Source organism: Artibeus jamaicensis, unplaced genomic scaffold (genome assembly GCF_021234435.1).
Source record: "Artibeus jamaicensis isolate MK-2021 breed Jamaican fruit bat unplaced genomic scaffold, CSHL_Jam_final contig_1526, whole genome shotgun sequence".
In the NCBI taxonomy this organism is placed as follows: Eukaryota; Metazoa; Chordata; class Mammalia; order Chiroptera; family Phyllostomidae; genus Artibeus; species Artibeus jamaicensis.
In genome coordinates this window covers 1,009,768-1,070,715 of record NW_026521297.1, presented here as the reverse complement: position 1 = coordinate 1,070,715, position 60,948 = coordinate 1,009,768, and the positions used below count along the sequence as shown (strand labels likewise).

The window sequence follows — 60,948 nt, the reverse complement described above, 5'->3', positions numbered from 1 at the left end:
TCATCATCCGAGGCAAATACTCCAAGGCCAACCACGACACCCATGATAAGTGATCTGTGATCTAGATTATGAAGAATGAAGGGAAATAGAGAATTTTGTCCTGAATCTTGGACCCCAGTGCAGAGAGTTCAGCCACTCGTAAAGCCCTCCTTTCTCATTGCTGACACGCTTGCTTCTGTTTGTGTGCGTTGCATCCACCGGTTTCGTTCACAAGCGAACAGTGTATTCCCCTCCTGGTGTATTCCCCAACCCGGATGGCACTGACAGCGCCCGGGTATGGCTTCTGGGTTAGGTCTTCTGCTGTTGCCACACACATATATCCACACACACACATGCACACACAATCACATACACAAATACATGCTTACACACACAAATACACACTTCTGCACGCGTATCATACACAAATACATACACCCCACCATACATAGGCACACATACATGCCTGTGCATGTATAAACGCACACCTGTATACTTGCATGCACGCGTGTGGAAGCATGCATATGCATTTACACACATCTCTACGCAAACACACAGGCACGTGGATGCGCACATGCATACATATAGAGAACCGTGTGTTGACATACACACAAGCGTTTCTACCCTTTTGGAAGTGAACATGAGACCCCGTTACGGCTTTGCGGGGAGGTGGAGAAGTGAGGTGGGTGTCATTTTGTTTTCAATCCTGCTCTGTTTGAATGTCTAACACGGTGCAGACCTCATTTTGAAAATGTCCCCAGGAGCTATTTTGGCAGCGGGACCACCGGTCCTGCCTTGTTTTCTTCTTAATCTGGATCCTCATTAAACAACACCAGCTCCCACAACCTAAAAAACAACGCGTGTGAGAAGCCACGCCCACAGGGCTGGCCACAGCCAAGATGACTCTCGTTTTCCTTCTCCCGCAGGCCTGATGGCCGCTGTGAATCCACCGCTGAACACGGAGTCTCTTTTCAGCCCTGTCTGAAAATCGAGGCCAGGCACGTCCTCACACGAGAGACCGTGCAGCCCAGCAGCTGCCACCGCCCACGTTCCTCAGGCTCCAAGAAATGACAGAGCCTCTGTCAAGGATTCATTCAGCCCTGGGGACACAGAGCGTTACGAAAACAGACAGTCGTGTGATGAGTTTGAACACAGGGGCTTGCTATTCTGGGTGGCTTCCTGCTGGCCAACTCTGGATAGTTCCCTTGCGCTTTCTCATGCGTGGTAAGAAATGACGAGGGTGTCACAGTTCCATTCAGGCAGTTTTTTGTGGTTTTTTAAATTTTTTTTATTTTTAGAGAGAGGGGATAGGAAGGAGAAAGAGTGGGAGAGAAACATCAATGTGTGGTTGCCTCCCATGTGTTCCCTACTGGGGACCTGGCCTGCAACCCAGGCATGTGCCCTGACTGGGAATTGAACTGGCCACCCTTTGCTTCACAGGCCCCTGCTCAATCCGCTGAGCTACACGGGCCAGGGCCCATTTAGATAGTTTTTAAACCCCCTTCATTAGAGCAGGCAGCTGTTTAAAAACTGCTACCAGGCCACACAAACCAGGACACGACTGAAAAGGAAGTGAGACCGGCATGTTTAAGAAACATTAAAATATTCCAGAAAAATACAATAAGCAAAACATTTTTAAAATAGGGGGGGACCTGGCTGGTGTAGCTCAGTGGATTGAGCGTGGACCTGCGAACCAGACAATGGCGGCTCGATTCCCAGTCAGGGCACATGGCTGGGTTGCAGGCCAGTTCCCTGCAGGCCAGTTCCCAGCAGGGGACGCATGAAAGGCAACCACACATTGATGTTTTTCTCCCTGTCTCCTTCCCCCTTCCCCTCTAAAGATAAATAAATAAAATCTTAAAAAAAAAAAAAAGAAGCATTCCTTCTAATAAAAAAATAATAATAATTTTATTTATTTACTAGATTTTTATTTATCTTTAGAAGAGAAGGGAAAGAGAGAGGGAGAGAAACATCAGTGTGTGGTTGCCTCTTGTCTGTCCCCTGCTAGGAACTGGCTTGCAACCCAGGCATGTGCCCTGACTGGGAATTGAACTGGAATCCTTTGGTTCGCAGGCCCAGACTCAATCCACTGAGCTACGCCAGCCAGGGTAGAGGAAACATTTTTTAGCAGCTTCTCTTGCACTCACAAATTAATCTTCAAGAAATTCAACAAAGAGGTAGTGGGGAGTTTTCATTTTTTAGTTAAGTTATGAAAGACTGTTGACCACTGTTCACATTGCTTAGCCTGAATGTCAAAGTCACAGGGAGGTCCCTAGGCCTGTTCTCCCGCCCCCCACCCACTGCTCCTGCCCCTGCACCAGGTCAAGCCTGAGTTGTTCACTTATACTTGCTTTGGTTCTGAACAGCTCCCTCCCCTCCAAGATGATCAATTATCCACCATCTGCAACTCTTACAGTTTCATTCTATAAGTGTTTGACCTTTCTGGAATTAATTCCAACGTAAGGGAGTGGCTTCTGGTTCCCCAAATATTTAACTTGTCATCCCAACACTGTTTTCTAAATAATTCATCTCTCACACCAATTTGAAACCCATCCATCTATATCATAAACTATAATCATATATTTATGTACCTCTCTTTCTAGACTCAATCTCCCCACCACCCCATTCTTTGGCCAGTACTGAGCTGTTTTCATTATCAAGGTTCATAACATTACATTTTAATATTTATCAGACCCAGTGCTTTATTACTGACCTCCTTCTCCATTTTCTGGTTGTTTAGTTTAGATTTTTCCTCCCTATTCTCACACGTTGACAGCTCACCTCACACTGGTAGAAAATGCCTTAGTACACATATCCAGAATCTCAAAAGCAGCCCTGGCTGGTGTAGGTCAGTGGATTGAGCGTGGGCCTGTGAAGCAGAGTATCACAGTTCGATTCCCAGTCAGGGCACATGCCTGGGTTGTGGGCCAGGTCCCAGCAGGGGACGCACGAGAGGCAACCATACATTGATATTTCTCTCCCTCTCTCCTTTTCTCCCCTCTAAATAAGGAAAAATGTCTCGAAAGCATTGGCAGGGAATCCACGCTCAGTTTTGATCTCGAATGTTCGATCGGCGCTCACGCTCCTTACCTAAGAGTGAATGTCAGAGGAGAAAACACTCAGAACGCGCCTGAAGCATGAAAGCAAACTGCAGTCCCTGGCATGAGCTACATTCACTGTTTGTTGTTCCAGAACATTCCCTCTGAGGCCAAGCCCAGGGGCTGTGCTTGGAGCGTGGCCAGACTGGATGTGGAGACTGTGCCAGCCCCTTGTGCCAGTTGGGGGTGTGTCAGAGGCAACCGATTGATGCATCTCTTGCACATTGATGCTTCTCTCCCTTCCCCTCTGTCTAAAAATAAATAAATATCTTTAAAAAATAAATATATATAATATGTATTAAATATATAGATGTATATGTGTATATATCTGTACTTCTCTGAAGCAAATATATCTATGTGGATTTATTAAGATATTAATGTATCATTATTCCATTAAAAAATATTCACCAAAAAGGATGATCACGTATCTTTTTTCAGGATGGCTTGTTTACCGAAAAGTCAAGCTTGGGCAGAACGGTGCCTTCTCTGGTCCCATCCCTGCATCTGCCCCCACCTGGGGCCCTGGGTGGGGGTCTTGCCAAGTTGATGGATGAACAGGCTGGGTGTAACTAGGAGTGACTACGTCTGGAAGGGACTTTGAAATATTGGCCCAATAGGGTTTTCCCACAATGCTGGCAGGGCGGAGGCCCCAGGTAAGCCTTTCCCTGGGTCTTCCTGGCGAGGACTACAGCACCCAGTTAGCTCGCAGTCCTCCCTCTGGTCTCCTACTCGTCTTCCCTCCCTCCCTCCCTGACAACCTTTATTCACCCTTCACAGAACCCCAAGCTTGGCCCCTCTGGATCCACCCCCTTCCTCAAATGTCAATTACTCCACCTGCAGCTCTCTCACTGACAGATGAGAGATACAAGATTTTGGGTATAGATACAATGGCCAAGGGATCGTGACTGGGCATGTGGGGCCCAGAAATGGCATTTAGCAAAGAGCTGGTGACTTTGATGGAGTGGCCACCCTGGTTCAGGAGTCCCTAGCAGGTGCTGAGATGAAGTTGAAGAAAACTAAGTTTTTAGGTGAAGACCTCGGCTTCTGTCTGAGGGAAGGGGAGGCAATTTTTCATCATCCAGCTGCTTTTAAAAATACATTTCCAGATAATTCACATCACCAATTACCTGGTCTAGAAACTTCTAGAAGCCCCAAGATCTGTTGGAGAGCCTTTCCCGTTGGCAGAAGGCATAGAGCAAAGAGGAGAGACACCTCAAAAGTTTCTTCTTATGCAATATGGAAGCTTGAGTGCAGGTCTGAGGAGAGCGCACACTCTGCTGGGCGTCTAGGACAAGCGTTCACTGTCCAGCAGGGGGAACCCTTCCTCAAATTAGACAGCCCATGCCCCCTTACTCTACAAGAGACTCTGTATTTAATTCACTAGACTTTATTTCATAACATATACACTGACAATTACTGATTATGGTGTCAATTTGTTCACATGATGAAGCCCAAAAGGACCCGGTTTTGAAATCGGGCGCTGGGGCGTGGCAGGTTTCCGTCACCGAGAGAGTCCAGGAGGCCTCTATGCTCCATTCTGCACACGCCAAGGAAAAACGGAATGACGCAGATGAATAGTAGCAAGGGAAAGTCGCTTTTTTCCCTTCCTGCCTCTTTGGCAAGACTCATGCAGGAATTTGAAAGGAATTGTCACAGCAAGTGTTTTCCACGATGAATCACTAACAACATCTAACAACTTCACATCCTTGATCACAAAAATTGAAGTCAACAGACTGAAAACGCAAAGGGCTGACCTCTTCCTGACAGAATATTATTAGCATGAACCACGTATGTGCACTAACTTGCTCACACACAACTGGAAATCGCAGCGCGAAACAGGGGAATTACCTTTTTCAGCACAGAGCGCATGCGCGGGATTTACATTTCCAGCACACGGCGCATGCGCGGGACTGAGTGCCCAGGTCAGTGACATCAACAAGACATGAGCGGGACTTACATTTCCAGCACAGGGCGCATGCGTGGGACTGAGTGCCCAGGTCAGTGAGATCGACAAGACTTGATTCGTCAGTCCCACTTACAAAAAAAATACTTATACACAAATAAACGGCAGACACAATTCATTTGAGACCTGTACAGAAACTTATGAAGTCAAGGTAATATTTTGATAGCCTCCGATGTGATGGGTTTGACAGACAACGTAAATTGTGTAAATTTTTTTTAAATATGTGAAAAGATGGATTCGGATTACATCTTTGAGTGCTCCTTGGACCTCCTCAGAGGAAACCAATGACCTCAGGGAGCCTGTCCCCTCTCCCCCCCGCACACGCACACAGGAGACGTGGTAATGTGGTCTATTCAGAGGGCAGAAACAGATGACCAACTTTTTAGAGTATTTTTCCTTCTTGCTGTAATGTGAGAAGTGTTTTCAGCCTCCAATATGTTGACTATCTGGTGGCACTGGATGGAATCAGAGCAGGGGAGGCAGGACAGCCCCATCCTTCCCTACCAATCACCCCTCTTTCCCGCAGATTCCCAACAGGGTTTTACCCAAAGTGGGAAATCCAAGCACCATCTGTATTAACAAAACTTAAAACTCAAATACTTCAAAGACATCCTTTTGTCCCAAAACTAACTCTTGGAACCAATCCACCCTCTGGTGAGATAACTGGAGGATGGAAGTTGAAGACTGGAAGGAACAAGGAAGCCAGGCCCTGCGCCCCTCAGCCGACCCCTCAGAAGCAGCAGGGAATGGGGGAGCAGTGTAGCAGTGACCCTGTCCAAGTATCAAGAAAAATGTTCTAGAATTTCTCCCATCTGCTTATTGACTCACCAGCCTCACAGGTGAGTCTAGGAGGAGATAAGAAAGCAGGCCTGGCGGGGGGGAAAAAAGTATACCTCCCTCCCTCGATTCCTCCCACCTAAGATCTCGTGTAGTATTTACCTGAGAACCAAATCTCTACCAAGTGGGTCCCTGCCCTGGCTGGGTGGGTGAATTGGTTGGAGTGTCCTCCCATGCAACCAAAAGGTTGCAGGTTCGATCCCCACTCAGGGCACATATGGGAGGCAAATGATCAATGTTTCTCTCACATCAAAGTTTCTATCTCTCTCCCCCTTACTTTCTCTCTAAAAGCAATAAACACATTCTTGAATGAAGATAAACAAAACAAAGCAGGTCCCTAAGTGAGTCAAAAGTCTTGGATCACTCAATGACAAGAGAAAGCTTTGTTCCCAACTTGAAACTCCTTCCTTGGTCTTCTTTCAGCTCCGTGGTCCCCCAACTCAGTTTCCTGGGTTCTGTGGATAGATTCAGACAGTTAAAGAGGCGAAGCAGGGAAAGGAGTCACTTGGAAGTTTTTTCTACTTTCTGGAACTTTCTATCCCCTAACAAGCCCTCTAGGACACTCCACCCTAAACGCCACCACACTGACAAACATTTTAACCCCAACCCATTGACGCTCCCGGAGGAAGATGGTCAGATGGTGCAGCGGAATGACCTGAAACGAAATACCACAGAAATGAAAGAGAGGTGGTGACTTTGCTTTGGCATCTCCTGCCCCCACAGGCCTCCCCACTGTGGCCCTCTGGGGCTCTGAGAATGGAGGTCAGGGCTTTCACCCTCTAAACCCTCAAATGGTGTGTCACCCACCTTCCTTCTTCTCCACTGCACTGGGGGTCCTCTTCATTGATCGTGTACCCTGCCACCCCCTTCGGCTCCTCAGCCCCCACCTGCCATTCCTGCTCCTCCCCCCTCATCTGCTTGTAGACACAACCCAAATGATTTCTGTCATCATTCTCACCAAGAGGAGAGCCTTCTGGCTTGGCCTTCGCACCCTGTGACGTTGGGGCTGGTGACTCAGCAGCGGGCTGAGAGCCTCCAGGGGCCCTCTGAACTGACACCCCCCTCCTCCAGCTTAGCCCTTGCTTTGGAATCAATGGCATATTCTTGGCATCTTCCACATCGACAAGGACATAGGAGATGGGGCCCAAGCTCACCTTCTTTTTCTTCCTCAGGAGGGTGGGACTCTTTGCCCAAGCCCAGCCCTTCTTCCTGCGGGGGCCCTCACGACCACCCTCTTGGTCTGACTCAGAGGCAGCTTCCGCCCCGGCATCCTGAGGCGCCGGTCTGGGAGACTTCCAACCCCATTTCTCCACAAGCTTCTTGAAAGCCCACTCCTCCTGCCTCATAGTGGGCTTTCTGTTGCTCTTGGCATATTCTGACACCTCCCTATTTTCACCATCATCAGCCTCAAGATCCTCCAGGGAAGCCGAGCTGTTGGAATGGTAGCCTCTGAGTTTCTTCCAGGGCGCTGGTCCCTGCTTGGGGTTCTTCTTCTGCTTCCTTCTCCTGGAGCGAGGCTTGGCTCCAGCCTTACGAACCAAAGGTTTGGGAGGGTCACCTTCATCTTCCGTGTCATTCCAGCTGTCTGGGTTCTCCACCTTCAGGGCAGAGCCCACCTCGGCAGCCTTGCCCGGCTCCTTCTTGACCTTCTTCCCCCCTCCTGAAACAGCAGCAGCTGCTGCCGCTGCTGCTGCTGCCGCCGCAGCCACGTAGGACTCAGCGGCCTCCTGGGCCCTAGTTTCCTCCCAGCTGCGCATCTCTGCATCCATGTAGAAGATGATTTGTATCACAGTCCCCAGGATCACCCCCAAAGCTTCTGCCCAGTTCTCTGTAGGCGGTTGCTCGCTCTGGGGCCACAGGCAGTTGTTGAGCTGGAGCAGGTAGACCACTTCCTCCCAGGTGCGGCCCTCGGCTTCCAGGAATTCATTCAGGTTTTTTAAAAACTCTGCATCCTGGGTGGCGTCTCTGTAGACTACTCTCCAGACCCCTCCCGGTCCCGGAAATTCCCGGGGTACGGCACTGAGACTCACACCCTCGCCCACCTCAATTAGGGCGGCTTTGGCGTTCTCTTCCCTCAGAAACATCTTGTTCAGAATGAGATACGGGCCCAGCGGGCAGAGGACCCCGTTCAATGTCTCCTCAATTTCCGCTTGGCCACAGTCCTCCGGGATGCCCGTGACCAAGAGGCACCTGTGGATGTCCGCATCCATCCCGCGGCACCAGTCCTCCAACAGGTTCATCGTCATAGTCGCAATCACCCGCCAGCTCCAATTCCACGAATAATGAAGATTCTACCTGGTGGATGGCGTCTGCTGGGGTTCCCGAATACTACTCCTGTACGGGGACAAGAGAGGCAGGTCAGATTCCCAGGAAGACAGCCAGGCTCAACGATCTCAGCGGCGCCTCCGCAGCTGCCCCCCGGAAGACCTCGCGCTTTCCCGGAGCCCTCCTCCCGAACCGGGCCCAGGTTGCTCACAAGTGTCCTGGCATCTGCTAGAAACCACGCTCCACCTTCTCCCGGGCCTGGCTCTTCGCCCGCCGGCTGGGATCTGCCAACCCCGCCTCCACTCGCCCTGCGCGGCCTGGGAGAGGTGCTGCCTCTGACCACCCTGTGCCGCGGCTAGCCGCCGAAGAGGTGGGGAAGTCGTGGTCTGCGCCGCGTCACGCGAAGCCCCGCCTGGACCCCCGCAGCCGCAGAGGACCGAGGCCGTTGCAGTGCGCATGCGCGCTCGCTTTCCGCCCACGCCTCGCCCCGGCGGCGCAGCGCCGTGGTCTCCATGACAACCAGCCTGATGCAGGCTCGCGCTGGGGCTCAGCCAATGGTCCTGGGGAGCCGGGTGGGAACGCGACTCTTCAGCTCTTCCCGCAGTCACCGGGAGGCGCACTCTCAGATCGCCCGTCCAGGCCCACCCTTTCTGCCCCCCTTTGCCCAGTGAGGGCCTGGGGTACCGGCGTAGGGGGGCAGGCTTCGCCGGCTGCACTAAGTAGCCCTCCGATCCTCTGCCCTGCTGTGGGGTGCAGTCAGCGCGACTCCTGGAGACACCAGAAATCAGAGGGCAAAAAGGGAGAGTGGCTTCAATCCTGCCGCATCTCTCTAATAAAAGCCGCAGCCCCTGGCAGGAGCCCTGTTAAACTGCAATTCCTGGATTCCAGAAATTTCCAGAAACTTCTAGAAACTTCCTGTTCCCACATTCTCACCCCAGGCCCCCAAAGCCTGGAGATTATGTCTCACCCTTCCTCTTTGATTTCCTCAGCTTCTTGCCCACAGCCAACAGCTTTGTTAGTAGTTAATTAGACAGTGAGTCCTTTTTAGTTGCCCCGGTTCCTGCCAGGCCCCCACCCACTGATGCACTTCCAGACCGTGCAACCTCAGACAAGGCCTCTCAGCTCTCGGAGCCCCTTCCTCTTCTCCACAGTAGAAATATTAATAAAAACCTCCCTGATCCGGACGTTTGGAAGATTCAGGGAGATCACGTAGGAGAGATGCGTGAAGCACAGCTTTGGCCTGGGTCTTCAACCAGAACCTGTTCTCTGGATTCTGTTTGGGATCGGCCTTGGCAAGGCCCTACAGCCGGATGCCCATCTGGCTGTCCTCTCAGCCATCCCTGAACTTGGGCTAAACCGGTATTTGTGTGATTGCCCAAGTCCGGTTACATTTCATGAAACAACAAATGTCATTCAAAATGTTAAAGAAATATTTCAGCTATAAGAAGTTTAAATTTTTCACGTTGTTTATGGAAGGGTCAGGCCAGTTTTCCAACCCACTGGCTTGCTCATGACTGTTATCCAGACTAGCTTGAAAGCCGGCAGTGTATTCAAAACTCTCTCCCACCGAGCACAATAGACATCTGGCTCCAGCCACGATGGCTGGTGGTCAAACTGACCCTCCCGTAAGTACCTGGAAACAGCTCACCCTTTACCTGACCCCTTCTCCCCAGGTTGTAGTTGGTCCTGACTGGGCCTGCAGGTAATCGCAGCATCAAATAAAAAGGCACGTGGATCAGATCACCTGGTTCCTCCAGCCTCTATCTCTCGACGCATTTCTAACCATTTACATGTTGCAATTTTGTGAAGCAGCTGAAGAATGAACATATACCTTTACCCAGTGGTTTTAAAACAGTCCTCTGCTTGTGAGGTGGGAATCTGTGTCCCCTCCTCTTGAATCTGAGCACACTTGCAACTGCTTTGGATAGAGGACTGAAGAGTTGGAAAATTTTAGTTTCGGGTAAAAAGTTATAAGCCTAGTAAGTAATGTATATGTTAAATCTTTTGTTTCAGAAACTACAGACAGATAAGGCCCCATCCTAACCTGGCTTCTGGGAAAACAGCCAACCTCCTGGGGCACTGGCTGGAGATTACCACCTGGGGATAAGTGGAGGCATCCAGACCTTTGTGTTCCAGGGAGAGACTGAGGATCACCCGGCCCTGGGAACAGCTAACCTTCCGGGACAGGAATGTTGAAGTTTCTTTCACCTAATTCTCCCTGAACTTCAAAGCCCTCACTGTACCTTGTTTATTCCCTGCTATAAAAACCTTGGCCTGGAAAGAGTAAGACAAGATGGTCTGTTAGGGTATGAACCTACCATCTTCTCAGATCACTGGCCATCTGAATAAAGCGCCTATAAAGATTCAATCACTGTCATTGTTTACTGGGCTTGGTAGTGACAGGCAGCCCAAATGCCAGTGTCTTTTCCAGTTTTGCTTTCTCCAGAAGAGAGCGGGGTAGAAGGGAAATGATTGAACCAAGAGAGGATTTTGGAAGGGAGCTATGTGATGTCGCAGGCTGGGGTATGAGAAGCCAAGCAACTTCTTCCTTGTTCATTGGGACACACTCGTTCTTGGATCCCTAAGACTCCAAGTAAGAAGCTCGACTATCCCCTGGCTGCCGTACTGTGGAGAAGCCCATGTCATACATATGTGCTCTGGTCCACAGAGCCTTCCCATGATCTCAGCCCAGACATGCGATTAAAGAATCTGCTAGACAATTCTAGCCCCCAACAATTTGGGTCACTCCCCGTTCATTTACTTCTTCCCAGCTGAGGCCCGGACATGGGCCAGCTGGAACAAACCATCCATGCTTTGTCCTGCGTGAGTTCCTGGTCCATAGAACCAATGACTATAACAAAAAAAAACTTGTTATTCTATACCACTAAGTTTTGGGGTGGCTTATTATGGAGCAACAGATAAGTGAAGATATTGCAAAGGTAGAATGCAGCAGTAATCAGTGACGACCGGCAAAGCATCACTACCAGAGAACACTGAGCCCAACCTTTTTCAGTCCGCCTCTGCAAAGACAGCCGGAAGCAGCTTTTTCCAGCAGGGCACGAAGGTTCAGTTCATGGAATTTTTTTCATGTGAAGTGGTGTCATCACCATCAAACAGCTCTTGCAGTCTGGGAGGTAGAAAGGAGATAAATCTTCTGTTTTACTCAGTTACTTTTAACAAGGAAGGAAAGCTTGAGAGGGTAGTGACATGTCCCCATCAGCACAGCTGGTCAAATGTCTTCTTCATTCGTGACCCATTTAGTATCAAAAATGGGCAGTCGCGTGGCCAGGGGAGCAGGTTAGTAGCTGGCTGTGCTGTGAAATTACACTAGGATACTATGCCTTTTTTTTAAAATTGTGACAAATTTTAAAATGTTAATGTAATTTAGACTTATTTTTAAATATATTTTATTGATTATGCCATTACAGTTGTTCTATTTTCCCCCTTCATTCCCCTCCACCCTGCACCCCCTTTAGTTCATGAACACGTGTCTCAAGTTCTTTAGATTCTATATTTCCCATACTATTCTTGCCCTCCCCTCTATCTATTTTCTACCTACCAGCTATGCTACTTATTTTCTGTACCTTCTCCCCCCTTCTCCTCCTCCCACTCCCCTGTTGCTAACCCTCCATGTGATCTGCATTTCTATGTTTCTGCTCCTGATCTAGCTGTCCTTTTAGTTTGCTTTTTGTTTTAGGTGTGGTTGTTAATAACTGTGAGTTTGCTGTCCTTTCACTGTTCATCTTTTTTATCTTCTTTTTCTTAGATAAGTCCCTTTAACATTTCACATAATAGGGGCTTGGTGATGATGAACTCCCTGAATTTGATCTCATCTGAGAAGCACTTTATCTGTCCTTCCATTCTAAATGAAAGCTTTGCTGGATAGATCAATCTTGGATGTAGGTCTTTGGATTTTTCATGACTTGGAATACCTCTTTCCAGCCCCTTCTTGCCTGTAAGGTCTCTTTTGAGAAATCAGCTGACAGTCTGATGGGAATTGCTTTGTAGGTGACTGTCCCCTTAGCTCTTGCTGCTTCTAGGTTTCTCTCCTTCATTTTAATCTTGGCTAATGTAATTATGCTGTATCTTGGTGCGTTCCTTCTTGGGTCCAACTTCTTTGGGACTCTCTGAGATTCCTGGATTTCCTGGAAGTCTATTGCCTTTGCCAGATTGGGGAAGTTCTCCTTTATTATTTGTTCAAATAAGTTTTCCACTTGTGGCCGTTCCTCTTCCTCTTCTGGTACCTCTATACTTTGGATGTTGGAGCGTTTAAAGGTGCCCTGGAGGTTCCTAAGCCTCTCCTCGTTTTTTTAAATTCTTGTTTCTTCATATTTTTCTGTTTGGTCATTTTTTTCTTCCTTCTGGTCCACTCCATTGATTTGAGTCCCAGTTTCCTTTCCATCACCATTTCTTTCCTGTGCATTTCCCTTCATTTCAATTACTTTAGCCTTCATTTGTTCCTCTAATTTGTGACTAAAATCAACCAGTTCTGTGAGCATCCTGATCTCCGGTGTTTTGAACTGTGCATCTGATAGGTTTTCTATTTCCTGGTCACTTAGAGTTACTGGTTTTGGGGCTTCGAGTTCTTCTTGAGCTATGTTTTGGTCTGTTCGCACCTGTTACACCTGCTACCTATGTGGGGCAGAGCCTTAGGTATTCACGAGGGTGGGGCAACTCAGTCCCTGGTTTGTGATGCTGTACTTGGGGGCGGGGTCAGAGAGGGGCAATAGCGGTCCCCTCTGCCGGTGCCTTTGAGGTCTGTCTTACTGCTTGATCCTTCACTGGTTTATATGCGCGCCAATGTGTGACCGTGGTCAGCCTGCCGCCTTGCGCCCTCAGTGGGTCCGCCCGTTGCTACCCCACACCTGGGATCCAGCAATAGCTGCCTGCACACCTGGATCAAGGGATCTTTCCTGCCCACCCTGCTCCTCCAGAGGTCAAACTGACCTCGTGTGACCCAAGGCCCCTGCCATCAGTCACGTTGCTATTACAGGTTTCTCTGAGGGCTTAGAGGTTACCCAAGAGCCAGTCACAGGCCAGACGTTTCTTTGGAAGGTGCAGAGTTTGGACAACCCGGGCCTGCTGGGCAGCTCTTCACTGCACCAATGCCTAAGAGTGTATCAGTCCGGCTCAGTCAGAGAAGCAGATTACTCTGCATTCATTAAGCATTCCAAAACACTTAGGAGATAAGTATATGTTTAAGAGAGCTTTTTAAAATGTTTGTTTGTTTATATGTAAATACATACTTATAAATAGACAACTATACGGGTGTGTGCATACATATGCATGTGTATACATATGTGTGTTCATGTATATATGTGTGTGTGGGTGTTACATGAAGGCAGCTGCCTGCTCCCTCTGCCAGCAAAGAGCTACCCTCATTACCAGGAGATCTAAAAATAGTTTAGAAGTACCCTTGATAGAGGTAGCCGTGGTTTCCATGACAATGAATGGCGCTGTGGTTTCCATGACAACACAGCCCTGCAGCCTCAATCCTTCCACCCACCTCTGCACTTTGGGTTTTCATCCTCTCTGTTTTACCTTTGGGATTATATTTACCTTCCTGTGTATACATTTTTTCATTCTTTTTTCTTTTAATAGAGTAGTCAGGAATCACGTCTCTCTCTTTCTTTTTTAAAGATTTTATTTATTTATTTTAGAGAGAGGGGAAGGGAGGGAAAAAGAGAAACATCAATGTGTGGTTGACTCTTGCGTGCCCCCCACTGAGTAGCTGGCCTGCAACCCACGCATGTGCCCGGACTGGCTATCAGCCCTGGCTGCTGTGGCTCAGTGGATTGAGCACCAGCCTGCAAACCAAAGGGCCACCAGTTCAATTCCTAGTCATGGCACAGGCCTGGGTTGTGGGCCAGGTCCCCAGTAGGGGGCATGTGAGAGTCAACCACACATTGATGTTTCTCTCTCTCTCCCTTCCCCTCTCTCTAAAAATAAATAAATTAAATCATTTCTTTAAAAAGAAGGAATAAGAAAGAAGAAGGTTGTTTTTGTTGGCAGAGCTGGGAAGCCAGAAGAAAGGAGCCCTTGTTCATCAGTGTAAACAGGTAAATAGTAAACTCCACATGAGAAACTCCCGCCCTCCCCCTGTCTCAAAGGGGGGTCTCTGCCCACAACAGTCAATGAGGCCAGTCACTCCTATGGCCACAAATCCTGTGGGTGGCTGGCCATTCTAGGAAAATTCGCCAATCTGAGCTCTCTGCCTCCTCCCTCTAAGCTCAGGTCCCCCAGGGTCAAATCAAGGTTAGAATGTCCACAGCTGAACACCCTCCTTCCTACCCCTCACCCTCACCCTCACCCCCCGACCCACACACATTTTCAAAAACTCCATTCCTTGTATCAGGCCTTGCCACAGAAACTTACTTTCTAGCTTGGCAAGCTGGCCCAGTGGATTCCTGAATTCCCTCTCCCTGATGGTCCAGCTAAAAGAATCACCGCACAGTAAGAGCCAGTAACAGCCATCTTCTAGGAGAACCCGCGTTGGCCTGGCTGCAGTGCATGCTGGGACCCAGGGAAGGGAGGGCCAGAGGTATCGGAGTGAACTCAGGGAGGGGGCTGACGGCTTGAATGTGCAAGGGGCTCTTGCAGTATTATGATTTCGCCACCATCATCATTATTGTATCCACACACTAATAAATATTATATAAAATCACTGTTGTTATTATTAAGCATGGTTCTAGCACTGTGGATACAGCAGTGAACAAGAGACAAAATCTGTGGCCTCTAGCAGAGGAGATAAACAATGAAACATAAATGAAACATAACTTTGGGAAGAGAGGTGCCATGAGGAAAAATGAGGGGAGCCCTGGCCGGGTAGCTCAGTTGTTTAGAGCATCGTGCAATACACCAAGGTTGCAGGTTCAATCCCTGGTCTGGGCACATACAGGAATCAGCCAGTGAATGCATAGATAAGTGGAACAACAAATCTCTCTCCCCAACCCCTTCCTTTCTCTAAAATTAATACGTAAAAATTTTTTTAAATAAGGAAAAATGAGGGGAGAGTGTGTTTCTGAAAGAGGGGTCAGAGAAGCCCTCTCTGAGGAGGTGACATGTAAAGGGAAAGCTGGAAGAAGGGAGACACTGAGGCTCACAGGTATGAGTAGTGAGGGCTTTTCAGAAGGGGAAACAGCCTGTGCAAAGGCCCAGGGGCTGGTGATTGTGGGTGTTTGAGGAGCAGCAAGGAGGCCAGGGTGGCTGGTGCCCAGTGAGCGGGGGCGGAGCGGAGCACATGTGGTCAGTGAGGGAACAGGCTGGGTTCTCTAGGGCTTTGGGGGCACCTGGCTTATTCTCAGAGGAGCATGGGAGACACCGTGGGCTTCTGAGCAGAGGTGTGGTCGGATCTGTATGCAACCCTCACGACAGGCACGTGCAATGGAGATGACCAACCCATTATACAGATGCGGACACAGCCTCGGGAACCATCGATCCCACTTGCAGGGAAGCCAGAATTCAACCGGCATCTATCTGGCTTCCTGTGCACCTGCCCGGGGACTTCGACTCCAAGCAGAGAGGATTAGGCCGGCCTGGCAACCGTGGTTCTGGGACGGAGCAGAATATGCTGGGGAGGACGAAGATCTCGCAGCTTCTGCAGCGAGGCAGGGCCTGCTGGAGATGGACAGCCATTCACATCAGAGACCCCCCTCTGTTCTGTCCTCCTCTGGCCATGAGTCCCTCACTGTCTGGAGATGGGTTTGTCTCCCGCGCTGGACTGTGAGCCCTGGGAGGGCAGGGCTGGGGCTCCCGTTGGTCACCCCTGTGTCCCCAGCACAAGCCAGACACAGAGGAAGGGCGAGGGGAATATTTTCATCCAATGGATTTGCCATAAGTTCTCCAAAGACACTAATGCTAGAGGGGAGGAGGTATAAGGACATGTTTAAGACAATTTGGGCCATGGCTGGTGTGGCTCAGTGGACTGAGCATCGACCTCAGAACTGAAAGGTTGCTTGTTCGATTCCCAGTCAGGGCACATGCCTGGGTTTCGGGCCAGGTCACTGGTTGGGGGTGTGGGAGAGGCCACCAGTCAATAATTTCTCTCTCTTCATACTCAGACTCCATGACCTCAGAACTGTGAAACTTTAAGCACAGCTCTCCATCCGTATGAGCCTCAGTTTCTCTGTCTGAAAATGGGGGGTGCTGGGAGGATTCTGGGAATGATACATGACCCGTGGGGCCTAGCAGGGCACATGCCTGGGTTGCCAGCCAGGTCCCCAGTGGGGGGCACACGAGAAGCCACTGTACATTTGTTTCTCTCCCTCCCTTTCTCCCTCCCTTCCCTTCTCTCTAAAAATAAATAAACAAGACTTCCGGCCAAGATGGAAGTGTAGGTGGAAACACTGTGCCTCCTTGCACAACCAAGTTTAAAGACAACAAAGTTTTAGTAAAAAAAAAAACCGCAACCAAAACACAGAAAATTGAACTATACAGAAGTCCAACAACAAACTCTTCAGCCAGACCGGTAAGAGGGGCGGAGCCAGTGACTGGCAGAGTGGGGTTGCGCAGGAAAACTCGGTCAGATCGACCCACGCGCAGGTGGCAGTTGGCAGATCCCAGGCGTGGGGTTGGGATGGGCAGACCCAGTGAGGGCGCAAGGTGGCAGGCTGACCAAGGTCACACATCCACATGCAGATAAACCAGGTGGTGATGTGAGCAGTGAAACAGTCCATGCAGGCCCCAGCGACTGGAAACAGCAGAGGGGACCGCTATTGCCCCTCTCTGACCCCGCCCCCAAGTACAGCATCACAACCCAGGAACCTGGGTTGCCCCGCCCTAGTGAACACCTAAGGCTCCTCCCCTCATAGGTAACTGGAACGAACAGACCAAAACATGGCTCAAGAAGAACTCAAAGCCCCCAAACCAGTAACTCTAAGTGACCAAGAAATAGAAAACCTATCAGAGGCACAGTTCAAAACACTGGTGATCAGGATGCTCACAGAACTGGTTGATTATACACACAAATTAGAGGAACATATGAAGGCTAAACTAATTGAAATGAAGGGAAATGCACAGGAAACCAATAGTGATGAAAAGGAAACTGGGACTCAAATCAATGGAGTGGACCAGAAGGAAGGAAAAAAATGACCCAACAGAAAAATATGAAGAAACAAGAATTCAAAAAAATGAGGAGAGGCTTAGGAACATCCAGGACATCTTTAAATGCTCCAACATCCAAATTATAGGGGTACCAGAAGGGGAAGATGAACAGCCAAAAGTGAAAAACTTATTTGAACAAATAATAAAGGAGAATTTCCCCAATCTGGCAAAGGCAATAGACTTCCAGGAAATCCAGGAAGCTCAGAGAGTCCCAAAGAAGTTGGACCCAAGAAGGAAGACACCAAGACACATCATCATTACATTAGCCAAGATTAAAATGAAGGAGAGAATCCTAGAAGCAGCAAGAGCTAAGGGGACAGTCACCTACAAAGGAGCTCCCATCAGACTGTCTGCAGATTTCTCAAAAGAGACCTCACAGGCAAGAAGGGGCTGGAAAGAAGTATTCCAAGTCATGAAAAATCCAAAGACCTACATCCAAGATTGCTCTATCCAGCAAATAGAATGGAAGGACAGATAAAGTGCTTCTCAGATAAGATCAAATTCAGGGAGTTCATCATCACCAAGCCCCTATTATATGAAATATTAAAGGGACTTACCTAAGAAAAAGAAGATAAAAAAGATGAACAGTGAAAGGACAGCAAGCTCACAGTTATTAACAACCACACCTAAAACAAAAGCAAACTAAGAGGACAGCTAGATCAGGAGCAGAACCACAGAAATGGAGATTACATGGAGGGTTAGCAACAGGGGAGTGGGAGAAGGAGAAGGGGGGAGAAGGTACAGAGAATAAGTAGCATAGACTACAGGTAGAAAATATATAGGGGGGAGGGCAAGAATATTATGGGAAATATAGAATCTAAAGAACTTGAGACACACGGACATAAACTAAAGGGGGGAATGGTGGGGGTAGGGTGTGCCGGGTGGAGGGGAATGAAGAGGGGAAATGGGACAACTGTAATGGCATAATCAATAAAATATTTTTTAAAAATAATAAAAATAGGCCCTGGCTGGTGTAGCTCAGCGAACTGAGCACAGGCCTGAGAACCAGAGGATCGCGGTTCGATTCCCAGTCAGGGCACATGCCGGAGTTGCGGACCAGTTCCCTGCAGTCCAGTTCCCAGCAGGGGATGCACGAAAGGCAACCATACATTGATGTTTCTCTTCCTCTCTCCTTCCCCTCTAAAGATAAATAAATAAATAAAATATTTTAAAATAATAAAAATAAAAATAAATAAATAAAGTATTTTAAAATACATATTTCTTAAAGAAGCCACACACTCAGGGAATAGCAGTGAAATAAATGTTGTACCTATTTTCTAGAATGTCCCGCAGATGGAAGTGGGAACCCTGAGGAAAGGGGAGCATTTTTTTTTAATATTTTATTTATTTATCTTTAGAGGGGAAGGGAAGGAGAGAGGGAGAGAAACATCAGTGTATGGTTGCTTTTGCATCCCCGTGGGGGGGGGGTCCCGGCGTGGGGAGAAGGGGGCGGGGAGCATTTTAAAAAGACTCGTGAACTGAATGCATGTTATGGAAGCTGATCATTTGTTCTCCTGGCAACTGGAAAATGTTGTGTGGTCAGGATAGTCTTGGCTGGTGACTAATTCTGCCTTTCGTCTGAAGCCCTTAACCAAAGAAAAATAAATAAATACTTATTTATTTATTACTTATTTTTTTTAAAAAGATGTGTATTGTAGTCTTTCAATTCTAAATGTATATTCATGTTGGACCAAAGTTACAAATACCTACATGAGGATGGAAACTTGGCAGCAAGATGACTGGGAAACCAAATCCAATCAGTGTCTGGCTGGTGTGGCTCAGTGGACTGAGCACCGGCCTGGGAACCAAAGGGGCACTGGTTCAATTCCCTGCAACGCAACATGCCTGGGTTGCAGGCCAGGTCCCTGGCTGGGATGCGCAAGAGGCAACTACACCTTGATGTTTCTCTCCTTCTTTTTCTCCCTCTCTTCCACTCTCTCTAAAAATCAATCAATAATTTTTTTTTAATAAACATGAGGATGAGAGGGTCTCTCCACGGTTTGTAATGGAGGGAGATGAGACTGTCTTGTGGGCCTGGACGAAGTCATGGGGAAAGAACAAAAATCATATATTTCAGCCTCAATGAGGAAATGGGGTGTGGAGGACATTAGGACAGAGGGGTCACCTAATGCAGAAACATACGTGTGACCCTGAAACAGAGAGATTTTGTTCCCACTGCAATGAGATTTATGCACAAACACAGCTGCTTTCTGGGGCCACCCCTCGCTTGCCAGGAAGGTTTTCAGCTTAGAGGTTGAAGGGGAAAATGAATCATCGGTGAATTTTGTTCCTGGCTAAAGCTAGCATTTTTATTAAATGCTCCGTGTCCCTTCCACTCCCCTGAGCCCAGCAGCATTTGTTTTCTCCGGTGCTGTTTACACAGATACCCTTTATCAGGGCTGCACAGTTGCATCTGGTTGCAATAGGAAATGCTCCGTAAATATGGGGAAATCACCCATAGCTCTGCCACATATATACAGTCCATTTTTTACTGTAGGATATTTTGCTTCATAAGGTTAGAATTTTGGCCCTGGCTGGTGTAGCTCAGTGGATTGAGCGTGGGCTGCAAACCAAAGGCTCAGCGGTTCAATTCCCAGTCAGGGCACATGCCTGGGTTGTGGGCCAGGCCAGGTCCCCAGTAGGGGGCGTGCGAGAGTCAACCACACATTGATGTTTCCCTCCCTCTCTTTCTCCCTCCCTTCCCCTCTCTCTAAATATAAATAAAAAAATTTTTAAGTTAGAATTTTGGTTTTAATTCAAAGACTATGAAAACACTTAAAGTAAGTCATATCAGTCCTCCCGGGGCAATCAATTTAAAAAACATATTAATTTACTTTTCCAGAGGGGAAAGGAGGTAGAGACAACCATCAATGTGTGGTTTCCTCTCTCACGCCCCCTACTGGGGAACTGGCCTGCAACCCAGCCATGTGCCCTGACTGGGAATTCAACCAGCGACTCTTTGGTTCTCAGGCTGGCACTCAATCCACTAAGCCACACCAGCCAGGGCCAATTATTAGTAGTATTATTACTAATACTACAGAGTCCAGGGCCACCATATATAATGAAGCTTTGAGTGAGATTCAGGACTCCTAGGTTCTACTTCCGCCCTGTCGCCAATTTGCTCTGTGATCCTAGGAAGTTCCTTCCCCAATCTGGCCTCGGCTTCCTCCCTGTGACAGCGGAGGATTGGGGTAAACCTTGTTTACAAACCCTGGCTGCACATCAGAATCAACTGGGGAGCCTTGAAAGTGATTGCTGCCCCAGCCCCACCACCCACCACCAGCTTCAGACTCCCAGAGGGTGCAGCTAGAACATCCCAGTTTTTTTAATGCCCCCCAGGAGACTGGAACTTGTCGCCGAAGTTGAGAGCGACTGTCCTTTTCTGGATCCCCCAGTCAGCAGGGAAGAGGGTCCCAGCGGGCGCTGCAGCTGGGAAAACGCGCTCTGAGAACCAATGCCTTCAAGGTCAGTTCCCTCTCTCTCTGCTCTGACACCCAGCGAATTTGTGAGTCTCTAGTTAGTACAGACAGCGCCGGGTTCCGGGATGAGCACCCCGTTGTAACAGCGAGGTCACTTTGTGGTTGGGCAGCCCAACCGATCACCCAAAATTGGCTGAGATGACAAGACTGATAACTCCACCGCATGCACCAAGGAGGAATCGAAAGATGTACTCTCGCCCTGGCTGGTGAAGCTCAGTGGATTGAGCACAGGCCTGCGAACCAGACGATCGTGGTTTGATTCCCAGTCAGAGCACATGCCTGGGTTGCAGGCCAGTTCCCAGCATGGGACGCATCAGAGGCAACCATACATTGGTATTTCTCTCCCACTCTCCTTCCCTTCCTCTCTAAAGATAAATAAATAAAATCTTTTAAAAAAAAAGTTGTACTCTCATGCTGGGTTATTTCTGGAGAGACTATGGCAGGCACGAACCAGTCCCTGTGGCCTGAACAAAATCAGAGTGAGGACAAAATCAGAGTGAGGGCATTGACCCTTTATAGTGGTCTGAGGGCTGGGGCTGGAGGTTGGCAAGGCCGGACCCTCACACCCGCTGGGTGGGGGAGGGGGCGGAGCAAGCTAGCTTTTCTATGGCCTCCCCACATGTGGGGTGGGCGGCCTAAGGTTGTCTATGGTCACACCTTAAATAAGGGAGTCAGCCTCTTTGTTACAGAGGTTTCACTCTGGGGTGGGATTCCCAGGACAAATGGCGGTATGTTTCCAGATTACTCACTCAGGCACCTGGAAGAAGCAGATCCTGATTCAATAGACCTGTAGAGGCGACTAAGAAATTCCCAGACGTTGATGCAGTTGGCCTCACTTCGACAGACCACTGCGCCACAGGGCAGTCCACTCTCCACAGACTGGCGTTCAAAGGACAGGGGGAGCTTGGAGCTTCAAGGAGATGGGCCAGTGTCCCACTACCTTTGAGTCAGACTGGGCCGCGTCTGCGTGACTTTAACCTTCTTTCCAAAGCGCACCGCGGCGCCTTGGGCTCACCCTAAAAGCGGTCTTGGAGCGCCCCCTGGTGGGAAAATAGAACGCGGCAACTGGGGTCAGGGACGCCGCTCCGCCAGCCGAAGGGTAGGGGGCGGGGCGTCCTGTGCGATGGGGCGCGGGCTGCACGGAGAAAGCCGCGGCCTTGCGGACCTATGTTTTGGGGAACCTGTTGGAGAGGAAGGGATGTCATTTTCTGTTACCGGAATCCTGACTTCTTTCTCCGGGCCGTTCTGGGACCTGATCACAACCCCTAGATCTCGGGCGCCCCCGTCTCCCAGGACTAGTTCATCTTCCCGGCCCGTGCGGGGCAGGCGGAGGGCACTTCTCGCCCCTCCGCGTTCAGACCCGCATCCCGACCCCAGTGACTCTGCGCGCTCCTTTCCAACAGGGTCACATCCAAGCACCAGTGATGGGAAACCTAATTACGCGGCCACCCCATGAAGGCGGTGGACCGTTTTGCAGACACCGTCTCCCCTAAACCCAGCACTGACGTCTGGCTCCGGAGGCGTCGGTCATGACACGTGACTCAGCCCCGGGCATCACAGCCCTGGCTCCGGCCTTTTGCACCGCCTGTTCCCGCCCCTGGGCGCGCTTCCCTCGGGTGTCCACTGCCTCGCCCCGCATCTAGTGCCACCTTCCCAGTGAGGGCTTCCCCGCAAAGCTTTAAACAGGTTGCGACTGGAAACCCTCCTGCCCCGCACCCTCAGGCCCCGCCCGCCGGCTTCTCCTCCCCGCTGGCGCCGAGGTCTAAGGCTGAACCCCTGGCTGCCCTTCTGCACTCAGTATCCCTCCGCCCGGCCCCGCCCACGATGCTCCGCGAGCGTCTGCGTGTGTCCACCCTGCTCCCAGCTGCAGCCCCAGCGCCCAGCGCGCGCCGGTCCTCCGCCTCCTCTCGGGACACCGCCTCCTTCTCTCACCGGAGTGGACGTGACCGCGCCCCACTGACCCCGGCAACTCCGGGCCCCGCGGGGGCAAACCCGCTGCCAAAGGGCCTGGGGCTCCTCGCGCCGCCCCTGCGGGTGGGATCTCAGGGTCTTTACGCCGCTGCCCCTGGGACCCCAGGCGCCGCTCAGTGGGGCCCAGGCTCCCTCCCGCCGGGCCGGAGCGTCCCCGCACCTGCCTCGCTGGGCTCACAACGGGGTCCGGTTCGCCAAGCCCTCGAGCTTCATCCGATCCCTCAGTCATTCAATAGCTGAAAACAGCAGCCACTGTGTGCGGGCACCGGGCTGGGGCCGGGGACGCGGCGAGGGACGGGACGGACCGCACTCACCCGCCCCAAACCCGGCACTACCGCGTGACCCTCGGCCTCAGCTGCATCCCGATTCCTCCGCCAGCTGCGCTGCTGGCCCCGGGCACCGGCGGCAGTTGGCAGCGGGGGGAGGGGACGTCATCTGGAGGCCGCTGGGGCTGCGGTGGCGGCAGCAGCGGTGACGCAAGCCGCCCCCCCCCCCGGCTCCCTTCTCAGGCCAACGGGCTCTGTGCGTGGAACCCTGCGGCCCAGCGACCCGGGCTCCGGGCAGCAGCCTCCCCTGAGCCCGGAGCGGCTCGCTGCGTTTCTAACCTTCGGGCGACCCGCCCGCCCCCTGTGGGTACCATGCCTGCAAAACCCGAGTCGGTTTCCGCTATTTACCTCCCACCCGCGGACAAACAGTCAGTGCGTTATTTGGAAATAAACCAGGGTATCCGGTGGCAATCGGAGCTCTGAAAAATAAGGTGAGGGTGGGCGGGAAGGGTGACCTTTGTAATAGGGTGGCGGGGGACGCCTCCCTGGGGATGTGACGTTTGAAGAAAGACCCGCACGAAGCGAAGGACAGACTCCTGCCAAGTTCCTGGGAAGGGCGCTCGCCCCCGCCCGCGGGTGCCCAGGAAGACTGTAAGGGGTTCGGGAAGGGGCATGACTCCATCACCCCCAGATAAGTCCGACTAGGACCCTTCTGGCAGCCCTGTAGGTGCGTGTGGGAGCAGGGCAGGGACCCAGGGAGGAGGGGAAGGCTCCCGGTCTGCGGTCCAGGGCAGAGCCTCGGAGCTCCAGCGTGGGAGCTGGGAGTTGCCCACAGAAAACGTAGGAAGAAGGGCCCAGCTCGGCGCCGGGGTGAGCACCAGTGAGGGCTGCGTGGGCTGAGCGCAGAGTGGGGCCCTGAGTGGGGTGGAGGGAGGGAGCTGGGGGAGGCACAGGCGGGTGGAGACTGACCTGAGGGCTAGAGAATGGAGCGGAAGCCCAGCCCAGGTCCTGGGCAGGGAGAAGCGCCGGGGCCCAGGATAAGGGGTGAGGGCTGGGGCCTCAGAACCTGGGCCTGAGTGGGGCCGCAAGGGAGTCTGGTGGCAGAGACCTAAAGATGGTGAAGGGCTGAGGCCTAGCAAGGGACAGGGCAGGGGACCACGGAGGCTGGCATCCGGGGCAGGAGGCCAGGGGCAGGGCAGGTAGCGGCTAAGGCATGGGAGAGCTTAAGTGGGTGGGTCAGGTCAGGGGGCTGGGTGGGGGCACAGTCACTGAAGCAGAAGGGACGCTGGGTGTCAGTCAGTGACAGTGCAGCCCCAGGGTGTCCTGCCTGAACCTGGGAAGTGACAGGTGGAGCACCCGTGGCCCTGACTTACTGCTGACGCCCCTCCCCCACTGCCCAGAGCACAGAGACACCAGGCCAGACACTGAATTCACTTTACTGAGGGACCCCGGTGCCGGGGCACAAGAGCGGGTACTAAATACCACAGGGAGAAGTTAGTCACACTTGGGGGCCTCCCCAGCCCGGACACCTCCCCTCCGGGAGCTGCTCAGCCCAAGACCAGGCCCTGAAGCCCGTCGGACCCCAGGGAGACCCGGCTTCCTCCCCAGGCTTCCTCCCCAGCCCCGCGCCCACCCTGACCTGAATAGCCCTGTCTCTGCCCTGGGGAGGCCCCTGTGGTCGGGTGGTGCCCCCTGCAAGCAGCTCCCAAGCCTGCGTCTGCACCTGGGCATCTGAGTGGGTCTGGGACAGTCGGGTGGTGCTGTGGGGACACGCCCAGCCCCCCGCGTCTTCCTCAAGGCCTGCAGGGAGGACCCTCGTAACCAGATGGGCTCGGCACCTTCTACGTGTGGGAACTGGGACACGGACACAGCCCCGGACCAGAGGGCTTGGAGGAGTGTCCAGCGACGCTGAGGGGAAACACTGAGGTGGTCAGAGAGGGCCGAAGCAGAGGTCACCACATGGGCACGACACGAGAGCATTGGCACTTGGGACACGGCAGCAGGTGCTGACCCTGACTGCGCCAGGCTGGGTAGGTGGTGGGGGGAGGGGCGCCAGGAAGGCTGACTGCAGCTCCCTCTTGGGGACATTTCCTCCCCTCTAAACACGGGACCCTGGTCAGCTCCTACGCTGGTGGGACCAGCTCCCACCCCTCCGGTGTACCCTCAGGGTCCCCTCTGGCATTTAATTCACTCAGACGGAGAACTGGGAGACCCTATCATTTTAGGGGCTGCGAAGCCTGCACTGAGGGGCTGATCAGCCCGAGGGAGGAGGCAGCAGCTGCCGGGAGGGAGGAGAGAGCCGCATGCCTGGGTGAGGGGCACTGCCGGGAGCTGCAGAGAGGCCAGTGACCTGGATGTGGGTTGCTCCGGCTGAAAATGTTGGCAAATAATTAGGATTTTTGGAAATCACTGTACAATCTGAGAGTCAGATTCAGCTTGTGGACTCCAGCAGGTGGCCTTGACCTTGAGGAGCTAATTCATCGGTAGCAACTGCGCCAGAGGTGGGCAGGCCTAGTGCACCTGCCCTGTCTTCCTCCTCCTCCTCCTCCTCCTCCTCCTCACCCTCTTCCTCCTCTCCAGCTCCTGATATTCCCGTCCCCACGCTTCCCCCACCTCTTCTCTCCCCCCCTCCCAGAGGAGCCGCCCCCTTGGCCTCAGGCTCGTCTTTCTGGAATCACTTCTGCCCCCAGGCCGGGAGCTCTGCTCCCCCTAACACGCACTGGCGAGCTAGCGGCCAAGCCTCCATCACAGACCCCCGGCCCCATCCGATTGGTGGGGGTCGACAGACGCTGGCCAGAGGCATGGGACTGGAACCTTGGGGGCCCCACGAAGAGCCAGAAAGAACTAACCGGCACCGCTGGTCTGGCCGCTGCTCGAGTCAGGGACACACTCACCCCCTTCCCCCGCTACCTGGGGGCCACCCAAAGCCACCCCCGCTCAGTGCCCTTTGAGACACGGTCCCATCACTTGGGGCGGCTGCCTCCAGGGGTGGCCGTTTCTCTCTCCTTCTTCCATCAGGATCGCTCGAGCCACCTGCAAAGGAGGGACTGGAAGGCAAGGATGAGACCCACAGTGCGCGCCTGGCGCACCGCGGAGCACAGAGCGCACGGTTAAGCGGCAGAAGGGCCTCTGCTGCGGGGAGGGCGGAGGGAGCGCGGGGGACGGGGGCCACATGGCCCGCCACAGCCTCGCTGTCTCAGGGAGCCACTAGTGGCACTTGGGGGGCGGCCTCCCTCCCCTACGCGCCTTCTTCCCGCGGACACTCTTGGAGCCGGTAGGTGGCTGCCCCCTGGCTTCGCCGGCCTTGGCGCGCGCTCCGGCGCCCGCGCGCCCCTTCTTCTTCTTGTCGCCCGCCGCCTCATCCTTAGCTTTCTTCTCCGGAGTGATGGCCCGCCCGCCCCGGCCTCGGCCTCCCCGTCGGGTTTTGCGGGACCCGGAGGGGGCGCCCGCCTGACCCAGGACCTTGGAAGCCGTGCGGGCTCGCTTGGCCCGGGGCTTCCGGGACGCGCGGTCCTCAGGCCCGGATTCCTCGCTGTCCGTGTCCTCGGACGCCTCGTCGGAGCCCCCGTCCGAAGCCCCCTCCGACTGCTCCTCGGACTCCCTGTCCTTCCGCGCCGCCAGGAGCGCCAGGACCTCCCCGAGGCCGCCCTTGTGGTATTTGCACTTCCCACCTGCCCAGGCCTCTTCCTTTTCCTCCTTCATCACGTCCGCCAAGTCCTGGGCGGCCAGGAGCGCCACCAGCTCCAGGAGGCCCACCTCGTCCTCCCCCTCCTCGCCCCAGCCTCCCAGAAGGCCCGCGGGAGCCTTCTTCCCCTTGGGGAGGGTCTCCGGCTCAGCCAAGGCAGAAATGCATTCCAGAAGGTTGCCGTCGTCTTTGGCCTTCCTGAGGACCATGGCGTCCACCTGGCGCCCCGCCTCCTCCACCAGCACGCGCGTTCCGGAAGTGTCCTTGGCCATGACAGCCAGGACCTCGGGGAGCGCATCTTTTTGGTCTTTCTTGTCGCTCCAGCCCAGCGACTCGATCACGGAAGCGATTTTCAACATCTCCTCCCGGGCAGAGGGGTCCGAGGGGTCCGTGTACGCCACGATGGCCACAAACTCGGGGCTGTCCCCTTCTTGTTCTTGGTCCTCCCTCTCCTGCCAATCGCTGGCAGAGGCGTCGCTGTCCACGGGCTCCTCGTCCGAAGTGTCTCGCACAGCAAGTAAGGCCACTAAGTCGGGGACCCCGCTCAGGTCTTCGATGTTCAGGCTGATGGACTCGGCCTCCGGGGTCTCTTTGTCCATCTCCTCCTTCTTGGCTTTGTCCGTCACTGTCACCAGAGCCAGGAACTCGCGGGGGCCCTCTCCGCCCTCGGCCTCGCCCTGGAGGGCCCACTTCTTCACCAGCTCCTTGGCGGCGGTCTGCAGGGTGGTGTACAGCGCCCTCTGGTCCTCCACCCCGCGCAGGTCCGCCTCGTCTATCTCCTGGATCACGACGCCCAGGCTGTCGGAGGAGGAGTCCTCGGACCCGCGCCTGGCGGAGTCGAACGGCCGCCCTCCTCGGCCTCTCTTCTTGCCCTTCTGGGTCAGCCTGTTGCCTCTGGCTCTGCTTCGGCGACTCCGACGGCCCCTCCTAGGCCTGCCTGCTGCACCAGGAGCGGGGCCGGCCAGCTCGGGCCCCTGGGCCTCGGTCTCCGAGGTGGGAGGGGTGGGCGTGTCCTCGGGGGCCCTCTCGTCCAGCAGCAAGCGTTTCATCTGCCTCAGGACTCTCGTGTCCTCCGCGCGGTCCTTACACAGAACCCTCCAGAAGCCTTCGCTGCTTGGGATCTCCCTGGGGATGGCGGAGTGATCGATGTCCTCCGCGAACTCCACCAGGGCGGCCTTGGCCTTCTCGTCCCGCATGGCCCTCGTGTTCCGAAGCCTGAACGTGCCCAGGGGCAGGAAGGCTGGCTGCAGCGCCGCTTCGATGGCCGCCTGCTCCAGGCCCTCGGGGATGCCGGTGACCAGCAGGGCCCTGTGCACGTCCACGTCCAGCCCGCTGCACCAGTCCTGCAAAAGGCTCAAGGCCATGGTGCCGCTCGCTGGCGCTGATCGCGCAGTGCAAAACAAATCCCACCCGGAGCAGCGCCGTAGGGGTTGGAGTTCAGGTCCAGATGAATGTGGCCGAGCTGCGGGTTCCCGCTTGGGGCTGCTGCTGCTACTGGGCGGCTGACGCAGCGGCCTTTCCCAAGGTCCCCTCCCCAGAGCTGTCGGACAATTCGCAGGGGGCTTACGCGTCAGGCCCCGGGGATGCAGCCGGCCCCGCCGCTCCGCCCTTCTGTCCCAGGCCGGAGTGACGCACCGCGGGGGCAGGTGCAGGGGAGGGTGGCGCTGTGGCACCCGGAGCTGCGCAGACAGGGCAGCCGCCAGGGTCGGCTCCCGCCGCGTCTAGGCGCGCACCCGCAGCTCCAGTCTCAGCAGTTCCGCTGCGTCGCGGCTGCCCGGTCCTGCGCCTGCGCACGCGGGCCGGCCCCTCCGGGAGCGGGGCCCGGTCTCCATGGCAACGCGGCTGGCCGCAGCTGGGTTCTGGGGACCCCCTCTTAAAGGGTCCGGCTAAAGGAGGATGCGGGCGTTGGCGGCACCGCTCTCAGCGATGAGCCCCCCTGCAGGACTGAATCCGCAGGGGGCGCAGGTTATAGACACCTGAGCCCCGGGGCCCTGGCCCCGTACTGTGCCTCCGGGTTCAAAGTTCGGGTTCAAAGTTCACGGGCGTCACTCAGTGGAAACAGGCTTTGGGAGGGGTCCCCTGGTCTCGCCCGTGAGGTGCAGGTGCCACTCGATGCCCGTGCAGTTAACCTGGTTGTGAATGCGGCGTGTGTCGGTGCACGGTCGTCAGGGGGGTCAGACACGCATTGCACAAGAAAGCGTGTCCCAGGCCGGGGCCTACTGGCCGGGGCGCAGGGATGCGCACGCCGCTGCTCCCCCGGCCTCCGCGCTCCCGCCCCACGGAAATCGGACGCTGCGGCCCCACTGCGGGGCTTCTGTGTCTCCGGCAGCCCCCTGCTCAGGCTCTGAGATAGTTCCCGAGCTTCTCGAAAATTCGGTGTTCTCTGTGAAAACAGCCCTAACCGGGGACCCGGCCGCACAGGGCTCTTTGGGGGTTGGAGGGAAATGGTGCGGGGAAAACACTTGGGAGGGAGGCTGGCGCAGAGCCGGTGGGAATTGTTTATTCAGAACTCACCATTATGTAAGCATTTGTTAAATAGATGGAAAGGTAGATAGATAAGCAAACACTTCTAGCCCTTTTTTTTTTTTTTGGTGGAAACGTAGAAAGAGATTATTGCAAGGTTGCCATGGCAACCGGGCCAACGGGCAAAGCACACGTCTGCTTATTCTTCGACCAGCCCCCCCTGCTGTTCCCATTTCCCCCTGCTTTTCCCTCTCCTGTCGCCCTCTTGATCCCCAAGCGGATGTTACCCTCTCTCTAGAGAAACGGCGCCCCCCAGAAATGGAACGCGGACCCCAAACGCCAGACGCAGGCGCGATGTTACATTTGCTCGGGCTCTGCCGGTAAACAAACAGAAACGAGTGAAATAAAATTTAAGAATAGACGTCATTTATCACCGAATAGACAAATCGTTATCATTTGTGCTTGTCATCGGTATCGAACAACGATTAATGAGATATTGAACATTCTGGTTTCATAACGGGTCCCTTTGGAGCTGCCTCATTAGAATGAAGGCTTGGCAGCCGCAAGCGACCCACTGGGAAATTATCCTAAGGAATTCACGGCGGGGGGGGGGTGCAGACATACTCAGCACTGTTGTATTTATCATTGTATTATTTATAACCCAGCAAGACTGGAAAAGCCAATCACGGCGGGGGGGGCGGGGAAGACGCTGGCATTTTTCTGGGGAGGATGAACACGGGTGAGGTGCTGGGAAAACACTCACGCACCGCATAATTCCCCCACCTGAAGTGTGCGCCTCAGTGGCGTTAGTGTGTTCCCAGAGTTGTGCAACCATCGTCACAATCAATTTTAGAACATTCTCATCGCTCAAACAAACAAACAAACAAAAAACAGAAAAACACACTCCTTAGCCATCAGTCACTCTCCAACTCTCCCCCCAGCTCCTGGCAACCACTCCACGTTTGCCTGTCCTGGAGGTCTCCTGTAGGCGGGAGCCACGCTGCGACGTGAGTTTATGTCTGGCTTCTTTCACTCGGCGTCATGTTTTCGAGGCTGAGGTGGTGGCATGGGTCACGGCTTCATTCCTTCATATGGCCAAATACTATTCCACTGTGTGGATACCCAGGCAGCAGAGGGTGGACATTTGGGTGGCTTCCATCTCTTGGCGGTTGTGGGCAATGCTGCGGTCAACGCTCATGTCCAAGTGTCTGTGTGGATGCCCGTTTTCATTTCTCGTGGGAAGTATCTGGGAGGGCAAGTACCTGGGAGGGCAATTGCTGGGTCACACAGGAACTCCATGTAACCATTTGAGGAATGGAAATGGTGCTCTTTGCATAAATTGGTTCAGCGAGAGGCCTTTTTCTCGAGCGCCCCCTACTGGGGACCTGGCCTGCAACCCAGGCATGTGCCTTGGCTGGCAAGGGAAGCGATCCCGCGATCCTTTGGTTTGCAGGCCAGCACCCAATCCACTGAGCCACACCAGCCAGGGTGGGCAAAGCGTCTCTCTAAAGGTGGTTTGAATTGACACTGACTATGCCCGCTTTCATTCTAGTGCACCCACCATGCTCCTGTGTCATCCCCCACACTTCTCTTCTTACTTCTCTTAAGTCCGCATTTATTCATTAAGAACATGGTGCCCCAATCTGTTCTCTTGTTTTCAGCTGCTCTGTCACCTACAGGTAGCCCACACTCATTTCTCTCCTAGTGGGACGGATGTGGGCCAGAGTGGGTGGAGACGTGGTCCCAGGAGCTGAATAAAGAACTGGGGACTCAGAATCTTCTAGAAGGAGGAGGCATCCAGGAAGTTGCGGGTTTCTGGTGCATTGCAGAAGCTGCGGGGCTGTGGTTCAGGGACCCTTAAGCAGGGCTCCCGGAGGAGAAGCCCATTTTCGTCAGGCTCCTGAGACATTCTTTGCCTTTGTCTCGCTCATTCTCTCACGAGTGTTCAGTGGAGTTTTCCGGAGGTTGCGTGGGCAGCGGATCTCGGCCGCCTGGATGCAGAAGCAGGTCTGGAGGTCCAGAGCCTTCTTGTTGCGTCGGACACAAAAGAGATTTGCAACAACAATAACAACAAAAACCCGTGAAACAAGGCCACTCGAGTCGTTTGGTTCTGACAAGTATAGCTATGTAAATAGTATGTAGCATGTTTGTTACTGCTATTTCTAAAGAGTTCATAAATAAATGCTTGTAATGTCTCCGTTGAAATCCCTAATGCAGCAAATACTGTCAGATTGAACCCACATAAATAAAAGCCCCTTGGGGTTCTCGATCATTTTTTAATCATTGAAGAGGTCCTGAGACTTAATAGCTGGGGAACCGGAGTAGTAGAGATTACCCAATATTCCCGGGGGCTCCCAATTAAAATAAGGTTATTTGGGGGAAGGGTCCTCCGGCGGGTAATGACTGAATGATAGGAAGTAAGTGCCCTGCGGAGTATCAGGAGCTCGGACCTCCTGGATTGAAGGGGCGCCACCGACCGCGGGAGCTGTGCTGCACGCTGGAGGCCTGCGCCAAGCCCGCGGTGGGTGTGCGCCAGCCCCTACTACACCACCAGCCTAGGAACGACCTCCGAGGGCGGGACCCGCACTCAGTCCTTGAAACGGGGCGGGGCCCGGGGACTCGCCCAGGCACCGCCCGAATTCCCGCGGGGTCGGCCGCCCCCCACCCCCAGCCCTTGCCATTCATCCTCCGCCAGACCTCACAAGTTTCACCTTGCCTCTCCCCTGTTCTAAACTTTGTGCAACTCCTCAGGACCATGGAGAGAAAGCGCAGACTCCTCCCCGGGGCCAACGAGGCCTCGCCTACTGCTGTCCCGCCCTGCTCGCGGGAACTTTTCCAACCTCCAAGGGCTGTTGCCTCGGTTCAACTTCAGGGCGTTCTCCCGCCCCTGTGACCCGCCCCCACCCCCGGCCTATGAACCACCGGCTGGCAGGGTTGAACCGGCTCAGTCGCCGTAGGGTCTCCAGCTGGGTGGGAGCAGTCCTGGGGGACGCGTGTGAGAGTGAGAAAGGAAAGAAGGGAGGAAGGGCGAGGAAGAGAAGGAGGAGTGGCTCTTTACAGTTTAAGCCTCGCGCTCCCTTTTCTCCCCGAGCTGTGTCTCCAAGTGCCCGCCAGAGGGCGCGCTGACCCAGCAAATCCCTAAGGCGGTGCCTCAGCTGCTCTACTTACAGAAATGAATTGTGGTCATTAGAATGATTAACATCAGCTACCGCTACTTAACGCATTACCGCGCTGGTCCTGCCAGTGTAGGAGCTGACCAGGATCCGGTGTTTAGAGGGGAGGAAATGTCCCCAAGAGGGAGCTGCAGTCAGCCTTCCTGGCGCCCCTCCCCCCACCACCTACCCAGCCTGGCGCAGTCAGGGTCAGCACCTGCTGCCGTGTCCCAAGTGCCAATGCTCTCGTGTCGTGCCCATGTGGTGACCTCTGCTTCGGCCCTCTCTGCTCACCTCAGTGTCCCCTCAGCGTTGCTGGACGCCCCTCCCAAGCCCTCTGGTCCGGGGCTGTGTCCGTGTCCCAGTTCCCACACGTAGAAGGTGCCGAGCCCATCTGGTTACGAGGGTCCTCCCTGCAGGCCTTGAGGAAGACGGGGGGGGGGGGGAGGGCTGGGCGTGTCCCCACAGCACCACCCGACTGTCCCAGACCCACTCAGATGCCCAGGTGCAGACGCAGGCTTGGGAGCTGCTTGCAGGGGGCGCCGCCAGACCGCAGGGGCCTCCCCGGGGCAGAGACAGAGCTATTCAGGTCAGGTCAGGGTGGGCGCGGGGCTGGGGAGGAAGCCCGGTCTCCCTGGGGTCCGACGGGCTGCAGGGCCTGGTCCTGGGCTGAGCAGCTCCCGGAGGGGAGGTGTCCAGGCTGGGGAGGCCCCCAAGTGTGACTAACTTCTCCCTGTGGTATTTAGGCCCCTCTCCTTGTGCCCCGTCACCGGGGTCCCTCAGTAAAGTGAATTCAGTGTCTGGCCTGGTGTCTCTTGTGCTCTGGGCAGTGGGGGAGGGGCGTCAGCATTAAGTCAGGGGTGTAAGTCAGGGCCACGGGTGCTCCACCCGTCACTGCCTGGGTTCAGGCAGGACACCCTGGGGCTGCGCTGTCACTGACACCAAGCGTCATTTCTGTTTCAGTGACTGCACCCCAACCCTGCCTCCGGTCCCCACCCCAGCCCAGCCCCAGAAGGCCCAGAGCAGGATGCTTTTGCGATTTGGAGTCCATGAAGCCCCAGAGTCAAGGCCATAGCCCACCTGGGTCCCTGGTCCTCACTCTGGTGCAGACTTCAGCTGGCATTTCTCTGATGTCTGGGTCCTGAGCATCTCCAGCTGTCTTCCCCAGAAGCAGCAGAATGTGCAAAGGGGCCAGTCCCCTTCCCGACAGTTTCCTGGGCAGAGAGTCAATCGGACATGGCACCCCCATCTGCGGGGCATGCGCCTGGACACTCCAGGACACGAATTAATGCGGAGGTCTGAAAGTGAGTGGGTGCAGGGGGTGGGGAGCCCTGAACCACTTTAGTTTTACTCCAGCCACTGTACCTACATGAACCACCTAGAATCTTCCTTTCCCAATCCTCAATGACATCTAGGGCCCAGCCCAATCATGTTTGGTGAGGAAAAATAAAAAGCCCACCCATCCTGTTTAAATCTCCATTCTCCCCTTCTTCCCGTCCCTCAGCCCTGGCCCTGGGCACAGTCCCATTTCCTCTTCGCCCCCCCTCTTTTAGGGGCTTGCTCCTGGTTGTGTCCAATGGAGAGAAGGGAGACGCAGCGGGGCACACCTCTAGTTTGGTCAGTGTCACGATTCTGGCTTGGTTTTGTGGCTTCTCATAGTCCCAAGATGGCTGCAGCAGCTCCAGACATCATGCTTCCATGCCCTGTTCAAAGGCAGGAGAAAGCAAACAGTAGGGAACTTCTCCTCCTTAGGATTGGGAACGCTTTTCCCCAGGAGCCCCATGAGGCCTCCTTTTATGTCACTTGAGCCCGTGCTCGGTCATAGCGCCCCCCTTACCCAGCGCAAGGCCGCTTAAGGAAGCTCTAGCTGACACCTGAGCAAATCCCAGGCTCTGTCAGGAAGAAAAAGTGGGGGACAGCTTCGTGGGTGGGCAGGAAACAGCATTTCCTACACCTTCTGGTTATCTGTTGCTACATAACAAGCGGCTGAGAAACTCAGTGCCTTAAGTCAGCCTTTATCAACATTTTGCATATGAGTGTAGTAATCAGGGCGAGGCCCAACAGGGACACTTATCTCTTCAGGTGGCCACATCGGCTGGGGTGACTCTCCTGAGAACGGAGGATCCTTTTCTGAGACGCCTCAGTCAGGTGGCGGGCAAGTCAGTGCTGGCTGTCACCAGGGAAACTGCTCCTGATTCCCATGCTAGACGCTGTCAGGTGGGAGCTTCCTACGCCCAATTCGTGGAATCTGTGCAGCACCCCTATAATGGAGCTACCACGACCCCCCCTTCAGAGAGGCAGAGAGAAGTTTAGTGGCTTCCCCAGCACCACACAACGGGTGCGTGTCAGAGCCCGGCTTTGAGCCCAAATCTACTGGGTGCCAAAGCCTTAGTCATCCCGGAGGCTCAGTAGCTCCCAGGCCTCTGGGCGTGTCTTCCTCTCCTCCCACACCTTTCGGAAAGCACATCACACACAGTGAAAGCGGCGAGAGTGCGGTTGCTCTAGAAACAGCTCTGGATCCGCTCTGGGTTGTAAACTTGAGTGCACCCCTCCTCACTGACTCGTCTGCTGGGTGAACGAGTTAACTTTGCAGACACGGTGGGGGGCGGGGCAGCTTCACTTCCCACCCCGCTGCCCGCCTGGGGTGTCGCGGTGACAACTACCCGCGACATCTCGGCGGTTCGCAGCACCAAAGTTTCCTTCTCTGTGTTTTATCGCACATCGGTGCGGTGCGTTGGGGTCTTCCCCATTCCGGGGGCTAAAGGGCACCGCCCTGTCCCCCAATCTGGGTTTGTTCTTCCGGTGGCGACAGGACTTGGGTTGAACCTCACAGCAGCTGTCGTAGCTTCTGCTCCCACAAGGCGCCGAGCGTGGCCCCTCACACAACGTGTGGAGGGCAGGTCACAAGCCTCCTGTTTGGGACGGGACGCATACTTCCCCTCTTGCAGGCGCCCCCAGCCACACACGGCAGGGAACAGAAATGTGTATCTTCCTGAGAGTGGCAGGGAATGGAACGGGCAGTAATGGAACACAGCACCGTCTCACAGCAGAGGCAAACCCTCCTCCCATGTGGCTGATGAGGTCTTGTCTTCACTGGACTGTGCACCCATCAAGGCTCGGACTGTCCTCAACTGAGTCCCACACTACCGCTGGCTGCGTGTGTAACCTTGGCCCTTACGTCCCTGAGCCTTTACGTCCTCATCTGTAAAAAAAACAAAAACAAAAACAAACCTCTGGGCCTTCTTGTGAAGGTCAGGTGTGATCATTCATGCCAAGCATTAAGCACACCCCTGAGCACGTGGTAAACCTCAGCCCTGGCAAGGAGGTGTGGACCCAAATGCTGGGAAGGAGTCTTAGGACGATGACTGTGTGGCGCGCCCTCTGCTGGACAATAGCGGAAGAGCAGGGCTGTCCTGTCTGGAGACCGTGCTGCACCTCAGGACCTCGTCTGTAAAATCGTGTGGCAATGACGCTGAATGACAGCTCTGTAATTTCTCATACACATTTGGAATTAAGGAAGAAAAGTAAAGAAGATTAGATGAAGGTAAAAGAAATCAAAGCGGGGACTGGATTAAAGAATAGTTGAGATTACGTGCTTCCATGAGGGTGGTTCTATTTAATTCCCCAGTTACCAACATTGGTCAGCCTCCCTTCTGGGGCTGTTAGGCGTGGCTCTGTGCCTAAGTCAGGCCCTCATCAAGTCCAGTGATGTGTACATTTCTTTTAAATGAGGATGCTGGGCCTTGATTTCTTCCCCCTTCCTTTCTCCTGGCTGAGAAACAACAACTCCTGCAGCAGCAGCACATGCAGAGACCGAGGCCATCTGCTGACCCTGCCCAAGCCAATTCACTAAATGACCTCACGGAGAAAGGAGTGCACCCACCCCAGACAAGCTGGAAGGGAAAAGGTGACCTTAGTTAAGTCACAACATTTCGTTCAATATTCTCACTGTCTTAACCTTTTTTTGTATTCTTTTTTCCATTCTCTATTTATGCTGTGCTGGAGTCTAGATAATTTCTAGGGGCCTGAATTCCAGTCCACTCATCCTCTCGTCTGCTGTGTCTAATCTGTTGTGAACCATATCTATACTGAATTCTGCATTTCACTGATGGTACTTTTCTATTCTCTAATTGCCCGATCTTTGCTGATATTACCTACCCCTCCCTCTAACTTCTGTATGTTTCCTCTTTTGTTTGGAACATATTAATTATACTGATTTGAGACCCAAGTCTGCTAACTCCAATATCAGCATTACTCATGGTCTCTTCCTACTATCCCCCTTTTTCCTTTTGATTTTCAGTCACTTGACCTTGCTGGTAGCATGTGTGGTCATTGGATGCCAGACATCGTGTGTGAAAAATGGTACAGCCTCTGGAGGATATTAATTTCTTTCCTATGCAAATAGATTGGGAAAAGTTATTTTAATGCAGCCCAAAACTGGGGAAAATCTAGGTTGGGTTGCATTTTGGAAGGGCTCCGTGCAGAGCTACGTCAGACGTGGTCATGGCTTTCCAACTCGTAGCCTGGAGAATTAACGGGGACTCCAGGGAAGGCTCTGGCAGCCCTTAAATTCCATCTCTTGTTCCTCGGCACCATGAGTCTGCCGAAAACCCCAGGTTGCTTCACAGAGCTTTTCTCAGTGGCTCCATGGGTTGGAGTATTGTTCTGTAAACTGAAAAGTCTCGGGTTTGATTCCCAGTCAGGGCACGAGCCTTGGTTGCAGGTTCAGTCCCCAGTCGGGGCACGGACAAGAGGCAGTTGATCAATGTTTCTCTCTTTCATTGATCTTTTACTTCCTCTCTCCCTCCCTCCCCCTCTCTCTAAAATCAATAAGCGTGTCCTTCGGTGAGGATACAAAACCCAACAGACATTTATCAATTGCCAAGAAACCAGAAAAAATCATGAGGAAAAACAGCAAAATCCCTACCCTCTCGGAGTTCGGTTTTAATGGGTATGGAAAGCCCTCCCTCGCCCTGACCAGTGTGGCTCAGTCGGCTGGGTGTCGTCCCACAAAGTGAAAGGTCCCTGGTTCGATTCCTGGTCAGGGCACATACCTGGGTCACAGGGTACGCATGAAAGGCAACTGATGGATGTTTCTGTCTCACATCAATGTTTCTCTCCCTCTCTCTCTCCATCCCTTCCCCCTCTCTAAAAATAAATAAAAATGTTTAATAAAAAAATAAAAGAAAATCCCTCACTCAACTCCCATAGCCCCCAGATCTCCATTCAACCCTTTGCCATCCATCCTCCGTCACCCCCGGAAAACCACCGGTACCTTACCTCGCTCCTGGCTCTGGGACCCCGCATGGATTTGCTCAGCGAATGGGGCAAACAGGAGGCAGAAGCCGACTAGAGGAGAGAAAAGATGAGGACCTGAAGGCTGGGGTAAGGAGGGGACAAAGAAAGGGCAAGGTAAGCACAGATTAGGGTCTGAGAACGGGGTCAGTGATGGGGGTGGGCTTGGGATGGAGAAGGGGCAAGAGACAGACAGGGTGGGGTTGGAGGTGCAGCCGGGTTGGCAGTGGGGTTAGGTTTGGGTTGGGGATAGCCTTGGGATCATGGACGAGCCGGGTTGGGGGTGATGGAGCTGGAGAAGGGGTTTAGATTCAGGGTTTAGTGGTAGGGGCTGGGCCTCGGGTGGGGAAGGTTGGAGCAGGGACCACACACCGAGAAGAAGCAGGACTCTGGCCTTGGTGAGTGGGGGGGGGGGGGGGCGGGGGGGGCAGGGCTGGATGTCTTTGAGGTCTTGCCTGACAGCAGTGTCCTTTTATAGGGTCGTGGGACCCTATGGGGATTCCTTTCATGGGAATATTCAGACACACCCTGAAATCACAATGCATATACTTAGAATCTCATACTTAGTCATACACACTCAGAATCTCATATGGCAGATATCGTGATGTGACAAGGATATTTGTGTACAGGGCCGGCACCTATCCGCAGGAAAATTGACTTCGGTCAGCAATTTCGTGCCCACCTGGGACTGCAGAATGGACTCTGATTTGCAAACGAGATGTTTAAAGGTATAACTAGCTAGGGCTCTCAGGAAGAAATCTCTCTAAATTTACCGTAGGCCCAAGCCCAATGGAGATTGGAAAGCACATCTATCGAGAAGCCTTTTTTACTCAAAAAACTATTGAGCCCCCCCAAAACTTCTGTTTGTGTTCCTTATATCCACATGCTGTTCATGTATATTTGCATTTATACAAATATTTTATTTGTATATTTATCCACCCATATTTACCACAATAGAAATTAAAATGAAGGAATTAGAAACATATGGTGATTCATTCTTCTAAATGACAACGACAAATTCATTATATATTAGCAGAATAATAGACCTGGATGAAAACATCATTGCATCGTCTCAGGGAAAAACACTGTGAGTGGCACTGTTTTACATTTTTGCAAAATGTCTGGGTTGACGGAAGGTAGTTAGACTCTCGTGTTTGCCCCCTGCATCCGTCGGCTACATAAATGGCAGAGAAAGGATCGAAGAACCACCAGGAAATTGTTCTTATGTTTCGAACCACCAGAAAGTCTCGAGGGCGCCCAGGGTCCCTCGGAGCACGCTTGGAAACCCGAGGTCCTTCAGCGCAGTTCTCGGACAGATGCCACTTCTCACACCCCGCCACATCTGCCGGCGCCTTCCACGGTGTCATTCATTAGACAGAAATCCGGGACTCAGCTAGAAGCCAGCTCATCACCCCTGAGCCTGACGAATTAAGGTTTTGAGATGCGCATTAAAAAGTCCTTCTTGCTCCAAAGGCAAAAAGATGTTTCCCATCCTTCTTTTTCCATCCTTCTTTTTTTCCTTCCAGTCTTTGATATATTGGGTCACCTCTGAAAATGTCAGCAGTGGGGTGGGCGGGGAGCCATGGCCCTCAGCCCTTTCGAGAGGTCAGTGTCCCCTCAAGATGGTGACACCATTTCCCTGGTGTATAAACCACCCCCATACACACGGACCTCAGTGTGTGTGTGTGTTGTAGTCCGTTGCAATGGCAACCCTCATTTTTCTTCTTTACCCACGTGGGGAATTAGAGCGCCAAATGTTTTCTGATGTGCGGCCATGCTGGCTTTTCCTGCCATAACCCGACCTGGTCATGAATGGTCCCTCTGTTTGGTCAATCATAGGGCTCCATTCTGTAAGGGGGGGGGGTCTAACCTTGTGGCATCTCTGGGCCACACTAGAATAAGAAGTGTTTTCTTGGGCCACACAGTAAATACACGGCAACACGCAATCACAAAAACAAAATCTCACAGTGCTTTAAGTAAATTTACGGTTTTGTGTGTGGCCGCATTGACGGCCATCCTGGGCTGCAGGAGGCCCTCGGGCCCCCGGGGAAACGACTTCTTTCGAACACGGGCATCTGGTGTGACGGCTCGTTTTAGGTGCCACGTTGGCGAAGGTGCAGCGCTCAGCTGGGTGGTCACACACCGATGTGGACGTTGCCGTGGAGACATGTTGTATATGGCGTAACACCGGTGTCAGGTGACTTGGAGTAAAGCAAATGACACTCCATATGGTGGAGGGCTCGTCCCGTCAGGAGAGGCCAGGCGAGCAAAGGCTGAGGGTTCCAGAGAGTGAAAGCCTTCTCCTTTCCGATTCTGCATTATTTATATGTTTATAATGAGCATGTCCTTACCGCTTTAGTTAAACTTAATAGGAAAATAAATAAGAAGTCCCTAATAGTGGTGTTGATCAAAGAGAGTTGGCGCTGGTACCAGGGATGAAGTCGAGGATAACACGTGGGGAAGTTGGGGGTTCCTGGGAAATGGGGGTCACCTAACCACAGTGTTTTGAGGAAGAGATGAATTCCGTCGGAGTCCAAACGAGAGCTTTCTTCCAGTGTCGCCGGTCAGAATCTGCTCTGGAGAGCGTCCTCGCGGTGTCGGGGAGTCTCCCACTGCACCAAGTCCCACACTCTGCTGTTTTCCCGCCACTCATTCATGGGTGTGGGGGCGCATGCGTGTCCCCCTGGAGGCCCTGGGGTGAGCAGGGGTCATCAGACGGAAGGGCTCTGCCAGAGGACAGACGCCTGTGAGCCGGTGGAGGAGGAGGAGGCAGCCTGCGGAGGCCTTGCTGGCAGCCTGGGAGCAGTGGTGAGGGGAACAGCTCAGAGCCCCCCAGGCCCTTCTGATGTTGAGCAAACCGGTGTGGGAGGAGGGGGGGCCGTGCGGTGCCCCTCCGGCGTCCCACCAAGAGCAGCGAAGACCCCTCCGAGGTCCACCTGAGAGCCCCTCAGAGACATCTGAGGACCTGAGTGCCAGGGGAGGAACCCAAATTCGCTCCAGTTCTCACACTAGGACATGGCAAAACGGGGGCAGCCTCTCCCGGGGCTCGTTCGCAAACAGGCTCCGGCCCTGTCTGCCGGCCCCCCTCACTCACTCTCTGGCTCTGCGTGGGTGAGACCACCATCCGGCACTGAGGTGCCTTCATGGCCAGCAAGGACCAGCGACCTGTCAACAGCCACCAGGGTGACTCTGGAGGAGGATCCACCCCCTTGAGACAACCCACCGCCGCCCTGGCCAGCCCCCCACAGCTGCCTCCTGAGGGGCCCAGAGCCACAGGCAAACTGCCCCAGAGACCCAGCAAGCTGGGCACTCGCAGACTGCCGACCCCTGGGAATGGGAACAGCAAGTGGAGGCTGTTCTCTGCCGCCCAGCTCTGGGGCAGTTGGCTGTGGGGCAGTGGACACCCAGTCCACTTGGTCACTGGTCTCCTGTCCCCACACTGGGCTGTGATACCTGGGAGGGAGGGACGGGTCAGCCACGTCACCCCCGTGTCCTCAGACACAGAACAGCAGGGCCGCTGGTGCTGGGTGCTGGGCGTTCAGGAGCTTCGTGGGACACACGAAGGGCTGAATGACGACAGTCTTTGGTTGCAGTGTCTGCTTTTCAGAGACACCGATGCTCAAGACCACGTGGGAAAAATAATTCATTGGGAAATAGAATTACTCTTCTGGTTCTGCATGTAGACAGCTTCTCGTCTGCCTGAAAAAGAGTTGGCACGAGGCCCTGTGTGGAAAGTCGGTGTGACTCAGTGCACTGAGCTCTGGCCTGCGAACCACAGGGTCACCTGTGGATTCCGTCAGGGCACACGCCTGAGTAGCAAGCTAGGTCCCCAGTAGGGGGCGCACAAGAGGCAACCACACACTGATGTTTCTCTCCTTCCCTTTCCCCTTCCCTTCCCCTCTCTCTAAAAATAAATAAAATCTTAAAAAAAAAAAAAAAAGTTGTCATCACAACACTCTGGTTTCCTAGGAGACCGCTGAACTTGCTTCCACATTAGTTCCGCTGGTGACAGGCCCGGCCCAATCAGGGACATGGAAAAACCAGGAGTGAGAGAAACATCGTGGCCAGGGCTCCACCAGGAACAGAGCCCTTGGGACAAACACACAAGTGCGCGTGCGCACATGTACCTACACGCAAACCTGTAAGTGTGCGCGCGCATCTGTGTAGTTACTTGTTTGTTGCAGAGTGTGGGCTCCGCCTTTTGGGAGTTGGCTGGGCAAGTCCCAGACCCACGGGGCTGCGGGGCTGGAAACCCTCCAGCAGGAGCCGAGGGTGCAGCTGCAAGGCCGGATTTCTCCTTTCTCAGGCAAACCCTGGCTCTGCCTAAGGCCCTTCAGATGGCTGGGCGAGGTCTGCCCTGATCACTCGGGAAAATCTCCTTCACTTAGAGCCACGTGATGGTGCCTGTCACTCCCGTCCACACAACACTCTCACAGGGACGCCTGGGTCCGATGCAGAGCCTGGGACCCGAGCCGCTGCTGATGCGGCTCAGTGGGCCGGGCGTCGTCCGATATCACTGAAGACGGTGGCTCAGTTCCCAGTCAGGGCACGTGCCTGGGGTGTCAGCCCGGTCCCCTGTCTGGTTGGGTTCGGGTAGAAAGCAACGGAGAGATGGGTGTGTTGCCCATTGATGTTTCTCTCCCTTAATGTCTTCCCCCTTCCCCTCTCTCTAAAAATAAATAAATGAAATCTTTTTTTTTAAAGAACTTACGACTAGAGTCCAGCCAATGGACACAGAAGCTGACCATCGCTTTCCACCCCTTTCCCCAGGGATTGGACCCTTAGCCAATGGCAGGAGCCGGGCGAAGGGTCCACAGACCAGCTTGGGACGACAGAGAGGGGGGTCACCAGCTGGAGTGCTCACAGGGATCTTTGCCTTGAAATGAGAAGGATTTTTATTTCTTTACTTATCTATTTATTTATTTTTAAGATTTTGTTTATCTTTAGAGAGAGCGGGAAGAGAGGGAGAGAAACCTCAACAGCTGCAACTCATGAGTCCACAACTTGGGACCCAGCCCATCGACCAGGTCTGTACCCCCACGGGGAATCAAAAGGGCGACCCTTTGGTTCACAGGCCGGTGGCACTCGGTCCACTGAGCCACGTCAGCCAGGGTGAGAAGGACTTTTAAATCCACATCTCCAAACCGTAATCCATAGCAGGAAGCGCTGATGAACTTGACTCTGAGTTCAGCATTGCCATCCAGTGAGTGACCCCACGTGCTCTTGAGCGTCGGTGTCTTTGAAAAGCAAACACTGGAACCAACGACTGTTGTCATTCAGTCCTTCGTGTGTCCCATGAAGCTTCTGAACGCCCAGCACCCAGCACCAGCGGCCCTGCTGTTCTGTGTCTGAGGACACGGGGGTGACGTGGCTGACCCGTCCCGCCCTCTCAGGTATCACAGCCCAGTGTGGGGACAGGAGACCAGTGACCAAGTGGACTGGGCGTCCACGGCCCCACAGCCAACTGCCCCAGAGCTGAGCGGTAGAGAACAGCCTCCACTTGCTGTTCCCATTCCCAGGGGTCGGCAGTCTGCGAGTCCCCAGCTTGCTGGGTCTCTGGGGCAGTTTGCCTGTGGCTCTGGGCCCCTCAGGAGGCAGCTGTGGGGGGCTGGCCAGGGCGGCGGTGGGTTGTCTCAAGGGGGTGGATCCTCCTCCAGAGTCACCCTGGTGGCTGTTGACAGGTCGCTGGTGCTCGCTGGCCATGATGGGACCTCAGTGCCGGATGGTGGTCTCGCCCACACCCCCACAGAGCCAGTGAGTGAGTAGCCAGAGTCTTTGTAACATAGTCCCAGATTTTTTAAAAAGATTTTCTTTATTTATTTTTAGAAAGAGTGGAAGGGAGATAGAACCAGAGAGAAATAAACATCAATGTGTGGTTGCCTCTCATGTGCCCCCTACTGGGGACCTGGCCCACAACCCAGGCATATGCCCCGACTGGGAATTGAACTACTGACCTTTTGGTTTGCAGGGTGGCACTCAATCCACTGAGCTAAACCAGCCAGGGCTCTTTCACTGTATTTTGTAAGTCAGTCCCTCTGTTCAACCTACAGGCAAAGGGCCTTCGATCCTGAAAGGCTGTAAATTCCAGGAGGCGGGATCATTGGAGGGCATCCCAGAGGGTGCGTTTCAGGGGCCAAGTTCGAGGGATAGATAATACATGTGCCTCGGCTCCGTCTGGTGGGAAAGGATGGCACACAACAAGGTATGCGACAAGGTGGAAGTTTCACTTGTACTGGCTTTGACTCCACAGTCGGGTGGCCAGGAAAAGCACAAGATGCCCAATTAAATGCAAAGATCGGAATTTCAGAAAAACGGCACATGCTTTTTTTAGCATAAGTATGTCATGCAACAAGGAAGGCACACTTACACTAAAATTAACTCGTTGAACACCCAGAAAGGGGCCACCCAGGAGGCCTGTGGCTCCCCAAGCCCGGAGCTCAGAGAGGGGGCTGGTGTGGCGGGCAGAGTGATGGGTCCCCGCAGTGGGTGTTCCCATCCCCGAGACCTGTGGGCAGGCATGTCATGCCACCTGGCAAAAGGGAACTGGCACCTGTGGAGATGGAGAGAGTGTCCTGGATTCCCGGAGCGAGCCCATTGCAAACACAATGGTCTTTGTGGGTAAAATTGTGTTTCCCCAAAAGATATGTCGTGTCTTATCGCCCAGAACCTCAGAATGTGGCCCGGTCTGAGCATAGGGTTGTTGCAAAGGTACTTAGTTGAACTAAAATGAGGGTCTAGTGGAGGAGGGTGGGTGTTTAACCCAAGAGAACCGCTGCCCTTCCGAGAAGGTACCAGGGAAGGGTGTCTTGGGAGGACAGAGGCAGACAGCGCTGTTCTGCCGGGAGGGCTGCGGCTGTGGCCGCAAGCTGGAGGAGGCCTGCAAGGCTGGTTTCAGACGGAGTGCAGCCCCTGCGGCACCTGGCACCTCGATGTTGGACTTCTAGCCTCCAGAACCCTGAGGCGATACATTTCCGTCGTTTCAAAGCACCCAGTTCGTGGAGCTTTGTTAGAACAGCTCCAGGAAACTAACAGTTCGTGGAGCTTTGTTAGAACAGCTCCAGGAAACTAATGCCTAAGGGAAAAGAGGGACATCAGAGAGAGAGAGAGAGAGAGCAAGGGAGTGGGAGAGCTCTGAAGAGCCCGAGCTGCTGCTGGCTTTGCAGATGAGGAAGCGACCGCGGCCAGGGAGGCAGGCGGCCTTGAGATGCTAGAGAATGTTGGGACACGCATTCTCCCCTAGAGTCTCCTGCAGGAGCTCTACCCCGCCAATGCCTTCTTTGAGCCCCAGGGGACCCGGGTTGGACTCCTGTGCCCCAGACCTGGAAGATGGTACACATGTTATTATAAGCCACTAAGCTTGTGGAGATTTGTCACAACACAACTGGAAACAAACCCAGCTGGGCTGGGGACAAAGGTGCTGGCAGGAGGGGAAGTGATGACAGGGAGCAGCATGGAATGGAGGGGATCGGGGCGAAAAGGTGAAGGTGCCATGGTGGGGGGTCGGGGGAGGGTCCAGGGCAGCTGCCTGCCGGTTGCAGACCGCGAACAAGGGGGCCCCAGGGGAGGCTGGGAAGGAGCAATCAGAGAGATGATGGAGGGAGCACACGGGGCACGTGCCAGGAGCCGACACCTGTCACTCACGTAGGCAGTGTGGCGTCCCACTTTCCAGGGAAATAAGGTCCCTGGGTCACCTCTCCGCTCACGGCTGCCCCACGGCTCTCCCGCCCAGCCCTGGCGCCGGGGCCCTCTGGGCCTTGGCTTGCAGAGCTAGGAAATCCTAGGTTGCGGTTCCAAAGGTGTAAATGGGAAGCTGGAATGGGGAGTTTGGGGATGTAGAGTTTCCCAGGGAGGTGTGGTCAAGGGGCTGGTTCAGTTGTAAAAACGGAGAATCCACAGGAGCAAGAACCCGTCTGCCTGATCACCTCTGAATTCCTAGAACCGGGAGCAATGGCCCTCAGCTGGGGCGATTTGCCACCCACCCCCCACAAGAGACGTTTGGCAATGAGACGTTTGGCAATGAGACGTTTTGGTGTCACAATGGAGGTCAGGTTGGGGTTATTGTTATCTTAGTAGAGGCCGGGAATGATGCTAAATGCCCTGCAGTGCACAGGGCAACCCCTCTCCACGTGCACAAAGGATCCCACCCCATGGCAGACAGAAAAATCGGCCCCAAAGACGCCTGTGTCCTAATTCCCAGAATGTATGAATATGTGAGATTTCATGGCAAAGAACTGAGGTTGCCGATGAAGTTAAGGCTGCTAAACCAACTGACCTTCCTTAAAATTTCTTTATTTATTTACTTTTAGAGAAATGGACAGAAACATCAATGTGTGCTTGCCTCTTGCACGCCCCCTACTGGGGACCTGGCCTGCAACCCAGGCACGTACCCTGACTGGCAATTGAACCAGCAACCCTTTGGTTTGGAGGCCGGCACTCTATCCACTGAGCCATACCAGCCAGGGATAAACCGACTGGCCTTAATACAGGAAGATGATCTTGGGTTATCCAGGTGGGTCCAAGAGTCCTCAGAAGTGGGAGAGGGGGCAGGAAGAGAGAAGCAGAGAGGCAGCAGCATAAGAAGGACTTGGCCCAAAGTTGCTGGCTTTGGAGACGGAGGAAGGGGCCACAAGCTAAGGAAAGTGTGTGGCTTCTGGAACTGCAAAAGGCAAGGAAACAGATAACAGTGTCTCCCCCAGAGCCCCTCAAAAGGAAGAGAGCCCTGCTGACACCCCGATTTCAGCTCAGTAAGGGCCAGTTGGGACTTCTTACCTTTGGAACTGCAAGAGTTGTTTGAATCCAGCATTATTGGAAGTCAGTAACTTTGTGGCCGTTTGTCACTGCAACCAGAGGAAACAAACAGAGGCCCCAAATGTTCACAGAGTTGAGTGGAGAAAGTCTGTGCCAGAACAGTGCCTGGCACTCAGGAGAAGCAGCCCAAAAAATATTTCTCAAGCCCTGGCTGCTGTGGCTCAGTGGATTGAGTGCCGGCCTGCCAACCAAAGGGTCGCCAGTTCGATTCCCAGTCAGGGCACATGCCTGGGTTGGGGGCCAGGTCCCCAGTAGGGGGCGCAGGAGAGGCAACCACACATTATTTTTTTTTCTCCCTTTCTTTCTCTGTCCATTCCCCTCTCTCTAAACATAAATAAATAAAATATTTTTAAAATATTTCTTGAGAGAACGAATGAGTGAAAGCTGGATCTATACAAATGATTTCATTTTTGTGGTGTTTCCCAGCTGGTGTCTTAGACAACAGCTTACTCACTGTAATCATTCATGTTTATCCCTGCTAGGGCTTCATCTTTTTTCTTTTTTTTAAAGATTTTATTTATTTATCTTTAGAGGGGAAGGGAAGGAGAGAGGGAGAGAAATATCAATGTAGGGTTGCCTCTCGTGCGCCCCCTGCTGGGAACTGGCCTGCAACCCAGGCATGTGCCCTGACTGGGAATCAAACCACGATCTTTTGGTTCCCAGGCCCACGCTCCAACCACTGAGCTACACCAGCCAGGGCTAGGGTTTCATCTTTAACTTTGAGGCCGAGGTGGCGGCAAAGCCTGATGCACATGTTTGCTACAGGGAGGCGTGTTCATTGTTGAGTGCTTTTGACAAGACATAGAACTTACCCTTCAACTTGTACTGTTTAACCCACAGGTGGCAAACACAAGGCCCCCAGACCAAACCTGGCCCTCCACCTTATTTTATCTGGCCCGGCATCCTGTTTCTCCTCGGTGGCAGCGCCAAGCTCCTTGCCCCTAGTTACGGAGTAGTTACATTTACACAGTCCTAAAATTCCATTCAGCCTTTGAAGACAACCGAGAGGCTAATATGGTCCCCGTTTTTTTTTTTTAAGATTTTATTTATTTATCTTTAGAGGGGAAGGGAAGGAGAGAGGGAGAGAAACATCAATGTATGGTTGCCTTTCATGCGTCCCCTGCTGGGAATTGGCCTGCAGGGAACTGGCCTGCAACCCAGGCATGTGCCCTGACTGGGAATCGAACCGCGATTGTCTGGTTCGCAAGCCGTGCTCAATCCACTGAGCTACACCAGCCAGGTGGTCCCCGGTTTTAATGAGTTTGACACCCCAGCTTTAACCCCTGATGATATCGTCACTAATCTGGTTTTAATGAACTCACCTCAAGCAGACATGGCTGAGAAACTCCTGGAGTTATGAAAAGAATCCATGTGTTTTACCTCCTACTGTAAGTGTATGTAAGTAAATGTAAAATTAAGTTAAAACAAAATTCCAAAGGTATTTCTTTGCCCTGGCCGCTGTGGCTCAGTTGGCTGGAGCATCCGCCCACCAGCGAAAGGTCACCGCTTTGATTCCTGGTCAGGCCACGCTCCTGGGTTGCAGGTTGGGTCTCTGGTCAGGGGGTCAGGGAGCATATGAGAAGCAATGGATTGATGTTTCTCACATCCAAGCTTCTCTCCCTCCCTTCCCCTCTCTCTCTAATAAAAATAAAATAAACTTTAAAGAAAAAAAAAAGAACAAAGTGTTCAAAGATAGGAACATCAAAGATAGGCAGAACCCACAAGAAATAACCCAAAAACATCCATCGACAAAGAAATGAATCAAGCGTATCCATACAATGAAATTGATGCAACCGTACAAAGGAATGAATGAGCCTTGGGAACGAAGCTGAGTGAAATAAGACAGCGACACAGGAGGCCACGGCTCTACAGAGCTCAGATTCCACGTGAGTCCCTCCCTTGGACAGAGCACAGCTGGGGAGGGGGCAGGATGAAGGGCAGTTGCTATGACAATGCCCCAGCCAAAGAAGGACTCTAGGAAAACTGCCCTTCCTTCAGCCCTTGCCGGTTCAGGCTGGCCCAGGGCGAAAGCCCTTGTTCCCGGTGCGGGAGCCCTGGGGGTGGAGGAGAGGTGTGTGCTAGTCAGCGGGCTGCTGGGCCTACGGGCAGATGAAGGGAACTCAGTAGTCAGCTCCGGCTTCGACCACAAAAGCCCATAGACCGGGCAGCTTACACGGCCATTTATTTCTCACCGTTCTGGAGGCTGGGAGGTTCAAGGACAAGGTGCTGGCAGACTCAGCTCTCGGTGAGCGCCTCCGCCTGGCTGGCAGAGCGCCAGCCTCTCCCTGTGCCCTCGCCTGGCCTGTCCCCAGTCTGTGCACAAGGAGTGTGAGCTCTGGTTTCTCTTCCTCTTCTTACCAGGACGCTAATCCCTTCATGGGGGTCCCACCCTCACGGCCTCAGCTAAACCTACTCACCTCCCAAAGACCCCACCTCCAAGCAACATCACAGTGGGAGTTCAGGGTTCGACATATGACTTTGGCAGGGGCGGGGCAGTGGGAGAAGAAGAACCACACAAACATTCGACCCATAATACTTATGCAAGCAGAAAGTGGTAACGATGATTCCTATTATTTCAGTCCATTTCCTATGTGCTAGACTGTTACTATGTATAACCTTATGGGCCATGATCCTGAGATCGTAAGTTACCTCTTTCTGTGTAATAAGAGATCAGCCCAAGGCTTAGTGGTTGAAAACAATAAGCATTTAGCACTGACTGGTGTGGCTCAGTGGACTGAGCGCTGGCCTTTGAATCAAAAGGTCACGGGTTCAATTCCCAGTCAGGGTACATGCCTGGGTTGTGGGCCAGGTTGCCAGTAGGGGGCAAGCGAGAAGCAATCACACATTGATGTTTTTCTCCCTCTCTTTTTCCCTCCCATCTGCTCTGTCTAAAATAAATAAAGTATTTTTTAAAGTTTTTTTAAAATCTTACCAAAAAAAAAAAACCAATGAGCATTTATCAGAGGATCTGTGAACAGGAATTAAAGAGCAACTCAGGGAGGTCATTCTGGCTCAGAGTCTCTCATGAGGCCACAGTCAGAGGGTGGCTGGATCAGGGGCCATCTTGAAGCTCTCCTAATCCACATATTGGTGCAAGAGGCTCCCCGGCCTCTCTTCTGTCCCCACGAAGTCACTCCAGTGAGGTGGCTCAGGAGTCCCAAGGTGGAAGTTCTAAGAGAGCAAGTCACTCAGCATCATGTCCACCGTGTCCCACTCATGAGAAGCGACTCAGTAGGGTTTGTCCTATATTCAAGAGGATGGGAATACTGGAGTCCACCTTTTTATGAGAGCACTTCTTTTATGCAAGGAATCTGTGAGCCTGGTCTAAACTTATCACAAGTTGGCACTATTTTATGCCCACTTTACAGACGAGCACACTGAGGCACAGAGAGGTTTAGTAACCTGCTCAACATCACACAGCTTGAGATTCATGCCAGCCTGGCTCCGTGGCCTCTTGCCTACGTTTCTGCCTGTGGCCAGAGAGAGCAGAGCTCCTTGCAAGAACTGCGAGGGCCTTGGGGAAAGGCTGAACAGACACCCGTGAGCTGCTGAAAGCGCCGGCGCAGAGCTCCGCCAGGAAAATGGAGCTCCTCCGCCCATCCTTCCTGCCTGGAATGCCAACCCAGAAAATTCCGAGGCAGCTTTAAACCGCGAGGCCTCAACGATGAACCAAGGCAGTGTTAAAAAGTGATCAACATTTTTCATACAGATAATTTTTAGTATAAAAAAAGAGGTGAAGATCTTTCTTTCGGGCGGCTGCACGGAGATATTCTATTGCATGAGCAAGCCTGTGTGAAGAATCTACCCAGTAAGATGCACCGAGAACGCTTCCAAGCATTTCCTAGCCCCCGTTTTGTTCTCCTGGGCGACTTAAGATCCTATCACCAACCCGATCTGCTCACTTACGACTGTCCTTGGAAAGGGGATTTTAACAAAAGAGTCTTGTGAGAGTCCCCTAGAAATTGTCACCACAGCTTGAGAAAAATAACCTCCCAAAGAAGCCTGCAGTTCTGATTGGTTGTCTTCCTTGATCATTTGTTGCCATGGCGATAACATCATCTCCGTCTCTCTCTTATTAAAAGGAATTAATGCTTGTAGGTTTTCCATCCCTCTCTTGGAATCAGAATATGATTGTTGGCATTTTTCTCCCACAAACATAAGATAGAAATAAAAGCCTGTGGCACTACTGGATGTCTTATGTTTACAAAGACATTGGAAGTCCTCTTATTTAAGGAAACCGAAGCGCTCAGCCCTGTGTGCCAGCGGTGGTAGCTGTGGTCGCTGCGACGCTGGCGATCTGCTGTCTTAATTGCACTAGAGCGCCTGCTGGTGGGGGATGAGAGAACAACAGGGCTGTTACCGCTGGGAGACCCCTCCCCTCCGCTCCCCTGCTCTCAGGAGCGCTCACGCCCACCCCACAACTGGCCAGGCTTGCAGTGGAGGGCGGAGCCGGGACAGAGATCCCTACAGATTTCGCAGGGGGTGGGGGAACATCCCCCCCTCTCAGCACCCGCTTTGGGCACCTACTGTGTGCCAGCCACCCGGTGCTATGCCCTGTACCCTGTCCATCCTCACTGCAACCCCTTAAGGAGGGAATAATGACTTCTCCCACTGTCTGCAGATGAGGACTCCAAAAACAGAGAGGTTAAGTCTCTTTCCCAAGGCCACACAGCCAGACCCTGCAGCAGCCATGAGTTGGTTACACCAAGGCCTCTCTGAGAGAGGCAGAGAACTTCAGCATGGAAGAGTGGGTGGGACCCAAAGGCTCCTAATTTTTGCTCAGGAGAGACTGTCCACTGCCCAAGGGATTTGTCAGCCAGAGGCTTTTAACCTCCAGTTTACAATAGTGCCAGTAAATCTGGGCTAGTAGTTCCTGGGCTCTTGTTAGTGCCATGGTTTTAGCTAAGCGCTTTTGATGTATAATCCCACTAAATCCCTCTGACAAGTTCAGGGAGAAAAATGATCATTGTGCCTCTTTCACAGAGGAAGAGACCGAGGTTCAGAGAGGCCCATTAGAGTGCCCAAGATCACACAGTCGGCAAGTATTGGAGCCCGGGTTGTGAACGCGCATCTGCCTGGCTCCAAAGTTTCTATTCTTCTCCACCGCACGACTTGAGACACCAGACAGAATCTGGATGTGAGTTTGGGCCCGACTCCGCACACGAATCGCTTTCTGGGCCCAGGTAACAGCCCCACCGTTTTCTGATTAGCGGCTCCTTTTTTGCTCCAGTTCTCTACTGCGGCATAACAAATTACCCCCACAGCCTGGGAGCTTCAAACAACAATTATTTCTCTTGCTCACAAATCTGCAACGTGGAGAAGGCAGCTGCAATTCTGTGCTCCCACGGATAGCGTCCAGAGCTGCTTGCAAGACGCGGCACGCTCAGCGAATCGTCTTCCCTAAGCTCAGCTGGCAACTCACGCACACGCCCCCTAGTGGGGACCTGGCCCACAACCCAAGCATGTGCCCTGGCTGGGAATCAAACCACCAACTTTTTGCTTCGGAGAACAGTAGCCAAGCAACAGAGCTACCCGGCCCGGGCTGAACTTCACTCTTACAGGCAGTGCAGGGTAGAATGGAATGGCCCTGTGGGTCAGTCTCTCCTTGTCCACTCACTGGGAGGAGGGGCTTTTACTGGGGGACAATGGAAGGTTGAAGACCCTGCATAGCCTTGGCCTTGGAGCTCTAAGACGCCAAGAATCTGAGAATTGTTTTGAGGACAAAAAGTGCTATTTGGGCAAAAAGTATCTCTTTTGGAGGATAGTTAAGGATCGCTTTTTTTTGAGAGGGAGAGAGAAGAAAAACCCATCAATCTGTTGTTCCACTTATTTATGCATCCGTTGGTTGATTCTTGTATGTGCCCTGACTGGGGATCGAACCTGGGACAACACTTTAACTACCTGAGCTACCTGGCCAGGGCCGGACCTGCGTTTTATTGAGTGACTTACCAGAGCTCTCCAGATAACTCAATGAGTAATTCTTCTTTTTTAAAAATATTCACCTAAGGGCATGTTTTTGTTGATTTTTAGAGAGAGAGAAAATAGGCGAGAGAGAGAGAGAGAGAGAGAGAAAAAAAAAACATCAATTGGTTGCCTCCCATATGCACCCCCACCGGGATCAAACTCACAACCCAGGCATGTGCCCTGACCGGGAATCAAACCCACAACCTTTAGGTGTACAGGATGACGCTCCACCCAACTGAGCCACCCGGCCAGGGCACTCAGTGAGTAATTCTGCAGACAGAATGAGCAGCAGCAAAGTTGGGAAGCTTCCAGGTAGGGAAGCGCCCCACCCCAGCTGGCCACACTTCATACATCTCTAGTCCATCGCAACCTCAGTTTCCTCATTTGTAAACTGGGAATCACAAGAATACCCAGTGGGGGTCGGGGGAGGCCTGAGGTGCCAGGTGAATGCGCCAGAGCCGGATCCGGAGCAAGAACCGGTACTGGTGTTGCTGGGGGTGCCTCAGACGGAGTGGCTGGGACCTATTTCCACTGGCAGCGCCGGAGCTTCTACCCGCCCCTGTGGGGACTTGCGCCGCTACAACTGGATCATCCGGACTCACCGTCCCTGTCCCCATTGGAACCGTCCGCCAGCAGGCACTGTCACTGTGGGCATGGAAAAAACTACATCAGCGTAACCCAGACGACACCAGCAAGGAGCTCACTGAGGGCAATGTCGTCCCCTCTAGAGAGCCGGTGTCTGCGTCACCCTTTCCCGGGAAGGAAAAGAAGGCGGCAGAGATCTGTGCAGACACCCCCTGCGCCGAGGTCTAATGGCCACAGACATGAAGGGGGGCCCCTGGGAGCATCTTTGCTAAGTGTGGTCCTGACACTTCTGTGCTGGGACAGGGCCAGTGACGGGATTGAGATCAGGCTGTCGTACATCTCTGGGGTGAAAAAGATATGATGAGGGTTGCAATTTACATTGCAAACAGGCACTGAGGACAGCCCCGCCTTTGAAGAGTTCCAACCTTTGAGGACCCCTTTGTGTACTCTGGGTGGTTCTGGAGTAGCTATCTGTGAAAAAATGAAGTCATCTAACGCACTTGGGAGAAGGTTGGGTGAGAACTGATATTCCCCTGGTGTTGCTGTGTCTTCCCACAGATTACTTGTTAATTATAAAGTAAAAAATGAGCCCTGGCCCAGTGGCTCATTTAGTTGTGTGATCCCATGCACCAAAAATATTGCGGGTTCCATCTCAGGTTAGGGTGTGTCCAGGAGGTAACTGATCGATGTTTCTTTCTCACCTTGATGTTTCTCTCCCTCTCTCTCTCCCCACCCCCCTCCCTTCCTGTCTCTCTAAAATCAATAAGCAGCTCTTTCTCTTCCACTCCCAGGTGCTTCAGGAGTTGTGGGCTTGGGTGCAGATACGACCAAATCCAAAAAGCACACCACGTACAACCAGTCCCGAAAAGTGGCACAGAAACAGGACCGAGAAACCCCGATCGCAAAGATATGACACTTTCAAGGGAGCAGAACCCAAGTTCCCGAGGGACACGTGTTTTGCCAAGAAGCATCAGAGAGGCCTGAAGAAGCCGCACGTCGACAATGCCAAGGTCATGAGCACATGTGCCAGGGCTATCATGGCCTCGTAAAGTCCAAGAAGGTCAAGGCCAAGATCACAAAGAGTGGCAGGCACAAGATCAGTTGATTTGCCTACTCTGCTCACCACTCTGGTGCCTGCATCGCCAAGAACCTCAGGCGCTGCCAGCCAAGGCCAAGGCCAAGGCTCAAACCAGGCTCAGGCTCCGGCTCCCAGAGATGCCCAGGTGCCCACGGAGGCTCCACAGCAGAGGCCTCTGCCTGCTGATGTGGGGACGGAAGGGCTGGTGTGAACGGTGAGCGCTGGGCCGGTGTCCTCCTGTGCTATTTCTACAGGTAAACCCGAGGCAGGATCTGTCTGAAATTAATAAGTAAGTGAAGAAAATCAATACGCATATCCTCGGATGAGGATTTTTTTTTAAATGAAAAAGACTCCCTTTTATGGCGAGAAACTTCACCATCGCCAGTAATGGGGAAGACTGTGCCACCTGCCTTCTGATGAGAAGGCCCAGAGTTACTTCTGTGATAATTCCTTTTTTTCCCCGTTTACTGAATTTATCGGGGAGACACCGGTTAACAGAACTATTCAGGGTTCAGGAGCACAATTCTACAACACATCACCTGTGCACGGTACTGTGCGTTCGCCACCAAAGCCCAGTCCCCCCCATCCCTGTTTCCCCCCTTCACCTCCTCCCTTCCCCCGGCCATCGCCACACTGCTGTTCACGTCCGTGAGTTTTTCTCTTGTAATTTTCTTTTTTCCTTAATCCCTCTACCCACCCAGCCCCCCTGCTGACAGCTGTCAGCTGCCTCTCTTTCTAGGAATCTGTTTCTGTTAGTTCACTTTATTCATTAGATCCCACATCTGAGTGATGTTTTAAGGTACTCGTCTTCCTCTGACTGGCTTATTTCACTCAGCATAATACTCTCCAGGTCCATCCATGCCGTTGCAAAGGGTAAGATTTTCTTCTTCTTTACGGCCAAGTAGTATTCCATGGTGTGACTGTATCACAGCTTTTTTATCCGTTCGTCTACTGCTGGGCACTTGGGCTGCTTCCAAATCTCGACTGTTGTAAATAACGCTGATTTATCATAAATGAACACAGGGGTGATTACTCTCTTTTGAATCAGCATTTTGGGTTCCTTCAGATAAATTCCCAGAAGTGGAATCACTGGGGCAACGGAACAGCCACTAAACTATAAAGAAAAGCAGAGGTGAAAAACAAGCATCCATAGCAACAAGCACACTCGGAGCCCAGACGAGTTCCCAACAACATCCCCCAATGATGAGGGCCAGGGCTCCTTGGGGAAGTGACCGATGTTAGGAACAGAGCAGAAGATACACGCAGTGTGTCTGGAAATACACAAGATGTGCTGGAAAAATGGTCGTGAGGGCGATCTGGCTGCGACATCTGTCACCCCATGGATCGCCAGGGTGGATTTGGCTGATCTGGCTGGCTCGGCGGGTGTCCCCTTCCTCCCTCACCTGCCCAGGTGCATCCGTCCCGAAGCTGCGTGCTTGGTCGAAGAGGACGACCTTCCCAACTAGAAGAGAGGACCGGTCTTCGCTCAAGGGCATACAAGTAGCTGCGCTCCCCTGCTAGAACCTTTAAACGAGCTCTCAAGATGTGCTGGAGAAATCAGGAAGAGCTAAAACACGCACGTACACACATATCCACACACAATGAGGGTCTGTGCAAGGACCCAGGAGCCAGCTGAAAGAGCACCCAACGGTCAAAGCTGCAACCATTTGAGCAACTAAATAAATAATGTGCATTGGATTATAACCCATAGCATACAATATCCACAAGTCCACACGAATAAAATATAAGGTGACTGAGCCCTGGCTGAGTGGCTCAGTTCATGGGAGCATCATCCTATATACCAAAAGGTACACGTTTGATCCCCAATCAGGACACAAACCTAGGTCGCAGTTTCCATTCCTCATTGGGGAGCATATGGGAGGCAACTGATCAAAGTTTCTCTCTCACAACAATTTTTTCTCTCTTCCTTCCTCTCTCTCTAAACCAATAAAATAAATCTTCCTTGGGTGAAGATTTAAAAAAATAAAATAAAATAGCCCTGGCAGGTGTCACTCAGTGGATTGAGCATGGGCCTGGGGACCAAAGGGTTGCCGGTTCGGTTCCCAGTCAGGGCACATGCCTGGGTTGCAGGCCAGGTCCCCCGTAGGGGGCGCATGAGAGGCAACCACACACTGATGTTTCTCTCCCTCTCTTTCTCCTTCCCTTCCCCTGTCTAAAAATAAATTAAAATTTTAAAATAAATAAAGTGATTGAATAAATAAACAAATGAGGAAGAAGAAACAGATTTCCTAGGCAGAAGATTTCCGGATAATTGAGGTAGATATCATCCTCTCAAGGACAGGAAGCAGAGCTCTCCCCTTCATGATTGTGGACTGTGAGGAGAAACGTCCTACCAGAGTATAGCGTGGGGAGGCAGGGGGAAGAGTAACTTTACAGTGAGGAAATCTGATAAATATGATGGTCAAGACGGACAGCAATGGTGATAAGTCACGTGGATGGTATGCACCCCTCATATCATTTAATGAGAATAACACTTTACCTCTGTTCTGCCACGAAAACCATAATCCCAGTCTAATCATGAGAAAAACATCAGGAAACATGGTGCGCATCACCTGCTCAAAACTGCCATGGTCATCAAAACAAAGCCTGAGACATTGTCATAGTCCAAAGGAGACTGAGGTGACGTGATAACAAAATGTTACCTGATGTCCTGGGCGTGACCCTGAAACAAACAGGACATTAGACAAAAACTAAAAAAATGGGTGTCGGTTAATCCTAATGTATCAGTATTGGTTCATTAGTTGTAACAAATGTACAATGTGAATGTACAAGTTGGATAATAGAGGAAACTGAGTGGGGGGTATGTGGAAACTCTCTGTTCTGTTTGCCACTTTTCTGTCATCTAAAACTGATCCAAATACAAAGCTGTTTTTTACTACAGAGGAAACATGAACTACCGAAAGGCACACTAGTAACTCGAAAGAAGACGCCTTTGGAACAGCGGCTCGAAGCTGAGCGGGAAGAGAACATGTGAAGAAGAGGAAATAGGACCAAGGCTCTGAGGTGGGAGCCAGCTCGAGTGTTCAAGGAACAGCAGAGGTCACGTGGCCGGAACAGAGAGAGCGAGGGGAGAGCGTCGGGGAGGTGAAATAACAGGGTCATCGGCTTTGGTGTCCAGCAGCAGTTAATATTCTTGGCAATGGTGTCTGCCCAGCTGATAGCTATGAAATGGTATGTCGTTGTCATTTTCGTTTGAACTCCCCTGATTATAATGGGGTTGGACATTAGTTTATTGATCATTCCTGAAAGTCAGAAAATTTGAAGCCACTGCCGATGACTTTTATCCGGCTGTAGCAAAGGACAACCCGAGGCCTGAAAGCCCTGTGCAGTTGCTAAGATCCTTTCCCAACCTTGGAAAGAAGGTTCTTGGACACTAGAGTCACCAGATTTAGTGACTAGAAATACAGGAGTTCAGCCCTAGCCGCTGTGGCTCAGTTGGTTGGAGCATTATTCTGTACACCAGAAGGTTGCAGGTTCAGTCCCTGGTCAGGGCACAGGGACTGAGGGTTTTAGATTTGATCCCCGGGGGGGGGGGGGTGCGGCGGGGGCAACCCAGTGATGTTTCTCTAACACACGACGTTTCTCTCTCTGTACAATCAATAAGCACATCTTCAGGTGACGATTTCATAAGAGTATATGTAGGGCTTTCAGTCAAATTGCTTGGGCTGGGCTCGAATCCTGGTTCTACCTCCCGCTGTGTGACCAGTCTTCTTCACTTTTCTGTCCTGGGTCACACTTTCCTACCTGTCTGGTGTTACCTAATTTTAGCGACAATAAAACAGCTTCCTCGGGCGGCAAATGGAAGTAACCCCACTGGGAGTTTGTGAGGATTAAATGAGCTAATGCACACAACGGTTGGAACAGAGTCGGTGCTCAAAGGCATTAGCAACAGTATATGCCTAACACGACGTATGTATTACTTCATAGCACCGAGTAATTCAGATGATCTGCCCGGTGAAACTGAGAATGAAAAATAGAAAAGGGAGAGAGAGCAGGAGCGTGCTTTGCTTATTTGTTCAGCAAAGGTTGGCTGGGTCCGTAGCCTTCTCTGTTTCAGAGCCAGCGTTGATGACCAAGACGAAGTTCAGCCCAGCTCAGATCCATCAGGAATTCTTTGGTCGCAAGTGACAGAAATTCAACTCAAACTAGCTTGGGAATACGAGAGAAATTTTAATGGCTCACGTAATCAAAATTCTGGCCTGATGGGGTGCAGCTGTCCTGCAGAGTGCAGGAGCCAGGGAAGTGAATTCTCAGTAGGACTTTCTCACTCCATCTCTCTTGTTTGTTTCACCCCGGGTCAGTTTTATTCTGTGGGGCCGGGAAAATGGCCAGAGAGCTCTGGACCTATTCCTTTACTGCCCCACCACCCAAAAGGAAAAGGCTTCTTGCCCCCCCAAATCCATATCCAAAAACTGAGGGAAAGACTCTCATTGGCTCAGCCTGCATTCTGTGGTGGGACATAATGATTGGCCCAGCTTGACTCACTGCCATCCTTCGACCAATCGAGGCGAGGAGAGAAGCGGAGCGACACAAGTGACTGGCAGCTCGTTCGAATTCCAAACAAAGGCGGGGAGGGTAAGTTTGAGCTGCACTAACCTTGTCATTAATTATTTTTCCTCTTATTGCCAGAACCTTGGAACAAGGAATGCAAAAGTGAGGTGGTCTAGATGACAGGAGATGGTTGGAAAGTCTTGTCTCCACAACCCAACTAAGCACAGGCTCCTGCATACAGCAGGCGCCCAATTCATACTCATTGAATGAATGGCTGAATTAATTCCCTGTTCCCAAAAGCTGATCTGGGACGGCCCCAATTTCATAGATTCCTGAGCCAATCAGAAGCGAAGTGGGAATGATAGGAGTCCGGCACACCCGTGGAGTGCATCTCAGGGCGCAGACACCTGCCTGGGACTTGGGGGCAGGAGGATGGAACCTTGAGACGACGGACAAAACCTTGAAGACCCCGCCACCACCTAAAGCCCAGTTGGGGGCGGGGCTTCTAGACCACAGCATTTTGGATTGCTCCATCTTCCATGCGCTAGAGGGGAGATCAAAGAAAGTCCTTCTGCACCTTCTGCCGGTTCCTTACCACTCTATGGCCACGAAGACAATGTACTTACTTCCCTACCAGCCAAAGTGTTTCCATCTTAACCTCTTTCTGCCTCACTACTGCACGCAACCACACATTTCAGGCTCCCCTCCCCACCACCACTCAGTGGCTCTTCCCAGTTTGACGCATTGCAGGGAAAGCCGGACCAATGGGCGCCACGCTCTTATTTCCGCTATGGCCCAGACCCAATAGCGGCGCGGCTCACACCAGAGACGCGTCACGCGCGGCCTACCGTGTCCCTCCGCCAGGGAGGAAAGTGGTGTGGACACAGGGGGCGGGGCGCGCGGCAATCGAAAGTAGTCCCGTTGCCGGTTCGCGCGCACGCGCGCGACCGGTGGCAAACCCCGGCTCAGTACAGGGTGGGAGCGGGAGATTCGCGGGCCCAGCCGCGCAGTTAGGGCGCGGAGGGATCCGCGGGAGTCGCAGTGCGACGGCACGTGGGCCGGGTGGGGCGGGGCGGGGCCCAGCGAGGCGGGGCGCGCGCGGCGTCCGTTGTGGGACCGTTGGGGCGGGCGGCGGTGGCGGCGGCGCGCGCTGCGGGCAGAGTGTGGAGGCGCGGACGCGCGGCGGAGCTCGAGCTGCTGCAGCTGCTGCCGCCGCCGGAGGAACCTTGATCCCCGCGCTCCGGACACCCCGGCTTCGCCATGGTGAGTGAGGCTGTGGGGCCGCGGAGGCGAACACGTCGTGGCAGGACCCTGAAAGAACGAGTGGACCCAAAATGGGGGGGTAGTCCAGGCCCCGGGGGACGTCTCTGGACTCCTTGCTGCCTCCCAGTCGGGGGCATCTGAATCCAGAGGGGGACCTTTGGGTCCCAAAAGGGGGGTTGGGGACTTCCAAAAGCTACTTTAAGCACCAAATGGGTTGTTTAGACCCCCAAACGGGCATCGGAGCCTCTATGTTCAAGAGCCTTTGAACCTAGGATGGAACATCTGGATCCTCAGAGGGGCGTTTGGACCCCTCCTAAGAGGCGTTTTGAACCTAGGCTCGGGCGTTTGGTCGTTGAGATGGGGTGTTTGGACCTCAGCAGGGCGAGATAAGAAACACTGGCAGGGGTGGGGGTTACTTGGGCCCTGATGAAGGCTTTGGGTCCTGAGTGGATGCAGGGAAGAGGCATCAGGCGCGGGCTGGACTCCTGGGGAGCGCCCCCAGAAGGCGCAGTGGGTAGCTGGGCCTGGATGGTGATGGGGGTGACTTCTGCAGAGAGTAGAAGGGGGATGTCCGCGAAGACCAGCATTGCAGAGGATGGAGGAGGAGGGTAAACCTCAGGGGAGGAAGGGCCTGGGGTAGGTGGTAGCGAAGGTTAGAAGATGCTCTTGAGGTCTGCGGGGACCGAAAAGGATTGGGATTAGGCAGGTGGTTAAAGGGGATAATGGCAAGGCTGGTGTTTGCCGGTGGTGGAGCAGCAGGGGGCCTCATGATCGATTTCAGGGCACCCACAAAGATTCCAGGGTTACTAGTGGGTTGAGGCTGTTGATCTAGGAGGGGGGTCGGGTTTGGGGGAGTCAGGGAAGAGTGTTGGGTTTGGGTCCATGAGAAGGTGGCTTTCCAAGGTGAAGGGTGGAAGAGGATGTGGGCTGGGGTGGCCCAGGGTGAGGTTGTAGGAGGCCTGGGGCAGGGAGGAGGAAATGAATGGCAGCTAAGGTGGGTCTAGGTTTGGAGATAGATGTGAGTAGTTCCCTGGAAGTCTCCAGAGAAGAGCTGGGACAAAGACCATTCAGTCTGGATGGGGAGTGGGCTGCAGAGGCTGTAGAGGGGCCCCCTTCCCCAAGAAGAACAGGTTGGGCAGAATCCCCCCCACCCGGGGAAGTGTGAGCAGGTGGGTGGAGTTGT

General features: G+C 53.1%; 3 protein-coding genes across 5 annotated transcripts in view; 1 reads left to right on the top strand and 2 right to left on the bottom strand.

The window, feature by feature from the left end:
• Nucleotides 1-4,463: 4,463 nt before the first annotated feature.
• PNMA8A (PNMA family member 8A) lies at nucleotides 4,464-21,914 on the bottom strand. Of its 3 annotated transcripts, none has more exons than XM_053668200.1 (3): nucleotides 21,473-21,914; nucleotides 6,836-8,211; nucleotides 4,464-6,332 (listed from the first exon to the last, which is right to left on the bottom strand). In XM_053668200.1, the coding sequence occupies exons 2-3, from the start codon at nucleotides 8,121-8,123 to the stop codon at nucleotides 6,238-6,240; spliced, it is 1,383 nt and encodes a 460-aa protein (XP_053524175.1). In that variant the 5' UTR covers nucleotides 8,124-8,211; nucleotides 21,473-21,914; the 3' UTR covers nucleotides 4,464-6,237. The 3 variants fall into 3 exon arrangements, with proteins under 3 accessions (XP_053524175.1, XP_053524167.1, XP_037011045.1); XM_053668192.1 differs by lacking the exon at nucleotides 21,473-21,914 and adding an exon at nucleotides 8,354-8,568; XM_037155150.2 differs by lacking the exon at nucleotides 21,473-21,914 and adding an exon at nucleotides 8,354-8,568 and having other exon boundaries at nucleotides 6,229-6,332; nucleotides 7,032-8,211.
• A 3,704-nt stretch (nucleotides 21,915-25,618) lies between these two features.
• On the bottom strand, nucleotides 25,619-28,359 carry PNMA8B (PNMA family member 8B). Its single transcript, XM_037155085.2, has one exon. The coding sequence runs from the start codon at nucleotides 28,007-28,009 to the stop codon at nucleotides 26,168-26,170; it is 1,842 nt and encodes a 613-aa protein (XP_037010980.2). The 5' UTR covers nucleotides 28,010-28,359; the 3' UTR covers nucleotides 25,619-26,167.
• Nucleotides 28,360-59,595: 31,236 nt separating this feature from the next.
• Nucleotides 59,596-60,948, top strand: part of CALM3 (calmodulin 3) — a 9,073-nt gene continuing 7,720 nt past the window's right edge. Inside the window, exon 1 of the mRNA XM_037155122.2 lies at nucleotides 59,596-59,765. Coding sequence (XP_037011017.1) covers nucleotides 59,763-59,765 — 3 coding nt within the window. The 5' untranslated portion in view covers nucleotides 59,596-59,762. The remainder of the gene's footprint in view (nucleotides 59,766-60,948) is intronic.

Bases quoted from the DNA above. Each gene is read 5' to 3' on its own strand.
- PNMA8A (XM_053668200.1), bottom strand. From the start codon at position 8,123: ATGACGATGAACCTGTTGGAGGACTGGTGCCGCGGGATGGATGCGGAC. The intron at 6,333-6,835 runs GTGAGAATGATG...ATCTATCCACAG, and splicing joins GCCAGAAGGCTCTCCTCTTG to AACCCAGGAAACTGAGTTGG.
- PNMA8B (XM_037155085.2), bottom strand. From the start codon at position 28,009: ATGGCCTTGAGCCTTTTGCAGGACTGGTGCAGCGGGCTGGACGTGGAC.